Here is a 70139-nt window from a genome sequence, read left to right as displayed (position 1 = left end):
GCCACTTGAACATGTTGGTTAAACACCACCGGATGTTCGTTAACATCAGTGACACGAATGGTTAGGTTGCATGTATTGCAAGCGCCAGCAGCATCACAAGTTGAAAATTGGAAACGATACACATCGCGTGCTTCGTAGTCGAGTGACAAACTACCCAAAATGAGGGACGCGTTATCAAACCGAAAGCCGCCAACGCCTTCTACATCGATAAGCGAGAAGACAGGATACAATCCTAGATCCTTCGCGTCGGCATCTTTACTCTCAAACTGGGGTGTAATTGGCGTGCCAATTGGACTATTTTCCTCCATAAATCGAACTTCAGAGCGACACGAAGGCGGCTCGTTCACGTCCAGTATCTTAATAACCACTTCCGTGCATGTTTCCAAGAGGCTGTCGGAAGCGCAGACTTGAAGCGTATATGAAGATCGGGTTTCAAAGTCCAGCGCAGCAGTCGAAGACACGGATACTTCACCAGTACCAGAGTTTATCCTGAATGCACCACTGTCGCTAGACTTGATAGCGTAGAGTAACTGGCTGCCTGTATCTGGATCGGAGGCTGCAACAATGCCCACCACAGTTCTGCTTGCTGCGTTTTCCTCCACTGTAAGTATGTACGTAGTCTGTTGAAACATTGGGGACTCATTGATGTCGAGAATAGCAACTGAGACAGAGACTTGAAGTCGTGCTCTGCTTGAATCGTAAGCTGATACCGCTAAATTCACTTTTCTCGGCATTGATTCGTAATCCAAAGGCTGTTTTGATCTCAGCTGTCCATTGCAGCCGTCTAAGGAAAAGTATGGTGAATACTCCGAAGCTTCTAAGACAAAGCTGAGCGTGTTATTCTCGGGGTCCCACACAGACGAAGACAACGCGGCACCAACGAGGGAGCCCTCTCTCATATTCTCTTGTGCTGAGGCTTCAACGCTGGTGCCAGTATACAGCTCAGGTGGCTCATTTACGTCTGCAATCACAACATTAATCGTCGAGTTGACACTCAATGATGTTCCTCTCTTCGCAACGTTTACGGTCAAATTTTTCGCGTTCACAAACTCAAAATCTAGCGGCTTCAGTAGAACAAGTTCTCCAGTAATTCCATCGATCGCAAATTCCTGCACCTTCTCCACCAGAGTAAACGACAGTTTCTCGTTAGAAATTCTGTCGGGGTCAGTAGCATTGACGAGAAGTAGCGATCGAGGAGCTGCGCCATTCTCCTGTACGATCAAGTTGAAGAACGCAGATACTTGTGGTGCCTCCTCTTCGTTCAGAATAGACACATACACTGTGTCTTGTGCAGTCAGAAATCCGCCGTCCGTAACTTGAACCTCAACAGTAAGCTCCGAGGTCGTTTCAAAGTCGAGGATACCAGGCGTCAGTACCGAGATATCGCCAGTCAAAGCGTTAACCATAAAAATGCTCGTGTTAAGTAAGCCAAAGCGAAGCGAGGACCATGTTGGGGGAGTGTCAAGATCAACCGCTCGCACCGTCATAACAAATTCTCCTTTCGCTGCGTTCTCTCGGATAAAACCTCGTTGTCCTGTTAACATCATTGGAGCTTCGTTCACATCCTCCAATCGGATAGAAAGTGTAGTGTAAATCGATCGTGGAAGCAGCGCATCATCCGTAACCAATACAGCGCAGTGAACAACTGGGTTTGTCTCGAAGTCAAACTTGCTGGGGTTTTGAACGATCAACTTGTTGGAGAGACTGTCGAATGTAAACGGACAATCAGTATCGATAACTCGAGCTTCCAGTTTTTCGTTCGGCTCTATCGACTCCGCCACGAACTTGCCGAGTAGATAACCTTTTACAGGGTTTTCAGCCAGTACATAACTTCTCGAAGCATATGAAGGCGCGTCATTTGCATCGACGACGTCAATTGCAGCAGTGACACGATCACTGAGCCCCGAATCGTCATAAACTTCAGCTGTAAATTGCAACGACCGCTGCATTTCAAAGTCAATCCAGCGTCTACGAACCGTGAGCAACCCTGATTGAGGGTCGATTTGGACACCTGATGGTCGGTCCGATTCGCGGAGACGGTATCGTAGCCTTTGGCCAATATCCTCGTCGGTTGCGGTAAGCGGGTCTGGTATTTGGAAATCTGTGAAGGATAGGATTAGTCAATACTCAGCTAGAGACCTTAGATCGATATAGGACGTACCTGAGTCCAGTCCATACAGCTCAAGGCGTAGACATGAACTGCCACTCCAACTTGTAGGAATAATCCGGATATCCTTGGCATTCATATTGGGTACAGCCACAGTAGTCGTGACCGAGTCACTGCCATCCAAAGCCACGAAATTGATCGCTGTGTTTGAGCTATCAGTTAGAGTCGAAAATTCTTCGGTACTTGAACGTCGCCATGCTACGTGAAACCTCTTCAGGTATCCCATTTTGCCACTGTAATCGATTCCTGGATACACTTGGATTCGAGACACAAGCGTCGCCTTCGGAAAGCTAATTTGAACCCATTCGGAAGACGAGTTGGAGCGAGGACACCACGACCCGTCCAGGTTATCACTTCGAAGGACGTTAAGTCCCTTGTACCCGTAACCGTGCGTTCTCCTGTTATTTAGAAAGCTACTTGCGGTGAGAGCATCAGTCCGGAGTATTGGACGCGTTGAATTGCCGATAAGTTTGCTGTCAGAATCTTGAAAAAAAAACTTTTGAATTAGCAGTGAAGCCCCCAGTCAAGAAGAAGAGCTACGTACATGGTGAACAGCACGCGAGTTGGGCGTTGCCTGCGTTTAGCTCAGCTTTCACAGCACTGTTCGAGCAAGCCGGTACCTTTGTCGAGCCTTGACTGGCTGTCGGGAACGTTGCAGGACTGTAGTGTGGATCAACACAAAGTGACTCCAAATCCATCAAGTCGCACAGACGTAACCCTTGGCCAGCGCAGTATTCGCTGCCTTTGGCATGCGTCACACCGCCAACACCCGTATCTGCTACGACATAGAAACTAGGAACTGCATACAACAATCAGATGTCAGTACAGAGATCACGTCATGCTTTTCCAAGACAGACATTCGTACCTGAATATGTTGTGAGTTCTTGCACCTGAGCGAGAGAGATCGCACCAGAAAAATAGTGAAATCGCGTGATCCATCCTGTAAATAATGCTGCTTGTGATGAGAGTAGTGCTTGCTGTGCGATAACAGGTGATCCCATGAATACCAAGCCGGAAGTATCGAGATGGCCGTCGACAAAGATGCTAAGACTGTGGCTACTGATCGTTGAAACGATCGCAATGTAGTGCCAAGCGCCATCCGACACGACCTGTAGACCTTGGATGAGAAAAGAAGTAGACGTAACATTCAGCTTTCCGTCGCTGCCTATAGACACATCAAAGAAATCGCTTTCTGCAGCTCCAACGAGACGCAACAAGTTGCCTCCGTTTGCCTTGGTGCGTACACTCATCGCCACGCTAAAGTCCAGCTCGCCAAAAACAAAGTCATACGTTGTATCGTGAAGAAGGTCGTGCGAATTATTGCCAAAGAACTTGCCGCCAGACGTCATAAAGTGAAGATTCCCATCAGCTCCGTCGTCCAGTTGAGCTATCTCCGTAATCGCTCGTGCATTCTGAGCAGAAGCATCAAATTTGGGAGCTTCATTGACATCAACGACAGATATTGTGAGCTTCGCACAGCTTTTCATCACTGCAACGTAATTGTTTCTCTCTCCATCATCCATGACACAAAGAACATACGTGACTAAAGGCTCCGCTTCATAATTTAGAGTCGGGGACCAGAGATACACATCCGACGTGTTCCTGGTTACAGATCGGAATTGGATTCTATCAGTCTCTGGAACCGTGAAAAACGATAGAACGCTCCCGTCGTAGGAATCAAGACCCCACACCTGACCAATTCTGGTTCCAATTGCAGCATTCTCGTCCACGTGAAACACAAAATTGTCAGCAACCGGCGGGGAGTTCACGCTACTGACCAAGATCATCAAAAGCTGATTTGTCGGTGACTGTAGTCCACTGCCGAACGCATCAATAACCTCGACCGAAATGTTGAAAGCTTCCAATGCGTTAAGTTTTCGCGTGGTTTTTAGCACGCCCAAAGGGTTCAAGGTGAAGGCTTGGTTGGCATTGCCAGTGACGATGTAATACCGCAAGTCAGCGCCGCTCCCATCAGGATCCAACGCGGTTACTTGATGCACTTCACTTCCGATAGATGAGGACTCGGGAATGTTGATGCGAGCCAAGAGCTCCGTAAAGAATGGAGCTTCGTTCACGTTCGTGATAGCAACGTTAACAAGAACGTCAACGACATTTCCGCCATTGTCCGAGGCCTGACACGAGAGCTGGATCGTCGTCAAAGCCTCGAAATCCAAGAGATTAGCATTTTGGACAGATAGTTGACCCGCACTACTCACGCTGAGAGCTCCATTTACAGGTACAGAAGAGAGGATTTTAATAGTAATGCTGTCACCGGTATCGGGATCCGAGAAATAGCTGCTGATTGCAGTACCGACCAAGGAACTATTCGCAGTATTCTCTGGAATGCTCATCGAAATCGGAGATGCTACCGTAAGTTGTGGAGGTTCGTTGACGTCAAGTACGACCACGTTAAATGTCTGCGATATCGAGAGGCTGTTCTCGCTGGTGTCGGTCACAGTGACGGACATGTCAAAGCTTCGTTGTTGCTCGAAATCCACTTTAGCGCCTCGCACCTCTATTTGAGCAGTGGACGATGACGTCTGCACCACTCGGAAAGCCGTACTGTTACCATCTCCAGTAAACGTCGAGGCGTACGTGAAAGAGAGGGTTTGATTTTCCGGATCCGATCCTTGCACTTGAGCTACGACGGTCCCTTGTGGCGCATTTTCCAGCAGTGGAAGCACGGTGACATACACGGCAGGTGACTCATTAACGTCTATAACGTTGATGATAACGTCGCTGGTTACGGTTAAGCCGTCGACATCAGTGACCTGCACTTGAAGATCATAATGTGCTCGAGCTTCGTAGTCGATGTCGTCATTTGCAGCAACGAAAAACTGTCCTGAAGTTGAGGAGAGATCGAACGGAATAGTCTGTCTTGCTGAGGTTATTGCATACGTAAAGTTCCCAAGAACTCCTTCAGGGTCCGTCGGGGACAGAGGACTGCCAATTGGTGTATACGCCTTTGTGTTTTCACTCACGGAGAAAACTTGAGGACTCAGCAGGACAGGGGGCTCATTCACGTCCACAACCTTCACGAGAACCCACTCTTGACTTGTCAATTCGGAGTCGGTTACCTGAATCAACAAGCGGTAGGAGGATTCCGTTTCGAAATCCACGGACTTGGTCTGACCCAGAACCAGTTTGCCAGTCTCTTTTTCAATCGTGAAGAAGCCCGGTGGGTTCTGCTGAGCAATAGAGTAATAGAGTTTGGCGTTTTTGTCTGAGTCGATGGCCTGGAGCGGAGCTCCAGCTGCTGTGCCAGGCGCGCTGTTTTCGGGAATAGATCGTTCAATAGATTCACTGACAATAGCGTCAAATGTTTGTACCGACACCGACTTCCAGCCACCTGAGTCGATCTGAAGTTCCAATGATATTGGGCTGTTCGCTGGTGAGTACAGGAAAACGACAACCTTGTGAGCTCCACGATGCAATTGGTCAATTGTTGCTTCGTCGCCGTATTGCAAATCAAATCCAGGACGGAAAAAAGAGTGCGGAGAATACAGCGCTTGGTCGATGAAGAATACAGCATTTATCGCAGAGCCACCCAGGATACGGAAGGCCACATCGCTGTCCGTCTTCAGAAGAAATTTCCACTCGATCATGGCACCGTATATGCCTTGGAACCCACCAGGACAAACCTCTGCATTCGAAAACCTGGCAACGCTATCGATAGTACCACTGCAAAAGCCAGTGGGTTGGCTAGCGGACCGAATCGCAGTCGCAAGATCTGCTCCTGCTAAGCTGCTAGTAGGGTCAGCAATGACGTTTTTGGTTTCGAATCTGATCGAATAATCCGTTGTAAAGATTGGAGCCTCGTTGACGTCACGAATTCCAATTGTAATCGTAGCTGACGAAGCTAATGATGGTAAGCCGCTGTCACTTACAGCAACAACGATCGTGTACGAGGAGGCTCGTTCGAAATCCAGAGAGTTCGAACGCTTCACGAAGACTTGTCCATTGCAGGACTGAATCCCAAAGAGATCATACGTGTCTTCATCCACGATTCGATACATCAAACGCTGTCCACGATCCGGGTCGGAGGCTAACAATGGAGCGCCTACCAACGCACCTTCGTCAGCGTTTTCTTCAATACTGATTCGTGCTGGGAGAATAACCGGTGGTTCATTCACATCGTTGACTGTAATTTGGAAGCTCGAATAGGAGCAAAGCCCTCTAGCATCACAAGCCTGTATCGTCGTGGTATACTTCGCCTCTACTTCGAAATCCAACTGCGCACGTGACACCACTAGGTGGTTATCCTTAAACTCGAACGGCAAAGCTGTAGCTGTTGCGTTGATGCTGTACATAACGGCATCTCCTTCTGGATCCACGGCTATTATGTCCGACGGGTTCAAGACCGCAGTATTTACGGGGCTGTTCTCGTTTATAGACCCGCTAAAGAGCTTGAAAACTGGGGGTTCATTCGTATCCACTACACGGATTTCAACTTGCTGCGTACTTGTTAGTCCACCTAGATCCGCCACGGCCACGTCCAGGTGATACACGCTGCGCGTCTCGAAGTCAAATGCACTCGTATCTGTAACAAATATCCTCCCAGTTCCATACTCGATGCGAAACAAGTAGCTGATGTTGCTACTGAGTAGAGAGAACCCCAGTGTATCGTCTGTATCAGGATCATGAGCGTCCACGTTGAGCACAGCCACAGAAGGGTCTTGAGATCGAGCTTTCGTAAACTCAAGCACTGAACCAACTTGACCAGGTACAATGAATGGTGGCTCATTCACGTTAACTACTAAGACCGTAATCGTAGCATTCGATGTGCAAGGCTCCGCTGCGTCATCTGTCACGTACACAACAAGGTCTACTTGTTGTTGCACCTCATAGTCGAGTTTGGCCGAGTTCGCTACCACTAGAACCCCCGAGGTTTTATCAATTGCGAAGGTATCCGAGTCTGCAGAGAAAGTAATTCTTCCATTCAAATGGAGACTATAGTCTTCGTCTCGCACTGTAATAGCGTCGCCAACTACTGTACCCACCTCACTGTTTTCGTGGATATATCGTATCTGTCTCGATATTTGTGGACAATCATTCGTGTCGATGACGTAAATGATAACCGGACACTGCACCACGCTGACGCCGTCACTGACCGACATCACTAGCGCGTAATACGATTGTTCTTCGTAATTAATCAGCGCCAGATCTTTGGCAAATACAGCGCCACTTGTGTTGGAATAAAACAGTCCGTTTGAGTTGATAGTGAGCGTTAAATGGCCACCTTCAGGGTCTGTAGCACTAGTCTGCAGCATGAATTTGTTGTATCCGGCCAGATTCTCGCGAACAGATACAGACTGCCCAGTGCACACAGGAGGTTCATCAACGTCGAGCACTCGTATCATTACCGGGCAGATAATGTAGTTCACCGAGGAATAGTACACTGCGAATGTTAGAGAATAGCTGGACTGGCGCTCATAGTCCAGAGGCACAAGGTCGTTGACTACAACGTCGCCAGTTGTGGTGTTCATTGTAAATGGAACCAGCGAATCGTGGAGGGTATAGCCTTTTGCAGAGTACGATGACGGCAAGAATTGAACGCGACCGACCGTAGCCCCCACTGCGTTTTCTGACACCGAGAAGCTCTGCTCTTTTGCTAAGCATTGAATCGGTGGTAGATCCGCCAAAACAGAGAGCGAACACAAAATCTGCACTCGATTATACCCGTCACTCACTTCGATCGACAGCACCACTGCAGAAGCCGTTGAAATGCTCGTAGCTTTGTTCACAAACAGAACTTGATCATCTGAAATTGCAAACTTGTCCTGGTCAACCGACGACGTGGTAATCGAAAGCTTGAGTGCTTTTCCTTCGGGGTCTTGCAAGCCAAATTTGAGTATCCGGTGGCCCACAGGTGCAGTTTGATACACCGAACCATTGTAATACGTCGCTCCTGATGGAGGCTCGTTGGCGTCGATTACCTCGACTAATACCACGCAATCTCCACTCAATCCACCGCGATCAGTAACTTCCACTGCAACATAATAGAACTGCCGGGATTCGTAATCCACAAGCTGCTTCAGCATCAATCTTCCACCACCATCGACTGAGAACGTCTCGGTTTCGTTTTGAACACGGTAGGTGAAATCCCTGTCATTAACATCTTCGTCGGTGACAATAATGGGTTCAGATACTAGCGTGTTTACCGGTGTATTTTCAATGATGTGGACGTGTGGACACGTGATCTTTGGTGGGTCATTCGCATCTATCACCGTTATTGCAAGTAGGTAACTCGCCGTGATATCGCCATTCCGAACTGTGATGTTAAGAATATGCGAAGATAGCTCCTCATAGTTGATTCCTCGACTGCCCGCGTGTAAATGACCACTCGATGCATCGAAATAAAACGATCCTGGAATGCTTTGAGCTGCCAATGAGAATTGCAATGCTGTGGACCCCTCAGGATCATCAAATAGCGACGTTAAGGCAGGCTCGACACGTGTGCCCACCGGCGTATTCTCAACAACTTGAACAATTATGTCAGGTAGCAAGACTGGAGGCTCGACTTGATTCAACAGCTCGATACCGAATGTTTTAGTTGAAGAAAGCGCTACTGGCGACGAATCGTGGACTGAGACAACCACTTGGAACGATTTTTTCAGTGTAGCCACATCAAATACTCGGTGCCATTCGGTGTTTCTGAGCTTCACATCAAGCACATGACCAATACGTAGACGTGGCAGCTCAAACGTTAGTGTTCCAGTGACAGTATTGCTGTTCGTCACCGGCCCCGCAGTAACATTAGCAGCATAAAATAAACCTCCTGACGCATCGACACGCACAACTATCAATTCTCGTAGTGGTGCCCAAAATGCAACAGGTCCCTGCGCACTTCTTGAGTAGAGAATCTCTACACGAGTTTGAGATTTGATTCCTCCAATGAACCGTACTTCTGTAATGTTAACTTGGTCGGTGTCTTGTGTAAGTGATGTTAAACTGTCCACGTTATCAAATTGAAGAGATTCATAGTCGAAGCAGGACATTTTTGCGACAGATAGTTGTCCAGATTGTGCTCCAATCTGCAAACAACCATCGCCACTTTGAGAAGCAATCGAGAATTCAACGCTGCCACCTTGATCCGGATCATACGCAGTCACTGGCAGTCCAATTAGAGAACCATTCGGCATATTTTCACGCAACTCAAAGTCTGAATTGAAAATAATTGGAGGCTCATTCACATCTCGAACAAAAACAGTCAAATTCGCATCTGCCGTGAGAGATCCACTATCAGTGACTCGGAACGTCAGTGTGTAGACGCTCTTCTGCTCGTAATCGAGTGCTGTCTTAACGATGAACTGGATCTTAACTCCATCGTAAACGAAAGGACATGTCTGGTCACTACACCAGACCAGTGATAACCTGGAGGTGTCACTGGCGTCTTCATCTCCAATTACTAGAACGTTGGACAAGTCCACGGTTGTCGTTTTCCCTTCGTCAACATAGATGTCTGTTGTTACAATTGTCGGAGCCTCATTGACATCCGTCACATCGATTGTAACATTGAACACGGAAGCCAGAGCAGGATTCCCATTATCAAATGCCCGGAGTCCAATAACGTAACGATGAGTCTTTTCGTAGTCTAATGGAGCACCCAACTGATACACTGCGTACTGAATTGTCCCACCACAACTCTTTCCAGGCGCGTCATTGCACACGATATCGCATGTAGGTTGAGTGAGTCGATCTGCCGTTAAACCAGGCAACGTGTTAGAACACCAGCACTCGTAACCGAATCCTATCACCATGAATTGAGACGAGAAGCATCTTTGATAGCAATCACTGAATGGGGTAGTACTTCCGTAAGTACTAAATGGTCCTGCTAGACCATTTTGTAGCTGCGAAAAGCACCCGGTAAAGCTTTGGACTGAGCCCTGAGCTACACTCAGTTGGCCTGTTACCGAGTCCACCGCGAAGAAGTTGTCGCCATTCCCATTAACAATTGCGAAAGAAACTTTCTGGCCGACATCAGGATCCGTTGCCACAAGAACATTTCCAATTGGAGCTCCAACCCGCGTGTTTTCGGGAGCTTGTCGTGTTTGATTGCTGCAAATAGGAGCCTCGTTCACGTCCCGGACAGTAACAGCGAGGTACCCGAAAGCAGAAAGCGGATTCACAGTACGTAGCTCCTTGATAAAGAGCTTCAACGAGTATGTCGGATAAGTTTCGTAATTCAATACATCGTGTGCTACAACCAATGAGTTCATCGCGATGGAAAAAGCATCCCGGTAATTGCCTTCGACTATCGACACAGCTAGATGGTCATTGTCGGGGTCGAACAAATTAATTTTCCCGATCATTGTGCCAACACTCGCAGTTTCTGAAACTTGCAGGATAGAGTTTGCTACCAGCATGGGAGCTTCGTTCACGTCCACAATCCAAATCATCATCGTCGTCACAGCACGTAAGTTGCCATTATCCTGGACGGTGACTTGAAGCTCGTAGCGGTTCTGCGTCTCGTAGTCCAGTGCAGAGGTGTTACTTTTGATGTAACCCGTCGAGGGATCAATTTCGAAGACGGTAGCAAGCTGGTCGCTTCCTAGAGTGTATGTAAGGTTGGACGTACCGGTGTCATCGTCATCTGCTAGTAGGTACTGTGTTGGGGCTACACAGAAGACTTTAGTTAAACATTTACTGTACTGTAAGAAAATAATTGTAAAACTTACCATACGAAGCAAAGCGCGAGGATGGTTTGTTGATGTTGCGAAGATACGACGATACTCTCCAGTCCATTTTGACGGAATCCCAGTATTGAATTGCCACAACAGATACGCAGTGTGTCGGATCACTATCCGTATCGAGAACCACTTTGGAAGCGCCAACAGGCATCTTGAACTCAAGCTCTATCCACACACCCGTGCCGCTGACAGAATCAGAGCCAACGGTGGCGACTGTGTTTGTGTCGCTGTCAATTGCTTTGCTGAAATCGGAGCCTCCTGACGTCTTAAAGCTCGAAAGAGAAGACGCCAGGTTCACCCTTGTGCCCTCTGAAAACCAACCAAGCTCCGCGATACCAAACGACGAAGCCCCATTGTCCGAAATTACGAGTAAGCGCCACTTTTTAGCCACGTTTCCAGTCGATTCGCTGATAACTGGGGCGCCTCCGAAGTGCGCAGCTTTGCCGTCATGAGTGTTCAAGACGGATCCGCTAGACGCATCCACAAGATCGCCGTTGAATCTACAAAGTCAAACAGTCAAAGCGTCAGCAGAACATAAATTAATTTAATGGAGTGAAGGTCGTTAGAACCTGAAGAATGCGAGTAGAGACGTCTGTTTTGGATCGAGTGAGCGAGCAAAGTTAGAGCGTATGGCCTCGAAAGTCATGGCTTTGTTCCACAAACGCAGCTGCAGTAGCGAAGTTTTAATAAAAAAAAAATAAAAAAAAAAGCAATAAGCGCAACTAACCTCGTCGATGGAGAAGATAAATGGCTTCACCGGACAGTTCACTCCATAGCCGCAGTTGCCAACCACAAGTGTAGCTGATTTGCCCCATTTCCTTCCAATACAAGACACAATTTGCTGCTGGAGAACGAGTTCGCCATCCAGATAAATCTTCAGTTCACCTCGAGTACTATCAAAAGTGACAGCTACATGATACCAAAGCGCTGGCATGAATGCTACTTTAGTGTTGATCACAACTCCATGTAGAGTGACCCGTACATTATCCCCAACATATTCAAGCTGCAAGCCCGTAAGAGAGTTGTTGTTGTCTTTCCAAGTCACCATCGCCCCCTCATTCGCACTTACAGCAACCCAGCACTCCAACGTGAAGTCTGCATCCGGTACACGCACCAATTTGTCTTGGTGGGCATTCACAGTATCATTTGAAATTAAAAGTGCTGTGTTAGCTGAGTGTTCGTCGATACTTTCAAAGCCTTCACAGTTCTCGCATGCCACACATGATTTCGGTAACGTTTTGTACAAACTACAGAGCGACGACGTGTAATTGAAAACGCCAGCCACGCAAGTATCCAGTTGTGCACAGCGCTGTAAGCAATTTCCATACGATACAACAACTTGATTGTCAATTCTGGTGGTGTCATCAGCAATGGCGCACGGACCACGAGGTCGAAATCGAGACGTCGCGATGGTACGCGTAGCAACGTTTTCAGCAATAAAGAAATGCTGGTTCATTGGAACGTATGGAGCCTCGTTGACATCAGAAACTCGAACTTCTATCGCAAACAGCGTAGACACCTTTGCTGTATCAGTCGCAGTCACTAGAAGTGAGTACCGTGAACGGGTTTCGTAATCCACTGGCTTAGTTAGAACAAGATTATAAGCTGTAGAATTGATCGCCTGGAGCACGAAAGCGGAATCTACCAATATCGCTGTGCATACGTCATTGGCATCTTCGTCATAAACAGCCAAGACGCCAATCGAGGTACCAACAATTGTCGTTTCTGGGACATCTACGCCAACCAATGTCGAGCTTGGAAATGCAGGCTGAAATGACAGTTTGGGAGGGTCATCTTGGTCGAGTACCTCCACATTGACGCCAACAAAAGTGCTCTTTGCAGGTCGGAATGCATTCCGGACAATCAGCGTGATGTTGTACACTCGTTGTTGTTCAAAATTGAGCACTTGAGTAGCCTTTAGTTGTCCTGAAGCAACGTCGACTGCGAACTTTTGGTTGTCACCCGCGATTTCAAAGAGAAAAGCGGTGGAATTCCCCAGACCAGTGTCCGGATCAGTGCAGTTCTTCCAGAGTGCATCTCCAACTCGAGCATTCATCGCGTTATTTTCAGATACGGTGGTGAATACGGTTCCAGCACATGCTGGAGACTCTAATTCATTCAAGATGCTGACACTCAAGGTACAGACGCCAGTTAACGGGGCTGCAGCGTCATCTCGAACGCGAATTTCGAGCGTGTATTGCCGCTTGGTTTCGTAATCCGGTGACTTGGTGCCTACAGTGACAACACCACTCGTCGAATTCATGTGAAAAACATCGCTGTCGTCGCCCGACACAATAGCGAACGACACTTTGTCGGTGGTGTCTGGGTCACTGCCTGTAATGGTGCCAACAAAAACGCCATAAGGCGAGTTCTCCAAGAGCTGGGCTTCCGCACTGGTGCATCGTGGAGGGTGGTTAATGTTGCGAGACAATACGTGTATTGTAACTTCACTGTACGACGAAGCATTGACCGTGTCCGTAACCCGCAACCCGACACTAAGACGTTCGTTGCCCGCTACTTCAGGAACGTATACATCTTGGAGAACCGAGAGCTCACAAGCCGTTCCATCAGTGCTGGTTTTGATCGAAAACTTGTCATTCGCTGTAGTAATCGAGCAGACTCCCCCAGTTTGGCCCGGATCTCTGTCGGCTATGGGCAGCGAGACTGGCGCGTACGACCCATCCTTCAACTGGCTCAAGTCGACGTTGTAATTGGACTTCGCAGCCGTCGTTCCAACGAAATAAGGCGGTGAAGGAACCATTTGCACGGCAATTGTTATCGGGTCTGAATACCCAATCAACCCATCAGTATCAGTAGCTTGCATGACTATTTTGTACTCGCTCACGACCTCAGCATTCAGCGAAGAGCTCACTGTCAATGCTCCTGTCGATCCGGATATTGAGAACTGGTTCTGTGGATCTCCTGAGTGAATCGCGTATACAAGCTGCGCACTTTGACCCACGTCTTCATCCAAAACTGTGAACGAAGCTCCCACAGCGGATCCAACACTGGCGCTTTCTGCAATCGAGACCGTCGTTGCTGCTGTTTCGATGATTGGTGCGTCTGGGCCATCCAGAATTTCAATCGTGTTAGGCCCCACCTCCGTGCACAGCTTGAGCGGATCGCAAATACGGATATGAGTCCGAAACGAGTGAGCGGACAAGGCTTCGTAGTCGATGTCCGCTTTCGTCACGAGGTTCCCGCCTGCAACGCCAAACAAACTCTCGAATCCGGTATCCGCGCGCACGATCGAAAATACAAGGTGGTCTCCCTCAGGGTCACTAGCCTCGAACGTGTAAACTACAGTTCCTATTGGGATATTTTCGAGAACTTTTTTAGAGAAAACCTTGCCGGTAGGGGCTTCATTCACGTCGATAACTTGCACTGTCATCGCAGCCTCGTCGTGACCGAGTCTTTCGTCGTCAACCGCAACAGTAACTTTGAGCACAGGAGTCATTTCAAAGTTTACAGTCCCGACTGCCCATAATTGAGAGCCCTGGATTGAAAACGTATCGCTGCCTGAGCGCAGAGTGAACGTGAGGACTGCTCCCTTGTCCTCGTCAAACGCGAACTTCGCCAGATCTCCAACTAAACAATCATTCCCGACGCAATTCTCCGGAACACGGAAGACCGTACTCGTCAAAACGGGGGCATCGTTGGAGTCCGTGACAGCGATAGTGTAGTCGCACATAGCTTGAAGCCCCGTCTTATCCATAAATTGTACTTTGAAGGGAATGGTATCCAGAACTTCGTAGTTGAGCGCTTTACGTAAGGTCATCGCACCAGTGGATGCGTCGATAGTTAAAGTCCCCGGAACGCTTTGAGAAACTAGTCGATACAATAAAGAGTCTCCGGCGTCAGGATCCGAAGTGTGGGCATATAAAGCTCCAATACTCGTCCCAACCGCAGTATTCTCTGCAACGCTGAACGAGAAAGCAGCACAAAGTGGCGGCTCTGGGACATCTTGGACGGTAATCACAACGCTAGCGTGGCTTTCTAATCCGCCTAGATCCTTGGCAACAACGTCCAATACGAACTGAGGTGTTGTCTCGAAATCTAAAGACTTAGTGGCCACAATAAACCCTTCTCGGTTGATCACAAAGTTGCCATTCCCACCGCTAGCAATCGCCAATGTGAACGAGTCGTACGTATCAGGATCCATCACACCTAAAGCTGCTGCCAGTAAGACGGGAGGAAGAGCATTCTCTTTGATAACACGAGACACTTGGCAATTGGTCACAACAGGAGCTTCGTTGACGTCTACAACGTTCACACGGATCTGGCATGCTGCGTATAGCGCAGTAGCTTGGGCTTCTTGTAGCAGCAGCGTCAAATCATAGGCGGTGCGAGCTTCGTAATCGAGTGCTTTCTGAAGTTTTACGCGGTTTTGGTTGTCCAACGTGAATACACCGTCCACTGGAGCTTTGAGTTGGTACGTCATGCCAGCAGGAGAGACATCCAGACTAAAACTGACGCTTGAAACAAATCCGGCGTCATTTTCGCTAACGTTCAGAGTGTGCTTCTTGCCCACACAAACCGAAGCAGGAAAGACATACGAAAGTGTGCGGACCCCACCTGAGCAACTGTATCCTGGTGGACATTTCTTAAGCTCGCATCGTCGACCATCTGGGGCATTCTCAGGAAGAGCATAGTAGCCCGACGGAACGTTGGTTAAGCCGTAGTAAGCGCTGGCTTGTGAGAGCGGCAATACCAGCTGAAGGCTGTAACTCGATCCAGGTACTACCACGTCAAACGTGACAGGTGTGATATTATCATTAACCACCACGAAAACAAACCCAGAAGTTGCAGAATCAATTGCAGTCTGCGAGATCCCAAATCCTTTGATCCAGGTCCGTAAAGTCGATGGAAACACCCCCAGTTTTGTGCCAATTAGAATCGCAACTCCACCCGTATCCATCGCGGACAATGTCGGCATATACGTAGCAGTTGAGGACGCGTCAGCACTTATCACTGAGCTTTGAATGCCCGTTCCAGAATACACCAAAATATCCACCGAGTTTGTGGTCTGAGCAAGATTTCTCGCCACTTCTCCGTTAATACTCGCAGTACTTTTACAAGTCGGAGCAGTAGCGGCGCACAAATTGATGTCAATCTGCAATGAGATAGCTTGTCCGTCCAGCCGGTCACATCGTAACGTGCTAAAGCTTGTGTCGGAGGTTTTACGAAAGAGAAGTGACCTTTTCACGACAAACTGCGACTCGGCTGCGATGATGGACACGACATGTTGACCCCACGACGACACGAATGAAAACGCAAGAGAGCCATTCTTTGATCGCGGGACCACAACAGCCCCATCCAACAGTACGATGGCACCCCAATCGAAGCCAGCGACTGGCATTTGGAACTCATACTTGGGATTAACTTGAGACTGCTCGAAATACGAGATACTGATGTTGTGCGCGAATCCAGAAGACCAGCCCGTCCTGAAAAATGTCAAGTTGACGTCTCGAAACTCGAAAATGTCAGTTGAAACAGCCGCCCCGCTGTTCATGGCAGACACAACACCTTGAATAAATGAGTCGTTCGTCTCGCCAGGCTGCTTCGATAGAGGCGCTAGTAGGTAAGATATGGACGCCGGAGTCAACGCGACTTGGCTTACGCCACTTGGAGCATCTGGACATCGACTGATACTCCCAGCTTTGCAGACGCACCCAATGGCACATCGACCCGAACAAAGCGGGCTGACCAGGCCGGTTTGGTCTCCGAATCGTGTCGGAGGACACTGATACGCTATACCTCTCCGGCAGTAGGATCCTCTGGGGCACAGTGATATTGCAGATTGCTGCTCGTTTGTCAAAGAACCAATAGAGTAGTAACCAGGTGGGACGATTGTCGGACCAGAATTCCCTTGTGGGCAGTACACGCTTCTCGAAGAGCACGGTGCTAACGAGGTATAACCACACGGAACGCTACTTTGCGAACAGTAGAACCCAGCTGGAACAGCACTACAGTTTAGCTGTCCTGGCTTCGAGTACGTTCCATTTGAGCACGATAAAAGATCCATTCGAGACATTTGATCAAATGGACCAGCGTATCCCTCCGGTACATTGAGGCATTCGCTCGATCCAGCGTCAGCGAATGTGCCTGCTACACATTTTGTCGGTGCTGTCGAGCTGCTTGAGCACTTGAATCCCGGTGGACAAGAAAGACACGCAGCGCTATCTGAAGCTCCAACTGAGGGGCCGTATGATCCAGCCGGACAGGCATTGCAGCTCTGTGAACGTGGCTCTGAATAAGTACCCGCAGGACATTGAGAGCACTCTCCACTCTTGGATGCCACATAACCCGGGGGGCACCTATCGGGTCGTAACAAAAGCGTGGAGGAATCATACCCATCGACATTGTTCCATACAATACTACCGCTCTTCTGGCACCAGCTCTGTGCCCACGCAGAGTAGGACGAGCAAATGGGAAGCATGTCGAACGGCGCGTTTAGATCCGATCTTGTCGAGCTGAGGCAGTCAGCGTACCAGAATCCGCTTCGACTTTTCTTGGCGCAGTTCTGACTCGCAGACAGGTCATTGTCCTGGTCGGGTGTGCTGAAATACGTGTTCGAGAGGGATGTTAAGGCGTCGGTGGCATAACTTGCAGTAGCATTGTAGCCACGCACTGTCAAGAGGTACTTCTCGTTCTCGCTAGCAACTCGAAAGTCGCTGTATAGCGCAGCCAGAGATTGATAGTCCTTCGATACCACGATCATCGCTTCAGTAGCTCGTGCTGTAATTGTCGCAAGAATGTTGTTCCCTACCCACCATTCACTAGTGGAGCCCAAGCCGAATCCATCGCGGTATTCGTTCCAATTGCGATTAAAGCTTGTCTTCCCATTAATACGTCGCTGCGCCACTATCCAGCCATCTGAACACGGAAGACTTACAGGATCGACGTTGGGATCTAGCTGGATGTAGTACTGGCCGTCTGGATTGGGATCTCCATTTGACAGGCGCTCAGTTTTCAGGTGCATACACGACACGGCTGGGGTTGCCGTCGATAATCCCAGCGGCGTTTTGAAAGCATACTCCAGCTCCATCGACACTTCGTCAATTCCAAACGCACTAATGGTTAAGGATCCGAAATCAATGTCAAACCGAAGTTGCGTGGCATCTCCAATAAAGCCACGAAGTACAAAGCGCTCTCTGCCCCTGTAGAAGTACGCTTGTCCGGCTGTGGTAGAGCTCTGTCCATAGCAAGCATACGTCACCGATGTGTCAACTTGCACTTGTCGAACCAGTTGGGAACCGAGATACACACGAATAGTTTTGGGTTCTGAGCTTTTGAGAAGAAGCGTGACCCAGTAGAGCGGATCGAACACAAAGTAGTACGTAAACTTGATCCGCACGTTCGTCGGTTTGTCGCTCGCACTGATCTGAGCCACTTTCTTGCTTACAAATGAGCCGGCGCGTGCAAATGACTTTCCACCAAGAAGAACAATCCCTTGGCAAAGTTGGTACCATTTATCGGTATTGCTCCACGACGTAGCCCACAGATTGTCGTCGCCACTTCCGATGAAGGAGTCTTGAAGAACAAAGCTCCATGACATGGACGGGCTAACATCGTTGGTTGAGCACAGGTATTTTGTCGTCGCTAAGCCTCGCGGATCGAAACTTAAGCTGAGACCATCTAATACGCTCTGTCCATTGGACGAAGCATGCATCCCTAGCCATCTTCGTTCGTCTGGAGCATTCGCGGGGGACACGACATCACAACTGCTTCCGTTATCACGTAGCCACCACTTGCCACCATCGATGGCAGTCCAATCCAGCACGGTATCTTCGTCACTTGGCAAATCCACAGTATCGCCGACGTAGGCATTCGTCACGCCAGGAACAGTAGCGAAAAATAACGAGCCAAATTTGCGGTGCATCGATACTAAATGTCCTGATGAACGCGGCACAATTTGTCGAAGACCCATTGCCTTACAGGTATCGCTGTCTTTCGGACCCGCCGTGCTTCGACAGTCGATGTCACTCGTACCCAAGTCGCACGGAACAACCGTGTAGCCCTCGCCACTATCAGCAGTCATGTTGCAGAACGCATCAAAGATTCCTGTACTCGTGGCAATGGCATACCGTCCACTCGTTGCATTCGATGCGTCGGCCTTGATGGCGTGACAAGTCTGAGGCATGTTCAGGTGAACAGTGCTTCCTCCTGAGGCGTTGTACTTCCCTGACTGTAAGTTTAGGCGAAGATCTGCTGCAGTGATGCCATAACACGTTCCGTCCGTATTCATAAAGCCCACGCAGTTATTACTGGATTGACAAATGCACCGACAGCGATCCTTCAGAGTGTATGCTTCAGCACAAACGCTGGTTCCACATGTGTCCCCCTTGCATTGCGCTTGCAGAGATACATTCTGACTGAGTGACCACTTGGTGCTGCGTAGAACTGTCCATGCGTTTTCCGAGATAGCTGATACTTGGTTTCGCACGAAAGACACCCGTGTTGAGTCTGTGGCCATAGACGAGGTGTTGCGAAGCATGTACAGATTGCAAGTCCTCGTCACAGTATTGTACACACCTAGTCGACAGAGACCGTGTTGAGTGCAGCGGGACTGGCATAACTCCTGTGAGAGCAGAGCCCCTCTCTCTACGGTAGCTATCTGCACCTGAGCTCCTTTGAGCTGGAATCCTGCCGTGGTAGCCGTCTTTGCATCAATCGAAATTGTGTGCGAGCCAGCTACAGCTTCCACAATCGAATGCATCGTCAAAGGCTCGCAACTTCCATTTGCTACTGTCCCAACTATCGAGGAAAAGTCTCCATCAAAAATTGGATCCCCATTTCTTAATATACGCGCACGGAATGTCTCGGTGGCCGCATTACGGCATAAAATGCCAGCAACACGGATTATTAAAGTACTTGAGGACGACACAGTTACTTGTTTCGAGAATACAGTAGCCGTCACGGAAATCGTACTGTCACTGATCGTATCTGTGGTCAGCGAAGCCCCTGGAATAAATACAGCGGTAGCTCTGCCGCCAATAATCTTCCCTGTTTTCGTTCCTTGGTATTGGTAGCTGAGAGATAAATTCAACGTGCTTGCGGTAGAAACGCTACTAAAGTAGGAGAAATCAAGAGGCACTCCCGATGGATCGAGGAACGACTCGTCCAAGCGGGAACTTGACACTGGCGGGGTAGAGCTCGACCCGAATCCGAGATCAAGACGAAACGTTTTCGCCATGCATTTGTCCACGAAAAACCTTCCCGTGAACGAGCAAAGAAGAACCCCGCTTGACGACGAGGGAAGAGACAAGGTTAATCCTGGAATCACGCTCCACTGTGAAGTTATTGCCGTCGAAAAGGCCGTTTGACTCGCCTTGGCATTAGCCCATGTGGTAGTCGGTACAAAGGTAAAAGAAACCAGCGATGAGGTGTTAAGCTTGGCGCTTTGGGCATCTGTTGTCGACACCGACCCCAGATGGAGAGCAAACCGGCCTTCAACGGGGGCATTTTGGAACTGCAGAACCGAGACTCCTCTTCCGACACTGCTCGCTTTGTTCGCTTGTTCAGCGGTCAGCGTAGACGATGTCGTGGGGTCAGGAGCGACAAAGGGAGCCCACTTTGTTACCTCTCCAATAATGGCAGTTACGGAGGCTATAGCTGGTGATGATCCCTCTCGACTGAAGTATACTGCTGATGTTTCGAACTTGGTTGAGAGTCCGTAGATCTTCAGCACGTGATAGCCTGGCGGAATTTTCGTGTCCACTTGGGTTGCTTTCGACAATACACTTTTCCAGTATCCCGATTTCCCTAATAAATCTTGGACAATTACTCCATCGAGAACAACCACAGCACCGTTACCAAGCCGGAAAGGCAACCCCAAATACCACGACCAGCTTGTAGTGACGGGACTAGGCTCCACAAACTCCACCTGGAGCAGAAATCCAACATTGGTGTCGACTTGCTTGAGACTGCCGCATAAGTCACTTTGAGCGTTCAGTAAAGGTCCGAGAGCAGACAATTCACGCTCACAAAATCCGTCACTTTCCACCGGGGCAGCAGCAGCGTCAAAGTCTTTTAGAAAAGTGGCCCCTTGTCCAGCTTTGTACGCAGTAGCTGACACGGGCTTAGAAGCATACGATATCTTTGCGTACGGACTCATAGAAGCTTCAATGGGATACATGAGATAACGTCGGTAGAATTGGTAATTTACGACACAACGTACTTGGATAGTTGAGTCTGGATTCTAGCACATTCTCCGTAAAATACCTCGAGTCCTGAAAAATAATAACACATATAAGTTTTAACTACCCATAAGTTGTTGGACTGAAGGGAGTCGCCGACCGTTCTGTAGTTCACATGGGCCACTAGCACTCCTGAGCTCGGAGTCACTAGAGTAGCCGTTTTGTCTCCATCCAAGTTATCATACACGACCGAAGGAAGGACTGCGGAGTAATTGATGTTAGACCACGAGTCCTTACAAAGAACAGGGACGGCCAGTGCTCACTCACACGAAGCGAGCTCCACATTCGCATCTGTCGGTCGAGAACTGGAGAATGTGGTAGAGCTGGGAGGCACGCAGGTTCCCGACCGAAAGAGCTGAGTCCAACTGGCAAGCGTCCATGCGATAAGCGGTCGGAGATGCATGGCGGGCTGGAGTTGTTCCCTTGTTCCCTTGGGGTGATCGTGTTAGTGTCCCCAAGAGAACGGGATTTCTGGAAAGGTCGGCGACGATTCCTTACCAGTATTCTTAAAATGGCGATACGCAAACATACTGGATCGAATCTACTGTTGTTTGCTGAGAAGTGCTTGCTATAAGCAAGGTCGAAGAAGCTCCAGCTCGCGGCTCAATTTCGTGGTTAGATAAACTTTTTTCCGGATTCGCTTTTATCTGCAGCTAATTAAAAGCCAAAACTTAATATATAATAAAGATTTTTATTTTTAAAAAGATGAAAAAAGCAATAGTATCAAAAACAATTTATAGTTATTTAGAAAAGTGCTATTTTCTTTCACATTTAAATTCAGCAACTTTTCCAAAAAAATATTATTTTGAAGTTGTAGAATTTTGTGTATTTCTTTTACATTTAAATTCAGCAATTTTGCAAACCAACAAAAAAGCGAAAGTGCACGAAAACACTTTGGTAAAAAACGTTTTTTAACAGTAAAAAAAATTATGCTTACATGTTGTATTGTCGATTCTTCCCGCCATTTTCAGATGGATGCCATCTTACAGTTAGCCCAGCTCAGTCATCAGGAGCTGGAGGCTCACAGCCGCGAGTCAATGAAGACTCAGCTGGCGGTGATGCAGCGTGCGCTCAAGGATGCTGTGGAAGCCGCGAAGCTGGCAGCGGAGGTGCAGTTGATTTCCCGGAAGCTGTCCATCAAGCTGTTCAATGAAGGCTCAGAGCTCTCTTCGGCTCTGCTGTCGTCCTCTTTACTGCGTGACGAGCTGGTCCAGTCATTAGAACAGTTGATGACACTCTCTCTCGCTACGTCAGGCGAATCGTCTCGCGCTCTCCCTGCGAAAAGTCCCTCACCCCCTCAAGAAACTTCGTCGAGCATTGACACGACAGCCCAGAAGAAGCGCAAATCAAACTCTCCGACAGCAGGGGGAACGAGCACCAAGAAGCGCAAAAGTTTACCATCGACAATTGCTAAGTGTGCTTCAGAAGCTCCTGCAATGCTCTCCGAAGTGGAGAAGAAACCGAAGTCTGCCGCTGGTCTCACCAAGGCTTTGGAAGCTGGTAGGAGTCTGACGGAGGAGCTGGCGAAGAAGAAGAAAGGGACTGATCGGGTGCCTGGCTTGAAGATGCTGGTGCAACACTTCAATAACGCGCATAAAAACTTGGACCCAAACGTCATAGTCGACCAGATTGAGGCGCTCGACACACTCAACGTCATGGCCGGCATGGCAATCGGAATCATGCAGCAAGGAGACCCTCAAATGAAACGACACTGGGTGCAAAAGTTTAGAGATAACATTGCTGACATCCAAGAGCAGTTCCCGGACTCTGCGGGATCATTCAACGGGTACGTATTGCTTAAGTGGTACCCTGAATCTGCTTGATGTATTGACCATTTAACTGTCCACCAGACACGCCAACTCTCTGTCAAAGATCATCAGTAGTTTCCCACTTACGATCAAAGAAGGTCAGCAGCTTCGAACACGTCTGCGCAAGGCTCTGGAGGAAGTGAAGGGGTGGGAGGAGGGGCAGTACAAAATTGCTGCTGTGAATCAGAATATAGCGCTTGTCGCTGAGGCGTTCGAGAGCACATGCCCCAACTGGACCGCGCAGACTGACAAAACCGTTGGGAAGCTGACAGCTCTCCTCCTGTACAGAATGAGTGCTTTTAAGGACAACAAGGAGCAAGCAAAGAGGAAGCGGAAGCTGCAGGCGTGGTTGGAGATAATGGAGCAGGAACCTCAAACACTCTCCCCATCTAAAGGAAATCCTTCAGTCTCCGATGCATCTACAGATAACGCTTCCAAGACGGTGAAAAAGAAAAAGGTGATATCGGAAAAAACTAGTGGCAAGCCGACGCCTCCAAAAGCTAAAACACCCGCAAAAGCACCCGCTAAGACGTCGCAGAATCACGGTAAGCAACCGCAGCCAAACAACACAGGACTATCGTTTGAGCAGCCATCGCCCAATGCTTCCGACACGGAGCCTACACAGGTTGAACTGCGTGTCAAAGAAGAGGTGACGGAGTGAAAACAAAGAAAAGAAACCAAATGTTCGTGTCGACTAAAAGTCTTGAGATTTCGTTGATTGAACGGTGTGAAACACCCACCTTCACACGGGTATTCACTTACGCAATGAACACCTCGTAAGGCGTCGGGCTCCAGTCCGGGAAGTACTTGGCCACAGTGTCGTTGGCCTCCTCCACGGTACCGGACACGCAGCGACCATCCGCAATGCGCATCAGGATGTACGCCACAGGGTCCGTCTCGTATTTCTTCTTGGTCTCCTCATAGCTCACCAGCTTGAGCTCCATCTTCTTACCCAGTTTCTTCTCGGCCAGCGCAGCAATCTCCTTCGGAGACATGCGATCACTCTCGACTGAGAACCGCGACCAATGTAATGAGCCCTTACTCGCTGTCACCAGCACGTGCGCGATGAATCGACTCAAGTCCGATCTAGCCACGATACTCATCTTCGCATCACCCTCACCAACTACATTCATGACGCCTTCCTTAAAGTTGTATCCGAGGAAGCTAAAACAGAAAAATTAAACGAAGTTAGCTTGGCAAGGCGGAAATAGATCGAGCAGACGCCAACTTACAATGGAATGTACTCGGCCCACAGTCCACCGTGGAAGAGCGCGAAGGGCAGCTCTAGCTCTTTCAGTAGAGCACGAACTTTCAGCTTCGTAGCGTTCGGTCCATCTTCGTCTGGCATGCCAAACTGCAGAAGTCTGCGTTAATATGGGCTGAAAATGTAGAGTTCTCCGGTTTGGTTCTTACTTCAGTAGGCACGAAAAGTTGCAGTCCTGCAGCTTTTGCCGCTCGGGCAACGGCAAATTGGGTCGAGTGGTGGTATGCATGAATCGCACAAACGCTACGGTACAGACGGGAAAGTTAAACCTTTACAATCAAGTAAGGAGATGAATAGCACCTACACCACTTCATTGCCACTCAGAGCTTCCTTCAGTGATGCTTCGTCATCGTAGTCCACTTTCACAAGTGAGACCCCACGCTCCTTGAATGTTTGAAGCTCAGCCTAGATTCAGTGGTTTCCGTGAAATCGAAAAGTCAGAAGTCAATTAATATCGCACTTGCAAATATACTGCATTACCTTGGTATCATCGCGAGTAAGGAACGTCACAGTGGCCTTGGCCTGGAGTAGACCTTCAACAACGCCGGATCCGACGCCTCCGGCGCCGACGATCGCGAACTTGGTGAAAGTGGACATCTTTAGCGTTGAATTGCAGTGGAAGTGGCTTAAATGTATTAAGCAAATTGAAATATGAGCTCAAGGCTCACACGCATCACCTCAACTTCCAACAATAGGTACATGTAGAAGAAGTACTGTATCGGTTCTCGTCAACATCGTGGCCGAATCCTACTGTAAACAGAGTAATCTTCTTGTTTGGGCTTTGCATTAAAAAAAAACCAAAGCAGAGAGTTGTTAACCAGATTCTGAAGTACTTCATAGTATTACATGTATTTTACTAAGTAAATTAATACCGGTACTTGGAATTAGACCGAATCTGAATATGCCATTAGAGCGATTGATGAATTTCTTAGTAGGTGACGATGACCCGACGGTGGTGGAGGAAGCATTAGCCTTCATCGAGTCCTACGGAAAGGACGAGGGGGCGACTGACTCGAGCACTTGCTGCAGCGAGGAAAATCGCGGTGACACAGACGCCGACACTACCGGTAGCGAAGGCACCACGAGCGCTTCGTTAGAAAAGCGTTCTGTCCGCCAAACTTGTCGTCCTGATCAACCTAAAATTAAGCCACCGATGAAGAAGCGCATTAAGACGTTTGCGAGCTCTTCCACGCGACAACTACAGCGAAAGAAAGCAGAGAAGCAAGCGCTGTGCGAGCAGATACTGGTACTCCAGGCCCAGCTTGATCTGCTGAAGCGCTCCAAGAATACCACGTTAACCGGACCTCAACGTGCCGCACCATCCCGTGCCAACGGAGGTGCAAAATCCGAATGGTATGCCCAAGCAGTGACTCAGTTTGTACGTCGACAGCAATCAGAGAAGACGCACCGGGAACTCAAAGCCATTTAGGCGAATCAGCAGCATACCACACGGGCCTTACGGACGATATTGCAACGACGCACCGTTCTTGATGTATGTCCGAAACGATTGCCGCGTAGTTTTGGTATTACCACTAATCTTTATTTGGTTTTGCTTCTGTAGGGGATGGATCTCGTGTTCGGTGGGGCACCACCACTCTACCGACCGCCCCAAACATTGGACGGCAGTGCAGAGATTCTGCATATGCTGGAGAAGCGTGTGGACAATCTATACATCGATTCAGAGGCTGAATTCGGATGGGGCCTTCCATGTATGGTCACTTCCAAAATGAATGTCAACTGCAACACGCAATACGGCAAAGTTATCGAGATCGAGACTGTCACTCCAGTCTCGTGCTCGATACAGGAGGCATCTGCGCTTTTGTGGAAGGACCTCAAGACTATACACGAAATCCCTGACAAGCGCTATCGCTACGTAAGGCTTTCTCTCTCTTCCCCTGATCTGCGGCTACTAACTAGCATTGATGTTGTTGTTTGTTTGCTTGTAGCTACGCGGAAGCAAGCCCAATTCGCTGGAAAAGAACTTTGTCATGAAGCTGCGCGGGCAGCACCATGACATTGAGATCAACGGAACTCACTTTTCTCGCAAGTTTGAAGAGGCTCGACGTATTGTTATTGCTAAGGCCGACACTATCGTGCTGCCAACGTAAGGGCTTGAATTCCGATCACCATCCTGGACCACAATTACAGCTTCGGAATCCGACCCGCAGCACGCGTCAGTTGTGCGGAGCTATTTGCGCATCTATGCAGAAGTTCAACCCAATCTGGCAGCCCGTCCAGAAGACGTCGAGAGCGCGCGAGACTTCATTCTCAACGGCCTCAGCAAGATGATGTACGGTTGTGCACAGAAGACTCAAGGCGAGCTTATCCAGCATACGCTGGTCATTTAATTTAGTGTAGGAGTATCCTGTTGTTCCAGTTGTCTGTGGAGTTATCCGTCCTGGTACTGACACTCGCCATAAGCACAGCCCGCACCAGTGGTGCGACATATATTGTTCTTTGAGGTTCAAACTTCCAACAACGGATAAGCCAACGAGCTTGGGAAAAACTTTAAGTAAAAGGTAAGATGCAAATTCTAAAAGATCTAATGAAAAGAATGTTCCCGGTTCTTATGAATGCCATCCTTCTCAGTACTTATCGGGTACGAGTATATTTACTCGCAACGACTAGGTGTGAAGTGTCCTTTGTCTTGAGAATAAGGTTCGGAAGGCAGACGAGGAAATTTAGTGTCGTGAAGCTTTCATCGAGGCGCGATAAGTCCGAGCCGCTGCCGCGTTTGCTTCTCCCTCACATCCAATTTCGCTCTGTACCGCAAGTGGCTCCCAGCTTCACCGTGCTAACACCTGCAACCAGAAACTTCGGAATCATGGATCCCCACACTTCTCCGATCTCGTTGGATAACATCGATGATCTCTTCAACCTACCGGCGTCAATGGCACTGCTGGGGGAGGAAGATTTCGAAATCACGATGATGATGCTTGACAGCTCGGCACTTCGCAGGGAAGACTCGGATAACCTCGACATGGCTGAACTAAGCGACGCCTTCAACTCTAAGGACCCTGGGTCGCCTCTCGCCGCCAACGAACAACACGCGACAAGCGAAGGTGGAAACTCTTGCCTGTCGCCGGATCTGAAGGTCCGAATCGGCGGAAGAACTCCTGTTGGTGGCGCCGTGTACATCAAACAGGAGAGCGACATGCCAGGCTATTCGCCGGTTATGGACTCCTTCCTGCGAGAGTCGTGGGATGACATCGTCGGCCACGGATCAAGATCTGGTCAGCCATCGTTAAAGCCAACAAGCAACTGCTCAAGCCCCTTTACTATTTCGTTTACCCCAGGTCGTGTGAACCCGCTGCCGCTCAACTTCCTGCCCCCGATTCCGTCGCCAGTAGGGGGTCAAGTATTCCCGAAGAGCATGCCTTACCTCACATCATCGCTGCCACTGCCCCCTGCGACGGTGCGCACGGTCTCCAACACGTCGACTTCCTCTTCGGTGTCATCTGCTTCGTCTACCAAGTCAAGAAGCTCCAGAAGAGCTAAGCAGTGCATTGCTGAAGGATGCACACGTCGTGCTCAGTCGAACAATCGGTGCAAGACTCATGGTGGTGGAGCACGTTGCCAAGTCGCTGGTTGCGATAAGAGCTCGCAAGGTGGAGGTCTTTGCCGAGCTCACGGCGGTGGCAAGAAGTGCGGTGTGTCTGGTTGCACAAAAGGAACTCAGCGCCTCGGCCTGTGCTACTTGCACGGTGGAATCCGTCGCTGCATTACGGAGGGCTGCACAAAGAAGGATCGCGGCAACGGATACTGTATCTCCCATGGAGGTGGTCGGCGATGCGTGGCGGAAAGCTGCAACCGGTCGGTTCGTAAGGGGAACCACTGCCAGATGCACCAAGGTGTAGCTGAAGACACTCCATTCTAGATTAGCCGAGGCGAGAGTCTAACGTCCTCGTAGGCGATCAGATACGCACAGAGCTGCATTTATAGATAATGAGGAGAGCTTACAGCTCAGTGCCAGTAAAAGCATGTAGATACAACTTAAGAAGACAAGGTATCTTCGGTTAACTAAGCTTAAGAAATGTGCGGAAGAAAAAATGGGTCTTGAGCACTGTCAGTATATTACCTCGTGACAATGACTAACAAAATCTAGCTGTGATGGCTACAGAAGACGAGGTTTGCGCAGTGCGCAGTGCGTTGCGTCTGCGTCTTAAGCATGAGGTTCTCCCGGTTTCGTCCACCCACACTGCTAATAAAGAGTCCAGAGCAGCCACAGATGGAAGCTTAGTGGCGGTGGCGCAGCTAGAGCAGCTTTTTGAACGAACGGTGGAGTTTGGTGAGAACCAGTCGGGGCTATTGCTTGGAGCTATGGGTGGCAACCGACGGGCCATCGTCACATGTGCAATGCGCAATTTGCGTAACAGAATCGGCAGCTTCACCTTCGTATATCTGAACGGTGTCATTCTTCAGAACGAGCTTGAAGCATTTAAGGAGCTCACGGCTCAACTGACTCGCGCCACGGCAGTCAAGCACCCGGTACGTCTGAACTACATTGGGCTTTATCGTAAGGACATTAATTGCTGAGTTCTAAATTGTGCCATTGATGCGGAAAAGATGTTGTCCTACTGGAATATGTACGAGTACTTGCGAGGCTTGCTTGTCGCTAAAGCCAAGGCTGGAGACCACGTGATCGTCATCCTAGATTCACTAGAGCAGTTTGTGCGTGAAAACAGCAACGCCAAGCAATTGCTGTTGTACAACTTGCTCGATTGGCTGCAGGTATGTTACAATACCACTAACAGGACGTCGATAATAATCTCTCTGATCTTTTGATCATCCTCTGTAGGCGAAGGATATCAAGATGGGTGTGTTAGGTATCACAGACAACTACAATGTTGTAGACAACCTTGAGAAGCGGGTACGCTCCAGGTAATCAGTGCTTCTTATACTCTCATTTACTAAAACAATGGTTATTTACTTGTGTTATTTTTCTTGCTTGATACAGATTCTCGAATCTTCAAATTGTTATCGAGCGGCCTTCCTTCGCCCAAATCCGACAGCATCTTGTACGGGTGCTTTCTCTCGACACTTTTCGATGGGATCAACATAGTGAGCTACGACGACCGTCAAGTGCATACACTGCGGCCTTTTCCAAGAGTGTGAGCGAGCTACTGTTGGAGCAGAGCAAGTTTCTTGCCAGCCTCGAGTTTGATTACGACATTGGCAAACCGCAAGCCTTTTTCTTCAGACTCGCCTCCGCTGCCGTCTGCTATTTGGACGTCGACTCTCCTTTGCTAGCTGCCCAGCACTTTCGATGCGCCAGACACTTGTTGGAGCAAGATCATCAGCTGTCTGTGCTGGAGACTGTAACGGAGCATGGTATCGCGCTGTTGATCGGCATGGGGCACCTGGAGAAGGCTGATCAACGTGTGTTCACGCTGGAAATGGTATACGCTCGGTGGGACAATTTCCTTCGTCAGCACGATATGCTCGCACAGCTCCCAACACGCAGTGAAGCTCAGAAAGCGTTGGAGAACTTGCTACGTCTGAAACTTGTCAAGGACGCTGGAGATGCCTTTAGAATTGGACGTGGTGGAGATAATTCTATCAAGCAGGATACATCTGGCTCGCTGCAGCCTGAATTTCGAGCCGTACACTTGAACTTTGCTCCGCGTACGCTCGAAGGCATGCTGCGTAATGGAAGCATCCGATGTTCGACGCTATTGAAAGAATGGGCTATTAACGGGAGCTGACTTTGACAGAGGCTCTGTATAAATAGAGGCCACCTGGGTGTTGAGAAATACTACGTGTCCGCTTCAGACCCTCTTTCAGCGCTGCTCTCGACGTTGAACAATGGTGGTTAATGTGGATTCTTTCCCAAGCAGCGAACACTCGAGTGGCTCCGTGCAGTGTCAAGTCGGTGTAGTTGCGGACAATTGCCCCATTTTCAGCTATGTGTACGCACTCTCCTGGCCTCTTAACTCTCAGGCTCGTGTAGATTAACGCTTGATCTGTCACTGTACGTGTGTGCTCAAGACTCCAATCGTCCACTGTTCTCCGTAAAGTTCGTCTGGGCCAGTCACTGGATACTGCACTGCATTGTGTAAGCATTGTAGGCAACTCGCCGTAGCATGGAGACTAACCTGATGTTCTTTTGGCAGAAACCATTGCTACAATCTCATCTGAAGCAACCGCGGGATTCCTCTCTTACTCTGGTACCCTTTCCTATTTGTTTCCGTCGAGAGAGAAATCTGGATCCGATTCAAATACTACCAGTGAGCCGTGCGCGACAATCATGTAGCGTCTCGACCTTAAAAAATGCTCCTCGTACGCCAAACTTGTCCCCATCCACCGAAATACCAAAGGAACGCGATGATTCTGACCCCAGCAAATCAGATGACGACAATAGAAACTCTGACGATTCTCCCAAAGCGTCGAAATCAGCACCTGATCACCATAATGCGGCACTGATCATTGCCCGATTCTTTCGTAGTGTTTGTCGACTGGACACCGCGGCTGATCGAGCACGAGAAGTGTTACGTCGGCGATGGCGGGAGCAACACCCTGAAAAGTACCGAACTCCAGTATTTGAGCTGACGAATAATGAACAGCTTCGGGTCTTGCAGCTCTACAATCCTCATCTGTATGGTTCCCAGAAGCTTACTTTACCGCTTGCGACGACTTCGACGTCAACGAGGCTATCACGGGTCCCTCAAATGGAACAGCACAAGCGTCTTCGACGATTAGAGATACTTACGAGAATGAACAGAGAAACAGCACTGTTGAACGAAACTAGCAAGCAGAAGACGCAAGCACCTGCCAGCACAACGACGACACTCCACAAGGCGTACCAGCGGCAGACGTTAGGTCTCCAAAAGCGGCCAAAAACCGTGCTAGGGCGTGAACGGCTGCTTCAAACTCGCGATCTTATCATGTTTCCACGAACTCCACCAAATTTCCGCTACAAGACACCACCAGAAGCCCGTCTTCTGATGACTCATACACTCAAAAGCGTGTCGACACTGCAGCCATTAGACAGACCCAAATAAGTCCCCCACTACGAGTCAGTTCATCGGCTTAATTCACTGCTGTGCGAGATTGTAATCGATCAGCCGAGTGGTGAATATCGTTTGAAGTGTCTACCACTTCAGTCAGCTGTGTGCTCAGCAGAAACCACTCCGGTTTGCTGGTTGAGCCTGCTGCCATCTCTTTCTCGACAAAATGAAGCGGTTCGTAGATTTTCGCCAACGTTCCACTGGATAACTTGAGATGCTCGGCGGCATGGGGATGAAAAAGTGCTTTAAGGGTCGAGCTTTTCTCTGTCAACGCAGCTGGTGTAGCTTTCTCCAACTTTGCTGCCACCTCCTCGATTTGACATTCGTACGTAACAGAATGTGGCGCAACAGCGCAACACCTCATGAGCCGGACCAGAACGCACGCTCGGTCTTGAATTGACTCGATGGCGCCACTCGTTCCCTTCAGTGAAGGATGGCTGCTCTGTTGAGGGAGCAAGTGCTGGCCGTGCGAGCGCAGAAGCGTCACGTCTCGGTTGCGCTTACGAATCGCTTTGCGAATTACATCGCCCAATCTTCCGCGGATTTTGGAGATACAGGACTCGTCCTTGGATTTTCGACCGATACTACTACCACCCGTTGAAGGTTTCGTTGGAGAGAAAATTTGCGGTGCAAACGGTTCAGCTCGCATCTGACGTTCAGTATCAAGAATCGCGTCAGCCTCCATGGAATTCTCGTCTGCGTGGGTCTGGATAGTCAAGAGCCGTGGAAGTTAGTTAGACACATACAAAAAAGCCGTAGAAGTCTAAGTTCGTACCTGTGACAATAACGAGTCCTCGTTCAGCACGTTTTGCTGCTGTGAAAGTGTCGTTGCGCGTTGTAAAACATCCGATAGTAGTCTTTTTTTCGGGGCTACAGAGCTATTGTCAAAGCTATTGTCCACAGTATGTCTGGTTTGTGTCATCTGTGACCCTGGTACGCTCGGTGGCATCGATTTTCGCCTACAAAGGCAGTAACCACGTCATAATCCACCAATGTCGACCCACCTCTGAGAAAACTCCACACTCACCTTTTGGCAGCAGACGCTTCTAGCTGTGAACGTCGCTTCTGAATTGCACCCAGCGACTTGCGGCGGTTTTTCGTGTCTGTAGCTGAAGGTTTCCTCGCGCTCCATCGATCGGGCCTCGAATCTGCAGCTTCAAAACCGAGCTTCTTCTTTTTAATGCTAGTACCGGCTTTAGTAGCCACCACACTGCGCTGACTGTGTTTCAGGATGGAGCGATGATTGCTTCCGTTAATGATGCTGGCGTCTGTTCCCCCTCTACTGACTGCGACTCGTCCTGTTTCCTCCTGGGATGAGTGTCCATTAGCTGACACGGCGAGCGAATTCCCAAAGAATTCTTCTGCAGATCTTATACTTGCAGCCTCGTTGGCCTCAGCTACTAGCGTTGCTGTCTTCTGTGTCTGTTGCTGCTGTATCAGCGTCGCGAACGGATTTTCCTCCTCTCTCTCGGCTTCGTCCCCGCTGTCGTCTACATACAAGCGACTGTTAGCTTCAAATGACGAACACGACGCCAGGAAGAACAACGCACCTAGATTAAACAGCGGCTGCCGCTGCCGCGGGAAGATTTGAGTGGCACCGCCTTCTCCTGCTTCTTTTGTTGCAGTTGTCGTCGTCACGCGAGGCTGCGTGGGAGCAGACACGGCGTCGGGGGATAGAAGCAGGTTGCGATTATGCGAGTCCGACTCCAGATCGTAGTACACCACGCGCTCATCGTCCTCGTATGGCGCCAACCTTCGACCTTGCATCTTCGCGATTTGACTTGCGCGGAAAAAAATGGCAGTTGATTTTGTGATGCATATTTTATGTGAAAAGGAAAATGGTCCCAAAAGTTGACGTTGAAGTAGACAAATCAGACCGACACAGATGAATGAAGTACCGTATGTCCTAGGCGTCACTTCAATTTTCACATCGCATGCACAGACAGATGTGAGCAAATCATGGTTTTACGAAACGTTGGGAAGGAAATACGTGCAATGTAATTATTCGACATTGCTGTTTAGATCATCGTCAGATTCAATGTCATCGTCCGAATCGACATGGCCGTCGGCAAGGTTGCAATTCTCCAGCTCTTCGACAATACCACTGTCAATGTATGCAATCTCGATATCCCTCAGATCCGCTACTGTGCGCGTGTCGCTAATGATGCCAATCTTATCAAACCCGCTTACAATTGTCTCCTTTGAAAGATCTGTCCAACACGTCGAAACCCACTCAGTGATGTCAGCTCGATTAGGTGGCTTTAATTTGAACGGGTCTTCTGTGTGCAAATCTTGAAGTCGTTTGACTTCGTCATCGGCCCGTTCTTGGGTCAAATCTTTGCGAGCTCGTGCAAATAACGAATGAAGCTCTTCTCGCTTGTGCTGGCGTCGTTCTTCTGCAGTGCGATACTCTACAAGCTGGTTTCGTAAGCGGCAAACCCACAATGTGCGTAGCCTAGCTTTAAAAGGCTTATTCCATGATATGTCTGCCAAATGGCAGACATAAGTGTATCTCGGTGGGACTTTGAGAAGGACAACGTTAATCGATGCCGCGTATTCCTCGACTCATCGGTCCAATGCCCGCTAAAGTCATCCCAGATTAGTAAAATGTTTTCATCCAGATTCGCTCGCTCAGCAAATGAAATTGTAGAAATCTGACAGACAACTCTGAATTCCACCACGCGCATTTGTTTCCGTAAATTTGGCAGCTAAGTCGTTTTTGTAATGGAGTAATTTCACGATTCCACATTGTTGGACTAAATTCATGGCGCAGAGCGTCATTCTCGACGCGTTTGGTCGTTATTGTTGAAGGTAGGCATTTAAATACTAGAAAAGTATCCAACTTATTACCTTACCAGTCTACTAAGAGCATGACAGTAGCTCGAGCCTTCTCCTTATTACCACACCTCAACCATACGGTCTTAGCACCACGCTGGTCTATAGTCTGTTTTGGCAAGTACTCATAATTCACGGCTACAGTGCATGTTCCTCAGCAAAACAAAATAATAGTAACTTTGAAAAAAATGTACCGTACCCGTTTGATCTGCGTTGTATACTTATACACACTGCCTGTCGGTTATTGTCTGCAGCATCAATGTCAGGAGCGATCTAGCCGCTTCTAGAGCGTCCTCCGGTGTCGTTTGACAGTGACAGTTTGTGCCGTTTTAGAAAAAGTTTTATCCACGTCGGTGAGGCAGCAAATTTGTCCCCAAGCCCGATGTCAGAAGCAGTCTCTTTTGCCTCTAGCTGCAACATGAGTCGCGACACAGGTGCGCCATCCTTTCGTAGGGAGTTGAGCCAAAGGACGATCGACGCTTCGGCCGCCTTGGAGAGCACAGTTGCATCACCAAGACTACGTAAATTTTGGTGCCTGCCGCGGCCCGACTCACACGCAGCACGGATATCAGCGGACTGTTTGGCCCACTTGTTGATCTGCTTTTTTTTAGCTCGTACTGCAGCATCGGTCAGCTCACCGTAGAAGTGTGCAATCGTTTCATCAAGACTGTGACCTTCTTCATTGTAATTTAGAACATCCCTCTTGTGTGAATACTCCACCGCTGTGCGTTGATACGACTTTCGCGTCTTGCCTTGCCCATTTATACGAGGGCGACCCATGGCTCTGTTGGCTGGTGCTTTTCTGACAATGAAGCGTTGTTTTATCCTAACTGACTCTAAAATTAACTGTCACCCCAAATGTAAGTAGCAAAACCACCTGCCAGAAATACCGCTTTCTGATTGGTTTTTGGTAGTCTGACCCTTAGAAGTAAACGACGCTTATGACTACGACGCTACGGTACCCAGCAAAGCGATGAACGTGCAAACGCACAAAAGGACTAGAACTTTGCAAAAGCTCATTTCTCTAATTCATTTCTTGGCTTGCCTAATTTCTGTCTTCTCTTATCTGATCGTTTTAGGAAGGATATCAAATTAGCCCAAGGTTTCCTTTCGGGCTCATTCACCAAAGTGTTCCCGTACCGAGTCTGCATTGTGAACAGAAACTCAGCCATGCCTCGGCCGCCAGCCAACAAGAAGCAGTCCAAGACCGCAGCGAAGAAGGTGTTGAGGAACAAGAAGGCGGCCAAGTTTACTCACACGACGCCTTCGCAGGTTGAAGGAATGGTCTTGTGGATAGAAGTGGGCTCTAACCGCGCTATTTACATCGGAGAATCAACCGCTGGAAAGGGCATGGCGCAAAATTCGGGTATCACGAAGCTTGCCGGATTTGCAAGCATGGCGCAGTACGTACACGAGTATGCTATGCAATACGGTGGAGCTGATCCCCGCCATACCGTGGTCTGGGACAGAACAACTTGCCAGAGCCGATGAATGTCAAAGTTCAAGCGCTACAAAAACGCTCGAGAACGTAAGAACAGCAACACAGGGTTCGGAATCACGGAAGAGATGCTGGCGAATGGAATCACGGTCGACCACATCATCGAGAAGGCGTGTCCGTTCTACAAGAGGATGGACGCAATGTTTGCAGAGCAAGCCAGCATTAATCCATAACCTGAGTGCCATGTACCGGATCTTAGCGATAACGACGTACGTCTACTTGATAAACTTACTGATGACCGAGCTAATAGCGGTGGAGCATACGCTGCTTGCGATAGCGAAGACCATGAGCTCGGCTATCCCGATTTTAGACTTGATAAATCACCACCGGACAGTGAAAGTGACGGTGGAGAAACCGTATTCAGTGTTGGAGCTGAGGATCTCGTCGATGTCCGTCATAATCATGAAGACCAAGCCAACCCGAGCAAAGACTTTCAACATGACGAAGGTGAACCTGACCAGAAGAATCGACCACCAAGCGGGATGTCCCATGCTGCTACAGATGCGACAAGTATATCAAACCGACTGCCGCTCCAACAGCTACTCGGCCTTCGAAACCAGTCCAGCTTAGCATTGACTCCACCACAGTACCAAAATGACCAAGAGGATTTCACTTCTCGTCGCAGATTCCAGCCAGAGGCACGAACATCTACTCGAGCAACCCAACCAGTGGCAAAGTCTGTTTCAGCTGCTAAAGCTGTTGCTAAGCAAAAGGAGTGGAGAAGGCAAACTCGTAAAAGCGAAAGGACTTTGGCTTAGTGTTCTCTGTAGAGGCAGAGAAAACGAGACACGTTGGAGAAAAAAGTGCAAAACTGAAGCTGGAAGCAGAATCCAAGCAGTTTAAGAAGGCAATCGAGTTCCAAAACAAGGAGCTTGACGCCCATGTCAGCGAGCAGCGCAGATCTCGGGAAGAACGCGATCAAGAGCGCCAAGATAAGCGCCGCGAAAAACGTGATGAAGAGCGCAGGAAAATGGCAGTGGAAGTATTGCTTGGAGGAAAGCCTATCTCTGAGGTGCAAGCACTGGTGGAGATGTTCTTGCCTAGCTATTGATCAGTGCACGCTTAATTTGCTCACGCTTTTGTTGTGCTACCGTGCCTACCTCCGCGGTACCCCTGGGTTCATCGTTGTCTTCTTCGTCGAGCGTGTCTTCGTCCCATACGTCTGCAAGCGCCAGTCCAAGGTTGTGAAGCAGAACGCAGGCGGGGATATGGTATTCACGTGACGGAAATCTGCTTTCCTCTTGATTTGAGCTCGTACTTCTTTCAGGAACATCCAGCGATTCTTGAGCAATCAAATACAGTTTTCGCTAATGACTCGAGCAGATGAGATGGTTTTGTTATAGAACGCATTTTTATCCTTGGCCGCTGGTACGGGGTGATTAGCCTGGTGCTCAGCGCATATCCAGTATCACCAATCAGATACTCGTCACCGGAAAAGTATCGCTCTGGGTGCTTTCGCAATAGGAGTCTCGGAAAACACCGTTGGGGCACAGCACAATCCTGACCAGCCTGTGAAAGCTCTCAGAATCGCATTATCTTCGTTGCAAATGACCTACACGTTCAGGCTGTACTGGCACTTTTGACTATAGTGCAATGAGCCCTGGATGTGCGGCTTCTAGGAAAAGCTGACGTGAGTGCCGTCGACAAACCCGACAACTCCCTCAGTTAGCCCAAAACGCTCTTCGTGAAATGCTGCCGATAGAGCTCGCTGCTGCCGACGGGGCCAAGACACCCATGTTGTGTAGTGACGAAGTAAAGCTTTCTGCACACGACGTACGTAAGTCGGAACTGTCCCTATTATAGCTGCGTAGTCTCGAACGAGATGCGCGACGGAGTTTCCATTTCCATAAGCCCCGTACCACTCTAATGTTATAGCGAGCTGCAGTGCTACATTGCGCTGCTGCTTCTTGGCTTTGTCGCTCTTGGCCTTGTCGCTCTTGGCCTTGAAAACAACTAGCCGAGTGCCGCCGCTACGCGGCGGGAAAGAATGAATGTCGTTCCTTGTGTTTTGCCTCCGTTCCGCTCGCTACGGCTCGCTTCACTACTCGCATGGTAGGCTGGCCGATTGTGGCTCAGGCGGGCCCATACGCCCGCAGGGTTGCAGAAGTGCCGATTTGGGCCGCCTCGCTGCGCTCGGCAGCTTTTAGGCCAATCGGGGCCACCTTCGCTGCGCTCGGCAGCCAGTAGAAATATTTAAATTATTTTATCCAATGATTTGTCCGGAAAAGCGTGACAGGCACGACAATTTAGTGTGACGGACAGACAGGTTGCTGCAGTAGATGTTTAAGACTAGCGCTCTGGGCGCCCGCTCCGCGGACGCTTGGGCATGGTTGGCTGACGTAGCGTAGGCTGGACACCTCCGCTGCGCTGCGGTGGGCTTAGAATTTCTACTTAGAGCGAAGCTACATATAATAAATGTATACTGTGATATACTTATGTTACGTTCCAAAACAACACCGCACACAGTATCTATAGTGCTCACATATTGTGGTAGACATGACCAGGGTTTAACGCGATCTGCAAGAAGAGCACCATCTTACCCGGGAAGGTTTTGTTTATTACCATTTGAGCAAATAGCTACCAAAATGACACGAATCGGAGGCGCGCGTGGCTAAAGCGTTTATATATGCTGTTCAGAAGACGTGTCAGTTTCAATGATGATCCAAATTGGCATAGATCGGTGAGGGATCTCAGTTTAGCTGGAGGAAATACGCCTACTTAAACTTAATACCATCGGTCACGTCATCGCTGTGAGGCAGTCGACACCATTTTTTTTTGATACGGTCTATTAGAGCAAGGTTTGGTCAGCCTATCGCGCGAAGTACCTTTTAGAGCAAGTAGGTTTTGCCGATGGTTGCCACAAACACCAATATTATGCCTTGAAATTCTTCCGCTGAGCTGCTTATGATATTAGCGAAGGGTATTCCACTATCTTCCGCATGCATTGATCTTACTTGCACTTACTGACTTATTTGCAAAGCTACTGACTGACAGAGCGGCGTCGATCCTTTCCGAGTAGCAAGCTCTGATATGTATGACGAACATGCGAATCCATATCGATATAGGCAGATTATCATATCGTAGTAGTCTTTAGATTTGAATCGAATAGTAGCTCATGTACGTTCGATGCTGTACGCTCGCCACTACTTATCAGCTTAGCGTGTTGTTTGCTATGTCCGTGCATTGCTGATTTCGTTAGCTCGTCGGCGCCACGCTCTCGCGGTAGCCAAAGCACATTGGGTCACTTTCGCTTTCTCGGTACTTTTGCGTCATGGTGTGCTTACGCGTCTAATGGAATAGCCTATATGACTCAGCGCGTCACTAACTGGGCACAGGCCATACCGCAGCGATGTAGGCAAGCTGGCCGCGCGTCTCTTAGCAGTAGTGCTTTATACGCGCGCGGCGGGTACACCTTGTAGCCATCCGCGACTCATATGTCGACCATTATGGACAGGACACTAAAATACAGAACTGCATACAGGCACATCGACCTGCAACATCCACCTGTACGCTCTGCATTACCGCACACGTGCTCGTATCTACGTAGACAGCAACGGTTTTGTCGCACGTAGTACTCACTCAAAATGTAGTTTAAATTTATGAGCGCACATTAATGGAATATACTCTGTGAACATTGACAATACAGATAGCGTGGCTTGCCTTTGTCCAAGTGAGGGAGTGTACGTGTGACGCGTACGCAGATAGAAACGGCCAGCTTGCGGCTGTCCACAGTAGATACCATGTGCTAAATATTTTTTGAAAGGCGCTACGCTGTTTAGGTGTGTCAGCAATACTGACTGCGCCATAGGCTGACTACCATATGTGCGACCCCGAGCCTCGCCCAGTCAGCCAGTATACTAAATACAAAGATAGGAAGGAAAGTGGGGGCCTAAAAGGGTATATTTACCAATTACTTGCTCTTCTGCTGCTTCTTTTGCTCAATGTACCTGACCTTTCGGGCGGTCAGCTTGCGAGGGCGGCTGCGCCTCTTTTTCTTCTTAGGGTACCAGTCAGGACCCATCACCTCCTCGACGTTCGGCAGGCTTTCCTGGCGGCGCTCTTTGGCCGAATTAGGTGGTGGAGGCTTTTCCTCCCAGAACTTAACCGCTTTTGAGCCGTTCTTGCAGGCAATACAGTGCCGCACGCTGCCTCGTCCGCTGATTGTACGGAATGCGTAGCCGTACTGCAGCTTCCCGCAACCGACGCAGCGCGCCCGGGCATCCGTCGTAGACCGCTGCGGGTTCAGCAGAAGCGGGTCAATCTTCGCCTCGCATTGCTTGCACGTAGGGCCCACCATTTTGCAAACTGTGCCTATGTTAGCAAATTATATTGTTTTAACCAATTACTTGCGTCCAAATATTAGCCAATAGCACGAAAATATAAGGCTGGTATTTATTATTTATAAAATATTAAAAAGCTGATATGTAATATTTTGCTTTGCTTTAATAGTAATATTATCAGATGTTTAAACGAATACATACTTTACATGCAATAAAAGTGACTAAAAACACTATGTACCGTGCGCGCATGCATTCGTCGAGTGTGGTGCACGGGAGCAGATAGCGCAATGACCGTGCAGCCGCGCGCCTTCATTGCACGGTGGCAGTGTTGAGTGCCAGGTGAAGAAAAAATATATATATATTCGCAAAGTCCCTACAAAAAGCGCTGGTTTTAATATTAGAAATACTATCGTCTCTACTTTAGAAAGTGTGTGGAAAATAGCACCGCCGAGCTCTTACAAATGCTGCCTGTGAAGCTTATTTTAATAATACTAATACTATTAATATCGTCTTTACTTTGAAAAGTGTGTGGAAAATAACATCCCAGAGCTCTTACAAAATACTGGTCTGTGAAGTCTACATAAATAATATTACATATCTCTATTTGAGAAGTGTGCAGAGCTCTTAGAAAATAAAGTGGTTAGTGTGCCCGATTTGCAGTACATACGATAGGTTTTGCGTAGCTAAATGTAGATAATCAATCATCTGCGCAGCTCGCCTGGCTGTTTGCAACCAATCGATGCGTTTCGTGCTCGGCAGAAATACTTACATCACGTCCAATCGCGAGGGCGAGAGGCAGTCTGATCGTGCGACAGATCCAGTCAGTGTCGCAGGTCGGCAGGTATTGCCCAATCAGGGCGCGAGCTAATTGTGTCCGCTTTTTGGCCATATTTGTAATTTAGGCATAGTTAAGTCGAGTCAGAAAGATAGGCGCGGTCGGTAGGATGGGAGAAACCTGTATAAGACAGGCCGGGTGTAGCCATGCGGAAAGGCAGGTCAAAGCAGGAAGACAGGGAAGGCGACGGACGGATTGACAGACGGACGGACGGACAGACAGACGCACCGGCTACAAGGTTAGGGAGCGGTAAACTAGCGCTCTGAGCGCCCGCTCCGCGGACGCTAGGGCATGGCTGGTTGGTGTAGTGTGGGCTGTCCGCCTCCGCTGCGCTACGGCGGATGAAAGAACATTCTGAAATCAAAGCTAAATGTCTTATATGAATTACGTGCCCTACCAAGTCCGCGTCCCAAAGATCTCCCTGTACACAATATTGTTGGTGTGTACGTTCCCGTCCTCACCGATGGCCTCTGGATCCACCGCAATCTTGATCGCCTTCCTTGAAGTAACTCTCGACAAAGCCACATACAGCTGGCCATGTGCGAAGACCGGTGATTCCAAGTAGATACCCACGTGGTGGATCGATTGTCCTTGGGCCTTGTTAATTGTCATGGCAAACGCTGGAACCACGGGGAACTGCTTACGCTTGAGTTTGAACGGGAACTCCTTGTCATCGTCCTCACTATAAAAGACGATCCGAGGAATGAACACCTTCGTACCCTTGAACGGCCCGGACATAATGCTGGCCTCGATGCTTCTGTCGCGCAGTGACACAACCCGAAGCCGCGTTCCGTTGCAAAGTCCTGCGTCGCTATTCAGGTTTCTAATCATGATGATAGGTGTTCCAACCTTCAGAACAATCCTGTGCGGAGGAATACCAGAGAAGTTAAGAGAGTTTAAGAACTCCTGCTCAAACATATTTGCATCCGCGACTCCTTCGAGGCTGTCCACCGAGAGATACTCCTTAGTTTCACCCGACAGCCGTTCCGCAATCATGTCGTTGATACGCCGAACACTTGCATTTGTGGGGGCTAGTATGGCTCGCTCAACGAAGTATTCATCGGGTAAATTCTCAGTATCGACGCCCGGGTACACCGCATCTATGAGTGTGTTGACGTTGCGGACTCGTCGGTCTTCTTCAACTTCGTCCAAGTCTCGCTCGTGCTCCTCGTCCGCTGAAGGGAGTAACCTGAAACTTGGTGGAGGCTCCATATCCGCGTCTTCTTCATCAGAGGTCCTTTCTTGTACCCGTCGTTCTGGAATGATACACATGTCGCGTGGGAGGCAAATGTCGCCATCACCGATCTCATGGTTGACTGGGTAACGGCCTTCTCCAATTTGAAGTAAAAATTCAGAGAATTCCGCTAGCTCAGCCGCACTGGCCGCGTCTGGGGCCGTGCGGACACGCATGTTCTCGGTCAGCCGCACTTGACGCAAATGCTCCCATAGGGGAGAAGACTTGAAGCAAGCTTGAATCGTCTCCGCACGCGTAGCATCCTTCAGTACAGGTAGAATCTGGCGGTGATCACCGCTGAACACCATTACCTTTCCGCCGAACGGCTCCAGCTCGTTCTTCATGATATCCCGAAGCGACCTGTCAACAGCCTCAAAGCAAGCTCGGTTCATCATCGGCGCTTCATCCCAAATGATCAAACTCGCGCTACGAATCAATTCGGCTTTTTGGCTCTGCCATGAAAGACTGCACGTCGACGTCTCGTTTAGTTTGAGGGGAATCCGGAACGTTGAATGCGCGGTATGACCTCCAGTTAACAAAGTGGCTGCAATCCCACTCGATGCAACCGCGATGGCAACCTTACGTTGCATCCGAACGTGAGCGAGTATTTACTCGAGTAGAAACGACTTTCCTGTTCCACCTGGGCCATCCAAAAAGAATAGCTTCTCCCCTCCAACCGGTCTGCTCACAGCAGCAATAACTTGGTCAAAAATATCCCTCTGGTTGCTGTTCAAGTGGTCTGCCTGCTCCGCAACATGCTCCAGTTCGTTTTGGGGGTACGCGTCAATCTCTTGCTGGACAACATCAACAGACGCTGTATCAGGGTCGTCCACGTGAGCAGATACATCGTCGTAATCGGCTAGCAGAGGAAGGCCGTACATGTCGAGGGACTTTTGGTTCGAAACCAAGTAATCAGCCAAATTCTTCAACGCCTTGTACTCTGCCATTCGAAGACGCACCTGCTCTTCGCGTACATTATGCAGGTCTGCGTCTCTTACCTCAATGCTTCGTGCATAATCCTCTGACATATCCTTTTTGAACCTGTCCCATAGATCTTTGGCATTACCAGGCATGGAGTAAACCAAAATGATGCCGAAGAGTTGGCGTAGCTGGTACGGCATCTTGACCCCGGCGGCTTCGCGTAAGCAATGTATCCACTCGTCGTCATTTTCCAAATATCCAAGCGCCAAAGCTGCTTGCTGATAGGTAGGATGTTCCGTACCATCAACCGTTCGAAGATCCGCAAAGGACTTAGGCGAGCGTCGGTTACACAGGAGAAGTCGTAAGTAGAAGCGTTCCGGGTCCTGCGGAGATACGTGTACCAAGCGTCCCAGAGAAGCAACGTACTTCTTATACGGTTCCCACGTCTTGTGCTCCGTCCACCTGTACTTCCGCGGTACATCCTTGTACAGTAGATTGACCGTAGCTTCTGGGTTACGTGCGCACAGCTTGAAAAACTCCGTCAGCATTGATTTGTCCCCGCGGTTAATCAAGTTGTGAAGCTGGGGGGTCGTCGCTTGGTCGCGATAAGCAACCATGCTCATCCTTTCTAAGTGGATAGGTAGCGTCACGACAGAATGTGTTGATCCTTGTGTTGGATGCATGAATAGCCGCATGCAAGCTTCTACCGGAGAAATATACCTCCCAAGGAGATACTGAAGAATTTCGTTCGCCCGAATTTCTTCGCCTTCAATCGTGATTGTCGTCATGTCCGAGCCCTTGTAGACGTACTTGTAGATGTACTTAATGGCCTTGTTCGTGGCACAAACCTCGACGTTAATGTGGCAGTTGTATTTCTGCGACAGAAACGGATTGTACGGGACCACCCATTGATTGATGGTCGCGTTGTCCCATACTACCCCCTTATGGCACAGAATTCCATCCGGACGGCGACCACGCTTGTACGTGGGGTATTTGTCGGGGGCCATCACCGTTTCGTCCGCGAGCGCCTTTGGAAACTTCTTGGAGCACCTTCCGTTCTTCATGCACGGGCAGTTCGGGTTCTGTTGACCACAGGGTCCATGCAGCATATTGGAGATCACCGTATCGTACAGCTCCGGGTACTTCTCTTTATCCGGGAGCTCAGCGGACACCAGCTTATCGACGTCTTCCTTGGTAGTGGGCTTGTCCTCCGGACGCAGGATAAGCAGTATGTGGGCGTGGGGAAGACCACGCTTCTGATATTCCACTACATGGACTCGAGCGGCTTGAATCCCCAGTACACCCTCATCGAGATCCTTGTTAAGAGCTTTTAGTTTCTCCATGAACACTCGAGCCACGATGTCCGGTCGGTCGGATGCTTTTTCTCCACGGCGTAAGTTTTCCTTAATCTCAGGCCAGTTCGGGTTGCATGTCATCGTAATGAACAGGTTCGGGGCTCCTGTTTCACGGACGATAGCCATGGCATCCAAGAAGCGTTGGTACATATAGCGGGGACCACCTGTAAACTTCGGAGGTATGATTATCTTGCGTCTAACCTCACCCGCATCTGGCTCCGCTGACTCCTGCTCCGTATTATCCCCACGCCGAGTCCTACGTATGGCCGCCTCGTCGTCAGCTGCCATTCTGTGGATTTCAACAGACTCGCCACGCAACGCGTCCGTGAGTCCCTGGAGGGTTTCCAATCGATACTGGAGCTGGTTCTTCTTGATGAAGCGCAGGCGTTCTTGTTCGCATTTGGCCCATTGGTCAACGCAGTATTGCTGCGTCAGTCGCCCACCGCGCAGGATAAGAGAATTACTAACCGTCCGGTCGTAAAGCAGATACGCCTCATATTCCCGAACGGACATGGTTAAGGGGTCACCGTGGCGATCGACGGGATTACCAACGTAGGGGATATCGTAAGTCCATCCATTGTCTCCATAGGGAAACAGTAGAGGGTACTGCAGTGGGTCGTAGGTAACGCTCGTCTCAAAGATGCGCTTGAAACCTCCTCCTGTTGTGTGTAGGATAATATCCCGATGCTCAGCCGCGTTTGTGTCGATCACAACGGCTGCCACCTCTGATGCAGTTGGGGTGTTATGCGTACCCGGATTCGCATTCCGTGTGACGTGCAGACGCAGCTTAAGGTGATCCCCCTCCGGAAGAAAATTACTCAAGGCTAACGACGGGTCATGGTCATCAACGTCTTCCCCTGCCGCTCGGCGTCGTTCGTGTTCCCTGATGGCTGCTGCATACGCATCCCAGCCACGATCTATCAAAAATCTACGCGCGTTGATAAATTCTTGTGTGTACGGATTGTGCGCCACCATCATCTGGTCAATTGTTTCCATGACGGCGCGATCGAGGCCTTGCGTCATGTTCATACGGCTTCGCACACGCGCATCCATGTCTGGATCGTTAAAGTAAACTTGGGCATACATGGAGCGGCCGAATGTTGGAGGTTCTAACGAACCCAAGCGATGGCACACTGACCCTTGTACCCGGAAGTTGTAGACACCATTCCGTGTCACGCTTTCGTCGACGTTGAGAGGCCGAGACCGCGAAGCTCCCATGGACGTAAATGCGAATACGTTGTTGTAGGCTCGGATTGACCGCATGAAGGTCGGGTTTTCGAAAAGTGATAGTAGAGCATCAGGTGCTGTTCGCGAAGATGGAACGAACACCAGTCCGTTACGACAGCAGCATCCGTCGGTTTCTTGCGGAAACTTCCAAGCGTTGCAGTAGTGACAAACTCGCTCGTTCTCCCCGTTGTCGTCCGTGTAACGCGTAAAGTAATGACGGCCACCAGCCACCGTGGAAGGGTCAAAACTATCGTGGTACGCGAGGCCCTTCTTATACTGCCGAGATCGTCTGCGGAACCGCTCTTGCTCTTTTCGCTGATCCCTTTGTTCTTCCGTCATGGCGTCTCTTCGAGCTCTGTGCGCGGCTGCGTCCCGCTCATGCTCTGCTTGACGCTGCTCATCCGTCATCCCCCCTCTATGGTCTCTTCGTACCGCTGTATTCTCATCGCGATCTACTTGGCGCTGCTCATCCGTCATGCGCCCTCTATGGTCTCTCCGCGCAGCTGTATTCTCATCGCGATCTACTTGGCGCTGCTCATCCGTCATGCCCCCTCTATGGTCTCTTCGCGCCGCTGTATTCTCATCGCGACCTACTTGCGCTGCACATCCGTCATGCGCCCTCTATGGTCTCTCCGCGCAGCTGTGTTTTGATCGCGCTCAGTTTGGCGCTGCTCATCGGACATGCCGTTCCTGCGATATCGGTGTGCGTCTGTATTTTGGTCACGCTCCGCTTGGCGCTGTGCATCTGACATGCCTTCCCTGCGACTGTCGTGTCCCACTGCATCACGAATCCTTGCATTTTGACTGTCCTCCTCTGTTCTTGTGGCTCTGTGGTTGGACTGCGCATCTCGATAATACGCTTGATGAGCTGCCAGGTCTTCTGGAGCCATTCGATCGCGTCGTACCCTCGCTAGCTCGGCATCTCGTCCGCGGTCTAAGATAACTCGGGAGTCGGATCTGTTAGCTCTACGTATCCGCTTCCTCTCCGCATCCTTCGCTCGTGTCCGTAGTTTTTGTGAGCTCGTCATAGCAGCTCGCCTGGCCCGTGTTCTTTCCGCATCGCGCGCACGTGTAGCCGCAGCTCTATCGTCTGCATTCCCTGACGCTCCAATCTGGAAGCCGCGGGCATTGTCGACAGGGTGTTCGCAATGCGCGTCCTCCTCAAATCGTCGTTGATGCTCAGCCGGATCGTCTTCTTCTGTCTTCTCCTCACTCTCTACCGCCGGACCAGTTACTCTCATCTGTCCGGATTCAGTTGGTGCTGGGGTTTCAACTAACTCAAGCTGCTCCAATTCTTGGATTGCCTTGCGGTAGCGGGCCTCTGCGGTACGAAGCCTCTGTTTACGGAGCTGTCTATCCTTACGCGATTCTTCGTGGGATTGGGATGCGTTCTCACTCCGGGCTCGTTGCACGCGATCATCTAGCTCCTCGCGGGTAATTCTAACCATTGGACAGAGTTAGTCGAGTTAATTCTGCATCAAAGCCCGCTACACAATTGTTGGGGAACCTTTTTCTTTTCCTCGGGCCTCTTGCCATGTCCTTCTACCTTGAACGCGTCTATCGCCTGATCTAAATGGAAAATAATTACATGGGCGGTTAGACTCGAAAGTCTAAGTGCACTGGGAGCTATTTTACAGCTATTTCATGAATATAAGCACCAGAACATGGACACAGTAGCTTAAGCAACGTGGTATTCGAATAGAACCCCGAACTTTCCTTTCCAGTACTAATCCAGAAGCTCTCTGTGAATATAGCACACCACTGTCATTTCCATCCCGGCTCCTCGTATTACAAACAACTTAGGGGTATCGTCACTCTAGGGGGCTTGTTGGTCCAGTCAGCTTTTGCTTAGGCCCTCCCCGTGGCCGACGTGTTACAGCCCTCAGCTCACGGTCCGACGGGTCCAAATAACCTTGCACGGCTGTGGACCAAGCAGCTGTACATGGTAATTAAGACGCCGCATCGCGCTGTTGCCTCTTGGGTACGTCAAAGCTGTTGCCTCATTCCTGTTGAGTGGTTGCCCAGGTCTGTTCGATACCGTCCAGCCCTTCAGGTTATGTCAGTAGTGTCCGAGAACGACCCAGCCCCTCACGGGGCTCACACAGTTCCGAAAATGAACTAAAACTGTCTATTATGACGCTATGCTATCTAAGTGTACAGGCGCGGGGCTCACTCATGCTCTTAAAGTGTTTTTTTTGTCTTGATCTCTTGTTCTTGAGCTGTTCTTGCACTTGGTCTTGGGCTCCTTGCTCTTGTGAGACCGACTGCTGCATTCCTTTCCGTCCCGCCAGAAGTGCTCTCGCAAAGTGTGTTTTGATGTGGGAGCTCACACTTTAAGAGCACCTCTGTATTGCGGGACCGTAACGACTCTTCCGCATGTGGCTGCAACTTCGGTTTGGCCAATTGGCAGCACGCGCCACTCGCTTTTGGAGCGTGGACACTCGCGGTGGGTCTAGGACCCCTAGGCGCGTGCATGGTGGTAGACGCTCCCAGTCACACCCACCCCAACCTGATTGCTATCGCTAACAACTGCCATACCACTGTGGAGTCTCGGGGCAAGCCTCAGACTGTATCCTGAGAGGTCTCTCTTGAATATATAGTAGGGCAAGGAGCCCCACGCCCGTACATACGTGCATATACATCTAAAACTACCCTACTGCTATTATACAGCCAGCGCACCTTGTCCTCTCCGCGCCGTCGCTCAAAAATCCAATTTTGTGTTTTGAATGAAAAGTGAGTCGAAAAATATTGCCCAATCAGGGCGCGAGTTAATTGTGTAACGCTTTTGAATATATTTGTAATTTTTGCATAGTGAGGTCGAGTCAGAAAGGTAGGCGCGGTCGGTAAGATGGGAGGAAACTGTAAAGACAGGCCGAGTGTAGCCAGGCGAAAGGGTAGGAAAAAGCAGAAAGAGAGGAAAGCGACGGACTGATTGACAGACGGACGGACGGACAGACACGCTGCAAGTTTAGGTGGCGGGAAACTAGCGCTCTGGGCGCCCGCTTTGCGGACGCTAGGGCATGGTTGGTTGGTGTAGAGAGGTGGGCTTAGAGTTTCTGCTTAGAGCGAATCTACATATAATATTTGTTTACTGTGATCTACTTATGTTACGCTCCAAAACAACACCGTACACAATATCCTTATCGCGCTCATGTTATGCTTCACTGTCCGCCTCCGGAGCGTGTACCGCTAGCATTTCTTAAAGTCACTTTTGGAAACATCACATATAAATATGTAGGCGTGACAGTTGGATGTTACAGATAGATATCCGCGTGATAGATCTAGATCGAATGCGTATTGTTGATCGTCATAGTAAAGGTAGACATGACCTGGGTTTAACGTGATCCGCAATATGTGCACCATCTTATCCTGGAAGCTTTTGTCTATAATCTCGTTTGAGCGCATTGCTCCCAAAATGACACGAATCGGAGGCGCGCGTGGTTGCAAAGCTAATATATGCTGTACGGAAGACGGGTCAGTATCAATGATGCTACGAAATATGCGTAGATCGGTGAGGAATCCCAGTGTAGCTAGAGTAAATACGCCTACTCACACATATTACCCATCTGCACGTCATCGCCGTGAGGCAGTCGACACATTTCATCGATTGCGACGGTCGAATAGAGCAATGTTAATCAGCTCCGCGCGCGAAGTATCTTTTAGGATATGTAGTATTTGCCGATGGTCGCCACAAACATCAATATTTGAAATTATTCTGCTGAGCTGTTTGTGATGTTACTGAAGGGTATTTCCACTATCTTCCGCATGCATTGATCTTACTTGCATAGCTGACGTACTTTCTGACTTATTTGTATAGCTACTGACTGATAGAGTGGCGTAAATCCTTTCCGACTGACATTATACTGGGTCCGATATGTACGACAAAAGGCCTCGTCCAGATCGGACGAAGAGGCACCACTGCGTGCACATTCTTTTGACCGGCTGCAACATACGAAGATATATGGCCGTAGGCAGAGTATCAGATCGTAGTGATGGTTAGACTTGAATTGAATAATAGTTCATGTACATTAGATGGAGTACTTTCGCTGCCTAGTTATCAGCTCGGCGTGCTATTTGATGTGTCCGTGCATATATCGCAAGGTCGTTAATGAGTGTATTTGCCACGCACTCGTGATAGCCCAACCTATGTATGGGGTCACTGTTTCTTTATCGGGACTTTTGCGTCGTCGTGCTAGCTTTCTGTGCTTACGCTACTGATGTATCAGTCTGTATAATCAAGCGCGTCACTAACTGGGCACAGGTCATTCCGCAGCGATACATGTATACTGACCGCGCGTCTCTTAGCAGTAGTGCTTTACACGCGCGCGGCGGGTACACCTTGTAGCCATCCGCGACTCAACCGAGCTCATAGGTCGACCATTATAGATAGGACACTAAGATACAGAGCTGCATACAGGCACATCGACCTGCAACATCCACCTGTATGGTTTGCATTACCGCACACGTGCTCGTATATACGTAGACAGCAACAGTTTTGTCGCACGTAATACTCACTTAATACTGTAGTTTCAATTTGCGACCGCACATTAGTGGAATACGCGCTGTGAACGTTGATAGACATACAACATGATTTAGCTTATGTCCCAATGAGTGAGTGTACTTGTCGTCTACGTGACGTGTATGCGGATAGAAACGGCCAGCTTGCGGCTGCCCACAGTAGATACCATGTGCTAACTATCATATGAAACACGTAACGTTCTTTAGGTGTTGCAACATGCTTGGTAGCGTCAGAGTCAGCTTACAGTATGTGCGACCCCAAGCCTTGCACCGTCAGCCAGTATACAAAACTATGCGGAATAAGGGGGTATAAGGATGTATATCCAAATCACCTGCTCTTCTGCTGCTTCTTTTGCTCAATGTACCTGACGTTTCGGGCGGTCAGCTTGCGAGGGCGGCTGTGTCTATTCTTCTTCTTGAGGTACCAGTCAGGGCCCATCACCTTCTCGACGTTTGGCAGGCTTTCCTGGCGGCGCACTTTGGTCGAATCAGGTGGTGGGAGCTTTTCCTCCCAGAACTCAACCGCCTTTGGGCCGTTCTCGCAGGCAATACAGCGCCGCACGATATTCTGCCCGCTGATTGTACGGATCGTACGGAGCACATAACCGTACTGCAGCTTCCCGCAGCAGACACAGCGCACCCAGGAATCCGTCGTAGACCGCTGCGGGCTCAGCAGAAGCGGGTCAATCTTCGCCTCGCATTGCTTGCACACAGGGCCCACCATTTTGCAAACTGTGAGTAAGTTAGCAAAACTTATTGTTTTAACCAATTACTTGGTCCAAACATTAGCCAATAGCACGGTACTGGAAGACTGGTATTTATCATTAGGCAAAATATTAAAATGTTTTAAATATTACTATTTTGCTTTAATAGTAATACTATCAGATTTTTAAACAAATACATACTTTACATGCAATAAAAGTGACTAAAAGACTATGTACCGTGCGCGCATGCATTCATCAGGTGTGGTGCACGGGAGCAGATAGCGAAATGCCTGTGCAGCCGCGCGCCTTCATTGCACGGTGGCAGTGGTGAGCGCCAAGTGAAGTTAAAAAAATATATTTCGCAAAGTCCCTAGCGCTTTAGTATTAAAAAATACTATCGTCTCTACTTTTGAAAGTCTGTGGAATATAGCATCGCCGAGCTCTTACAAATGCGGCCTGTGAAGCTTATATTAATAGTTTTAATAGTACTAATATCGTCTTTACTTTGAAAAGTGTGTGGAAAATAGCATCCCAGAGCTCTTACAAAATACTGGTCTGTGAAGTCTACATTAATAATAATAAATATTTTTATTTGAGAAAGTGTGCAGAGCTCTTAGAAAATAAAGGGGTTACTGTGCCCGATTTGCAGTACATACGACAGGTTTTGCGTAGCTGAACCCAATAATCAAGTATCTGCTGGCTGTTTGCAACCAATCGATGCGTTTCGTGCTCGGCAGAAATGTTTACCTTACGTCCAATCGCGAGGGAGAGAGGCGGTCTGATCGTGCGACAGATCCAGTCAGTGTCGCAGGTCGGCAGGTATTGTCCAATCAGGGCGCGAGTTAATTGTGTCACGCTTTTGGATATATTTGTAATTTTGGAATAGTTAGGTCGAGTCAGAAAGGTAGGCGCGGTCGGTACGATGGGAAGAAACTGTATTACAAAGGCCGGGTGTAGCCATGCGAAAAGGCAGGCAAAAGCAGGAAGAGAGGAAAGCGACGGACTGATTGACAGACGGACGGACGGACAGGCTGCAAGTTTAGGTGGCGGGAAACTAGCGCTCTGGGCGTCCGCTCCGCGGACGCTAGGGCATGGTCGGTTGGTGTAGTGCGGGCTGACCACCTCCGCTGCGCTGCGGTGTGCTTAGCGTTTCTACGTACAGCAAATCAACATATAGTACATGTATACTGTGATCTACGTATATTACGTTCCAAAACAACACCGCACACAGTATCCTTAGTGTTCACGTGTTATGGTAGATATGACCAGGGTTTAACGTGATCTGCAAGAAGAGCACCATCTTACCCGGGAAGGTTTTGTCTATAATCTCGTTTGAGCGCATTGCTCCCAAAATGACACCAATCGGAGGCGCGCGTGGTTGCAAAGCTAATATATGCTGTACGGAAGACGGGTCAGTATCAATGAAGCTACGAAATATGCGTAGATCGGTGAGGAATCCCAGTGTAGCTAGAGTAAATACGCCTACTCACACATATTACCCATCTGCACGTCATCGCCGTGAGGCAGTCGACACATATTATCGATTGCGACGGTCGAATAGAGCAATGTTAATCAGCTCCGCGCGCGATGTATCTTTTAGGATAGGTAGTATTTGCCGATGGTCGCCACAAACATCAATATTATGCTTTAAAATTATTATGCTGAGCTGTTTGTGATGTTACTGAAGGATATTTCCACTATCTTCCGCATACATTTATCTTACTTGCATAGCTGACGTACTTTCTGACTTATTGGCATACCTACTGACTGACAAAGTGGCGTAAATCCTTTCCAACTGACATTATACTGGGTCCGATATGTACGATAAAAGGCCTCGATCAGATCGGACGAAGAAGCACCACTGCGTGCACATTCTTTCGACCGGCTGCAATATACGAAGATATATGGCTGTAGGCAGAGTATCAAATCGTAGTGATGGTTAGACTTGAATTGAATAATAGTTCATGTACATTAGATGGAGTACTTTCGCTGCCTACTTATCAGCTAGGCGTGCTATTTGATGTGTCTGTGCATATATCGCAAGGTCGTTAATGAGTGTATTTGCCACGCGCTCGTGATACCCAACCTATGCGTGGGGTCCCTATTTTCTTATCGGGACGTTTGCATCGTCGTGCTAGCTTTCTGTGCTTACGCTATTGATATTTTAGTCTGTATAATCAAGCGCGTCACTAACTGGGCACAGGCCATTCCGCAGCGATACAGGTATGCTGAACGCGCGTCTCTTAGCAGTAGCCAACGCGATATATACGCGCGAGGCGGGTACACCTTATAGTCATCCGCGACTCAACCAAGCTCTCATCTCGGCCATTATGGACAGGACACTAAAGTACAATATTGCGTTCAGACACATCGACTTGCCACGTCTATCTGTACGGTCTGCACTGTCACGCAGTGGTAGTATCTATGTCAACAGCAGCTTATTCGTCGCACGTAGCTCCCACTCAATACTGTAGTTTAAATTTGTGAGCGCCAATTAGTGAAACATCCGCTATAAGAGCTGATGGTACAGATAACATGGTTTTGCGTGTGCCCACGTGAGCGAGTGTACATGTCATCTACGGTGACGCGTATACGGATAGGAATCACCAATTTGCAGCGGTGCACAGTTGATTCCATGTCTAATTATCTACGCTCTGTAGGTGCGTCAACACCATAGTCAGCTTACCGTATGTGCGGCCCCAAACCCCGCACCGTCAGTCAGTATACTAAATACAAAGATAGGTAGGAAAATGGGGGCCTAAAAGGGTATATTTACCAATTACCTGCTCTTCTGCTGCTTCTTTTGCTCGATGTACTTGGCGTCTCGGGCGGTCAGCTTGCGAGGGCGGCTGCGCCTCTTTTTCTCCTTGGGGTACCAGTCAGGACTCATCGCCTTCTTGACGTTTGACAGGCTTTCCTGGCGGCGCACTTCGGCCGAACCAGGTGGCGAAAGCTTTTCCTCCCAAAACTCAACCGCTTTTGGGCCGTTCTCGCAGGCAATACAGCGCCGCACGATGTCCCGCCCGCTGATTGTACGGAATGCGTAGCCGTACTGCAGCTTTCCGCAGCAGGCGCAGCGCGCTCGGGGGTCCGTCATAGACCGCTGCGGGTCAGCAGAAGCGGGTCAATCTTTGCCTCGCATTGCTTGCACGTAGGGCCCACCATTTTGCAAACTGTGAGTAAGTTAGCAACATATATTGTTTTAACCAATTACTTGAGTCCAAATATTAGCGAATAACGGTACTGTAACGCTGGTATTTATTATTAGGCAAAATATTAAAAATGTTTATATTATTACTTTTCGGCCTTGCTTTAATAGTAATATTAACCGTTTTTTCAAACAAATAAATACTTTACATGCAATATAAATTGCCTAAGACAATTATCTATCGCATCTGTCGGGTGTGGTGCACGGGAGCAGATAGCGCAATGACCGTGCAGCCACGCGCCTTCATTGCACGGTGGCAGTGGTGAGTGCCAGGTGACGTAAAAAAGATATATATTCGCAAAGTCTCTACAAAAGCGCTGGTTGTGAAGCCTACTTTAATATTAAAAATACTATCGTCTCTACTTTAGAAAGTCTGTGGAAAATAGCATCGCCGAGCTTTAACAAATGCGGCCTGTGAAGCTTATATTAATCATATTAATACTATTAATATCGTCGTTTAAAGTGTGTGGAAAATTACATCCCAGAGCTCTTACAGAATACCGGTCTGTGAAGTCTACATTAATAATAATAAATATCTCTACTTGCAGAGCTCTTAGAAAATAAAGGGGTTACTGTGCCCGATTTGCAGTACATACGACAGGTTTTGCGTAGCTGAACGCAATAATCAAGTATCTGCTGGCTGTTTGCAACCAATCGATGCGTTTCGTGCTCGGCAGAAATGTTTACCTTACGTCCAATCGCGAGGGAGAGAGGCGGGCTGATCGTGCGACAGATCAAGACAGTGTCGCAGGTCGGCAGGTATTGCCCAATCAGGGCGCGAGTTAATTGTGTAACGCTTTTGGATATATTTGTAATTTTGGCATAGTTAGGTCGAGTCAGAAAGGTAGGCGCGGTCGGTACGATGGGAGGAAACTGTATTAGACAGGCCGACTGTAGTCATGCGAAAAGGCAGGCAAAAGCAGGAAGAGAGGAAAGCGACGGACTGATTGACAGACGGACGGACGGACAGGCTGCAAGTTTAGGTGGCGGGAAACTAGCGCTCTGGGCGCCCGCTTTGCGGACGCTAGGGCATGGTTGGTTGGTGTAGAGAGGTGGGCTTAGAGTTTCTGCTTAGAGCGAATCTACATATAATATTTGTTTACTGTGATCTACTTATGTTACGCTCCAAAACAACACCGTACACAATATCCTTATCGCTCTCATGTTATGCTTCACTGTCCGCCTCCGGAGCGTGTACCGCTAGCATTTCTTAAAGTCACTTTTGGAAACATCACATATAAATATGTAGGCGTGACAGTTGGATGTTACAGATAGATATCCGCGTGATAGATCTAGATCGAATGCGTATTGTTGATCGTCATAGTAAAGGTAGACATGACCTGGGTTTAACGTGATCCGCAATATGTGCACCATCTTATCCTGGAAGCTTTTGTCTATAATCTCGTTTGAGCGCATTGCTCCCAAAATGACACGAATCGGAGGCGCGCGTGGTTGCAAAGCTAATATATGCTGTACGGAAGACGGGTCAGTATCAATGATGCTACGAAATATGCGTAGATCGGTGAGGAATCCCAGTGTAGCTAGAGTAAATACGCCTACTCACACATATTACCCATCTGCACGTCATCGCCGTGAGGCAGTCGACACATTTCATCGATTGCGACGGTCGAATAGAGCAATGTTAATCAGCTCCGCGCGCGAAGTATCTTTTAGGATATGTAGTATTTGCCGATGGTCGCCACAAACATCAATATTTGAAATTATTCTGCTGAGCTGTTTGTGATGTTACTGAAGGGTATTTCCACTATCTTCCGCATGCATTGATCTTACTTGCATAGCTGACGTACTTTCTGACTTATTTGTATAGCTACTGACTGATAGAGTGGCGTAAATCCTTTCCGACTGACATTATACTGGGTCCGATATGTACGACAAAAGGCCTCGTCCAGATCGGACGAAGAGGCACCACTGCGTGCACATTCTTTTGACCGGCTGCAACATACGAAGATATATGGCCGTAGGCAGAGTATCAGATCGTAGTGATGGTTAGACTTGAATTGAATAATAGTTCATGTACATTAGATGGAGTACTTTCGCTGCCTACTTATCAGCTCGGCGTGCTATTTAATGTGTCCGTGCATATATCGCAAGGTCGTTAATGAGTGTATTTGCCACGCACTCGTGATAGCCCAACCTATGTATGAAGTCCTGTTTCTTTATCGGGACGTTTGCGTCGTCGTGCTAGCTTTCTGTGCTTACGCTATTGATGTATCAGTCTGTATAATCAAGCGCGTCACTAACTGGGCACAGGCCATTCCGCAGCGACACAGGTATACTGAACGCGCGTCTCTTAGCAGTAGCCAACGCGATTTATACGCGCGAGGCGGGTACACCTTATAGTCATCCGCGACTCAACCGAGCTCTCATCTCGGCCATTATGAACAGGACACTAAAATACAATATTGCGTTCAGACACATCGACTTGCCACGTTCATCTGTACGGTCTGCACTGTTACGCACTGGTAGTATCTATGCCAACAGCAGCTTATTCGTCGCACGTAGTTCCCACTTAATACTGTAGCTGAAATTTGTGAGCGCCAATTAGTGAAATATACGCTATAAGAGCTGATGGTACAGATAGCATGGTTTAGCGTGTGCCCATGTGAGCGAGTGTACGTGCCATCTACGGTGACGCGTATGCGGATAGGAGCCACCAATTTGCAGCGGTGCACAGTTGATTCCATGTCTAATTATGTTTTAAAGCGCGCTACGCTCTGTAGGTGCGTCAACACCATAGTCAGCTTACCGTATGTGCGGCCCCAAACCCCGCACCGTCAGTCAGTATACAAAACTATACGGGGTAAGGGGCTATAAGAATGTATATCCAAATCACCTACTCTTCTGCTGCTTCTTTTGCTCAGTGTACTTGACGTTTCGGGCGGTCAGCATGCGATGGCGGCTGCGCTCTTTTTTCTTCTTGGAGTACCAGTCAGGACCCATCGCTTTCTTGACGTTTGGCAGGCTTTCCTGGCGGCGCACTTTGGTCGAATCAGGTGGTGGGAGCTTTTCCTCCCAGAACTCAACCGCCTTTGGGCCGTTCTCGCAGGCAATACAGCGCCGCACGATATTCTGCCCGCTGATTGTACGGATCGTACGGAGCACATAACCGTACTGCAGCTTCCCGCAGCAGACACAGCGCACCCAGGAATCCGTCGTAGACCGCTGCGGGCTCAGCAGAAGCGGGTCAATCTTCGCCTCGCATTGCTTGCACACAGGGCCCACCATTTTGCAAACTGTGAGTAAGTTAGCAAAACTTATTGTTTTAACCAATTACTTGCGTCCAAACATTAGCCAATAGCACGGTACTGGAAGACTGGTATTTATCATTAGGCAAAATATTAAAATGTTTTAAATATTACTATTTTGCTTTAATAGTAATACTATCAGATTTTTAAACAAATACATACTTTACATGCAATAAAAGTGACTAAAAGACTATGTACCGTGCGCGCATGCATTCATCAGGTGTGGTGCACGGGAGCAGATAGCGAAATGCCTGTGCAGCCGCGCGCCTTCATTGCACGGTGGCAGTGGTGAGCGCCAAGTGAAGTTAAAAAGATATATTTCGCAAAGTCCCTAGCGCTTTAGTATTAAAAAATACTATCGTCTCTACTTTTGAAAGTCTATGGAATATAGCATCGCCGAGCTCTTACAAATGCGGCCTGTGAAGCTTATATTAATAATTTTAATAGTACTAATATCGTCTTTACTTTGAAAAGTGTGTGGAAAATAGCATCCCAGAGCTCTTACAAAATACTGGTCTGTGAAGTCTACATTAATAATAATAAATATTTTTATTTGAGAAAGTGTGCAGAGCTCTTAGAAAATAAAGTGGTTACTGTGCCCGATTTGCAGTACATACGACTGGTTTTGCGTAGCTGAACCCAATAATCAAGTATCTGCTGGCTGTTTGCAACCAATCGATGCGTTTCGTGCTCGGCAGAAATGTTTACCTTACGTCCAATCGCGAGGGAGAGAGGCGGTCTGATCGTGCGACAGATCCAGTCAGTGTCGCAGGTCGGCAGGTATTGTCCAATCAGGGCGCGAGTTAATTGTGTCACGCTTTTGGATATATTTGTAATTTTGGAATAGTTAGGTCGAGTCAGAAAGGTAGGCGCGGTCGGTACGATGGGAAGAAACTGTATTACACAGGCCGGGTGTAGCCATGCGAAAAGGCAGGCAAAAGCAGGAAGAGAGGAAAGCGACGGACTGATTGACAGACGGACGGACGGACAGGCTGCAAGTTTAGGTGGCGGGAAACTAGCGCTCTGGGCGTCCGCTCCGCGGACGCTAGGGCATGGTCGGTTGGTGTAGTGCGGGCTGACCACCTCCGCTGCGCTGCGGTGTGCTTAGCGTTTCTACGTACAGCAAATCAACATATAGTACATGTATACTGTGATCTACGTATATTACGTTCCAAAACAACACCGCACACAGTATCCTTAGTGTTCACGTGTTATGGTAGATATGACCAGGGTTTAACGTGATCTGCAAGAAGAGCACCATCTTACCCGGGAAGGTTTTGTCTATAATCTCGTTTGAGCGCATTGCTCCCAAAATGACACCAATCGGAGGCGCGCGTGGTTGCAAAGCTAATATATGCTGTACGGAAGACGGGTCAGTATCAATGAAGCTACGAAATATGCGTAGATCGGTGAGGAATCCCAGTGTAGCTAGAGTAAATACGCCTACTCACACATATTACCCATCTGCACGTCATCGCCGTGAGGCAGTCGACACATATTATCGATTGCGACGGTCGAATAGAGCAATGTTAATCAGCTCCGCGCGCGATGTATCTTTTAGGATAGGTAGTATTTGCCGATGGTCGCCACAAACATCAATATTATGCTTTAAAATTATTATGCTGAGCTGTTTGTGATGTTACTGAAGGGTATTTCCACTATCTTCCGCATACATTTATCTTACTTGCATAGCTGACGTACTTTCTGACTTATTGGCATACCTACTGACTGACAAAGTGGCGTAAATCCTTTCCAACTGACATTATACTGGGTCCGATATGTACGATAAAAGGCCTCGATCAGATCGGACGAAGAAGCACCACTGCGTGCACATTCTTTCGACCGGCTGCAACATACGAAGATATATGGCTGTAGGCAGAGTATCAAATCGTAGTGATGGTTAGACTTGAATTGAATAATAGTTCATGTACATTAGATGGAGTACTTTCGCTGCCTACTTATCAGCTAGGCGTGCTATTTGATGTGTCTGTGCATATATCGCAAGGTCGTTAATGAGTGTATTTGCCACGCGCTCGTGATACCCAACCTATGCGTGGGGTCCCTATTTTCTTATCGGGACGTTTGCATCGTCGTGCTAGCTTTCTGTGCTTACGCTATTGATATTTTAGTCTGTATAATCAAGCGCGTCACTAACTGGGCACAGGCCATTCCGCAGCGATACAGGTATGCTGAACGCGCGTCTCTTAGCAGTAGCCAACGCGATATATACGCGCGAGGCGGGTACACCTTATAGTCATCCGCGACTCAACCAAGCTCTCATCTCGGTCATTATGGACAGGACACTAAAGTACAATATTGCGTTCAGACATATCGACTTGCCACGTCTATCTGTACGGTCTGCACTGTCACGCAGTGGTAGTATCTATGTCAACAGCAGCTTATTCGTCGCACGTAGCTCCCACTCAATACTGTAGTTTAAATTTGTGAGCGCCAATTAGTGAAATATCCGCTATAAGAGCTGATGGTACAGATAACATGGTTTTGCGTGTGCCCACGTGAGCGAGTGTACATGCCATCTACGGTGACGCGTATACGGATAGGAATCACCAATTTGCAGCGGTGCACAGTTGATTCCATGTCTAATTATCTACGCTCTGTAGGTGCGTCAACACCATAGTCAGCTTACCGTATGTGCGGCCCCAAACCCCGCACCGTCAGTCAGTATACTAAATACAAAGATAGGTAGGAAAATGGGGGCCTAAAAGGGTATATTTACCAATTACCTGCTCTTCTGCTGCTTCTTTTGCTCGATGTACTTGGCGTTTCGGGCGGTCAGCTTGCGAGGGCGGCTGCGCCTCTTTTTCTCCTTGGGGTACCAGTCAGGACTCATCGCCTTCTTGACGTTTGACAGGCTTTCCTGGCGGCGCACTTCGGCCGAACCAGGTGGCGAAAGCTTTTCCTCCCAAAACTCAACCGCTTTTGGGCCGTTCTCGCAGGCAATACAGCGCCGCACGATGTCCCGCCCGCTGATTGTACGGAATGCGTAGCCGTACTGCAGCTTTCCGCAGCAGACGCAGCGCGCTCGGGGGTCCGTCATAGACCGCTGCGGGTCAGCAGAAGCGGGTCAATCTTTGCCTCGCATTGCTTGCACGTAGGGCCCACCATTTTGCAAACTGTGAGTAAGTTAGCAACATATATTGTTTTAACCAATTACTTGAGTCCAAATATTAGCGAATAACGGTACTGTAACGCTGGTATTTATTATTAGGCAAAATATTAAAAATGTTTATATTATTACTTTTCGGCTTTGCTTTAATAGTAATATTAACCGTTTTTTCAAACAAATAAATACTTTACATGCAATATAAATTGCCTAAGACAATTATCTATCGCATCTGTCGGGTGTGGTGCACGGGAGCAGATAGCGCAATGACCGTGCAGCCACGCGCCTTCATTGCACGGTGGCAGTGGTGAGTGCCAGGTGACGTAAAAAAGATATATATTCGCAAAGTCCCTACAAAAAGCGCTGGTTGTGAAGCCTACTTTAATTTTAAAAATACTATCGTCTCTACTTTAGAAAGTGTGTGAAAAAAAGCATCGCTGAGCTCTTACAAATGCGGCCTGTGAAGCTTCCGTTAATTAAATTAATACTATTAATATCGTCTTTACTTTGAAAAGTGTGTGGAAAATAACATCCCAGAGCTCTTACAAAATACTGGTCTGTGAAGTCTACATAAATAATAATAAATATCTCTATGTGAGATGTGTGCAGAGCTCTTAGAAAATAAAGTGGTTACTTCAGTACATACGACAGGTTTTGCGTCAGTAATCAAGTATCTGCGCACTCGCCTAGCTGTTCGCAACCAATCGATGCGTTTCGTGCTCGGCAGATATGTATACCTTACGACCAATCGCGAGAGCGAGAGGCAGTCTGATCGTGCGACAGATCCAGTCAGTGTCGCAGGTCAGCAGGTATTGCCCAATCAGGGCGCGAGTTAATTGTGTAACGCTTTTGGATATATTTGTAATTTTAGCATAGTTAGGTCGAGTCAGAAAGGTAGGCGCGGTCGGTACGATGGGAAGAAACTGTATTACAAAGGCCGGGTGTAGCCATGCGAAAAGGCAGGCAAAAGCAGGAAGAGAGGAAAGCGACGGACTGATTGACAGACGGACGGACGGACAGGCTGCAAGTTTAGGTGGCGGGAAACTAGCGCTCTGGGCGTCCGCTCCGCGGACGCTAGGGCATGGTCGGTTGGTGTAGTGCGGGCTGACCACCTCCGCTGCGCTGCGGTGTGCTTAGCGTTTCTACGTACAGCAAATCAACATATAGTACATGTATACTGTGATCTACGTATATTACGTTCCAAAACAACACCGCACACAGTATCCTTAGTGTTCACGTGTTATGGTAGATATGACCAGGGTTTAACGTGATCTGCAAGAAGAGCACCATCTTACCCGGGAAGGTTTTGTCTATAATCTCGTTTGAGCGCATTGCTCCCAAAATGACACCAATCGGAGGCGCGCGTGGTTGCAAAGCTAATATATGCTGTACGGAAGACGGGTCAGTATCAATGATGCTACGAAATATGCGTAGATCGGTGAGGAATCCCAGTGTAGCTAGAGTAAATACGCCTACTCACACATATTACCCATCTGCACGTCATCGCCGTGAGGCAGTCGACACATATTATCGATTGCGACGGTCAAATAGAGCAATGTTAATCAGCTCCGCGCGCGATGTATCTTTTAGGATAGGTAGTATTTGCCGATGGTCGCCACAAACATCAATATTATGCTTTAAAATTATTATGCTGAGCTGTTTGTGATGTTACTGAAGGGTATTTCCACTATCTTCCGCATACATTTATCTTACTTGCATAGCTGACGTACTTTCTGACTTATTGGCATACCTACTGACTGACAAAGTGGCGTAAATCCTTTCCAACTGACATTATACTGGGTCCGATATGTACGATAAAAGGCCTCGATCAGATCGGACGAAGAAGCACCACTGCGTGCACATTCTTTCGACCGGCTGCAACATACGAAGATATATGGCTGTAGGCAGAGTATCAAATCGTAGTGATGGTTAGACTTGAATTGAATAATAGTTCATGTACATTAGATGGAGTACTTTCGCTGCCTACTTATCAGCTAGGCGTGCTATTTGATGTGTCTGTGCATATATCGCAAGGTCGTTAATGAGTGTATTTGCCACGCGCTCGTGATACCCAACCTATGCGTGGGGTCCCTATTTTCTTATCGGGACGTTTGCATCGTCGTGCTAGCTTTCTGTGCTTACGCTATTGATATTTTAGTCTGTATAATCAAGCGCGTCACTAACTGGGCACAGGCCATTCCGCAGCGATACAGGTATGCTGAACGCGCGTCTCTTAGCAGTAGCCAACGCGATATATACGCGCGAGGCGGGTACACCTTATAGTCATCCGCGACTCAACCAAGCTCTCATCTCGGTCATTATGGACAGGACACTAAAGTACAATATTGCGTTCAGACACATCGACTTGCCACGTCTATCTGTACGGTCTGCACTGTCACGCAGTGGTAGTATCTATGTCAACAGCAGCTTATTCGTCGCACGTAGCTCCCACTCAATACTGTAGTTTAAATTTGTGAGCGCCAATTAGTGCAATATACGCTATAAGAGCTGATGGTACAGATAGCATGGTTTTGCGTGTGCCCACGTGAGCGAGTGTACATGCCATCTACGGTGACGCGTATACGGATAGGAATCACCAATTTGCAGCGGTGCACAGTTGATTCCATGTCTAATTATCTACGCTCTGTAGGTGCGTCAACACCATAGTCAGCTTACCGTATGTGCGGCCCCAAACCCCGCACCGTCAGTCAGTATACTAAATACAAAGATAGGTAGGAAAATGGGGGCCTAAAAGGGTATATTTACCAATTACCTGCTCTTCTGCTGCTTCTTTTGCTCGATGTACTTGGCGTTTCGGGCGGTCAGCTTGCGAGGGCGGCTGCGCCTCTTTTTCTCCTTGGGGTACCAGTCAGGACTCATCGCCTTCTTGACGTTTGACAGGCTTTCCTGGCGGCGCACTTCGGCCGAACCAGGTGGCGAAAGCTTTTCCTCCCAAAACTCAACCGCTTTTGGGCCGTTCTCGCAGGCAATACAGCGCCGCACGATGTCCCGCCCGCTGATTGTACGGAATGCGTAGCCGTACTGCAGCTTTCCGCAGCAGACGCAGCGCGCTCGGGGGTCCGTCATAGACCGCTGCGGGTCAGCAGAAGCGGGTCAATCTTTGCCTCGCATTGCTTGCACGTAGGGCCCACCATTTTGCAAACTGTGAGTAAGTTAGCAACATATATTGTTTTAACCAATTACTTGAGTCCAAATATTAGCGAATAACGGTACTGTAACGCTGGTATTTATTATTAGGCAAAATATTAAAAATGTTTATATTATTACTTTTCGGCTTTGCTTTAATAGTAATATTAACCGTTTTTTCAAACAAATAAATACTTTACATGCAATATAAATTGCCTAAGACAATTATCTATCGCATCTGTCGGGTGTGGTGCACGGGAGCAGATAGCGCAATGACCGTGCAGCCACGCGCCTTCATTGCACGGTGGCAGTGGTGAGTGCCAGGTGACGTAAAAAAGATATATATTCGCAAAGTCCCTACAAAAAGCGCTGGTTGTGAAGCCTACTTTAATTTTAAAAATACTATCGTCTCTACTTTAGAAAGTGTGTGAAAAAAAGCATCGCTGAGCTCTTACAAATGCGGCCTGTGAAGCTTCCGTTAATTAAATTAATACTATTAATATCGTCTTTACTTTGAAAAGTGTGTGGAAAATAACATCCCAGAGCTCTTACAAAATACTGGTCTGTGAAGTCTACATAAATAATAATAAATATCTCTATGTGAGATGTGTGCAGAGCTCTTAGAAAATAAAGTGGTTACTTCAGTACATACGACAGGTTTTGCGTCAGTAATCAAGTATCTGCGCACTCGCCTAGCTGTTCGCAACCAATCGATGCGTTTCGTGCTCGGCAGATATGTATACCTTACGACCAATCGCGAGAGCGAGAGGCAGTCTGATCGTGCGACAGATCCAGTCAGTGTCGCAGGTCAGCAGGTATTGCCCAATCAGGGCGCGAGTTAATTGTGTAACGCTTTTGGATATATTTGTAATTTTAGCATAGTTAGGTCGAGTCAGAAAGATAGGCACGGTCGGTACGATGGGAGGAAACTGTATTAGACAGGCCGACTGTAGTCATGCCAAAAGGCAGGAAAAAGCAGCAAGAGAGGAAACGGACGGACTGATTGACAGACGGACGGACGGACGGACGGACAGACACGCTACAAGGTTAGGGAGCGGGAAACTAGCAGTCTGGGCGTCCGCTCCGCGCACGCTAGGGCATGGTTGGTTGGTGTAGAGAGGGCCGACCACCTCCGCTGCGCTGCGGTGGGCTTAGAATTTCTACTCAAAGCGAAGCAACATATAGTACATGTATACTGTGGTCTACGTATATTACGTTCCAAAACAACACCGCACACAGTATCTATAGTGCTCGCATGTTATGGTAGACACGACCAGGGTTTAACGTGATCTGCAAGAAGAGCACCATCTTACCCGGGAAGGTTTTGTCTATAATCTCGCTTGAGCGCATAGCTCCCAAAATGACACGAATCGGAGGCGTGCGTGGCTGCAAAGCTAACAAATGCTGTTCAGAAGACATGTCAGTATCAGTGATGATCCACATTGGCATAGACCGGTGAGGAATCCCAGTTTAGCTGGAGTAAATACGCCTACTCACACATATTACCATCTGCACGTCATCGCCGTGAGGCAGTCGACACATATCATCGATTGCGACGATCTATTTGGTCATCTGCTCGCGCGAAGTATCTTTTAGGACAGGTAGTATTTGCTGATGGTCGCCATAAACATCAATATTATGTCTTGAAATTGTCCCGCTGAGCTCTTTATGATTTTAATGAAGGGCCTTTCCACTTTCTTTCGCATGCATTGATCATACTTGCATAGCTGACGCACTTACTGACGTATGTACATAAATACGGGCCGACAGAGTGGCGTAGGTCCTTTCCGACTGGCATTTACTGGTTCCTAAATGTATGCCAAACACACAAAGCCACATGGCTGTAGACAGAGTATCAAATTATAGTGGTGTTTTGACTTAATCTGAAATGTAGCTCATGTACTGTACATTTTATGAAGTACATTTGCTGCCTACTTATCAACTCGGCGTGCTATTTGATATGTCCGTGCATATATTGCAAGGTCGCTAATGAGTGTGTATACCACGCGCTCGTGAGAGCCAAAACCTATGTATAGGGTCACTGTCGCTCTCTTGGTACATTTGCGTCGTCGTGCTGGCTTACTGTGCTTACGTTTCTGATGTACCAGTCTATATGACCAGGCGCGTTACTAACTCGGCACATGCCATACCGCAGAGATACATGATAGATGACCGCGCGGCGAGTACACGTATAACCATCCCCAGCTCTGATCCCGACCAATTTGAGCAGGGCACTAAAGTACGGTACTGCGTACAGACACATCAACTTGCCACATCCACTTGTATAATCTGCATTACCGCACACATGCTCGTGTCTGTGTAGACAGCAAATTATTCGTCGCGCGTAGAGCTCACTCCATACTGTAGTTTAATTTATGAGCGCACATTACTGGAATATACACCGTAAGCGTTGATGGTACACGTAGCACGGATTTGCGTGTGTCCAAGTGAGCGAGTGTACTTTTCATCTACGGTGGCGCCTATGTGGATAGGGACGGTCAGTTTGCAGCGATACACAGTTGATAGCACGTGTTAATTATTAAATGAAACGTGCTACGCTCTGTAGGTGCGTCAAAACGTTTGGCAGTGCCAAAGGCAGCTTGCCGTATGTGCGGCTCCAACCCTCGCACTGTAGTCGGGTATACTAAATACACAAATAGGTAAGAAAATGGGGGCCTAAAAGGGTATATTTACCAATTACTTTCTCTTCTGCTGCTTCTTTTGCTCGATGTACTTGACGTTTCGGGCGGTCAGCTTGCGAAAGCGACTGCGCTTCTTCTCCTTCTTGGGGTACCAGTCAGGACCCATCGCCTTCTTGATGTTCGCCAGGCTTTCCTGGCGGCGCACTTCGGCCGAACCAGGTGTTCCTCCCAGAACTCAACCGCTTTTGGGCCGTTCTCGCAGGCAATACAGCGCCGCACGATGACCCGCCCACTGATTGTACGGAATGCGTAGCCGTACTGCAGCTTCCCGCAACCGACGCAGCGCGACCGGGCATCCGTCGTAGACCGCTGCGGGTTCAGCAGAAGCGGGTCAATCTTCGCCTCGCATTGCTTGCACGTAGGGCCCACCATTTTGCAAACTGTGAGTATGTTAGCAAATTATATTGTTTAAACCAATTACTTGCGTCCAAATATTAGCCAATAGCACGGTACTGTAAGGCTGGTATTTATTATTAGGCAAAATATTAAAATGTTTTAAAATATTACTATTTGGCTTAGCTTTAATATATTATTATCAGATTTCCAAACAAATACATACTTTACATGCAATAAAAGTGACAAAAACAATTATCTATCGTGCGCGCATGCATTCGTCGGGTACGGTGCACGGGAGCAGATACCGCAATGACCGTGCAGCCGCGCGCCTTCATTGCACGGTGGCAGTGGTGAGTGCCAGGTGAGGTAAAAAAGATATATATTCGCAAAGTCCCTACAAAAAGCGCTGGTCGTGAAGCCTACTTTAGTATTAAAAAATACTATCGTCTCTACTTTAGAAAGTCTGTGGAAAATAGCATCGCCGAGCTCTTACAAATGCGGCCTGTGAAGCTTATATTAGTAATATTAATACTATTAATATCGTATATAACATCCCTGAGCTCTTACAAAATACTGGTCTGTGAAGTCTACATTAATAATAATAAATTTCTCTATTTGAAAAGTGTGCAGAGCTCTTAGAAAATAAAGTGGTTACTGTGCCCGATTTGCAGTACATACGACAGGTTTTGCGTCAGTAATCAAGTATCTGCGCACTCGCCTAGCTGTTTGCAGCCAATCGATGTGTTTCATTCTCGGCAGAAATGTTTACCTTACGTCCAATCGCGAGGGCGAGAGGCGGTCTGATCGTGCGACAGATCCAGTCAGTGTCGCAGGTCGGCAGGTATTGACCAATCAGGGCGCGAGTTAATTGCGTCACGCTTTTGGATATATTTGTAATTTTGGCATAGTTAGGTCGAGTCAGAAAGGTAGGCGCGGTCGGTAAGATGGGAGGAAACTGTATTAGACAGGCCGACTGTAGTCATGCCAAAAGGCAGGAAAAAGCAGCAAGAGAGGAAACGGACGGACTGATTGACAGACGGACGGACGGACGGACGGACGGACAGACACGCTACAAGGTTAGGGAGCGGGAAACTAGCAGTCTGGGCGTCCGCTCCGCGGACGCTAGGGCATGGCTGGTTGGTGTAGAGAGGGCCGACCACCTCCGCTGCGCTGCGGTGGGCTTAGAATTTCTACTCAAAGCGAAGCAACATATAATAAATGTATACTGTGATCTACTTATGTTACGTTCCAAAACAACACCGCACACAGTATCTATAGTGCTCACATGTTGTGGTAGACATGACCAGGGTTTATCGTGATCTGCAAGATGAGCACCATCTTACCCGGGAAGGTTTTGTTTAATACCATTTGAGCAAATAGCTACCAAAATGACACGAATCGGAGGCGCGCGTGGCTAAAGCGTTTATATATGCTGTGTAGAAGACGTGTCAGTTTCAATGATGATCCAAATTGGCATAGATCGGTGAGGGATCTCAGTTTAGCTGGAGGAAATACGCCTACTTAGCCTTAATACCATCGGTCACGTCATCGCTGTGAGACAGTCGACACCATTTTTTTTGCGACGGTCTATTAGAGCAAGGTTTGGTCAGCCTATCCCGCGAAGTACCTTTTAGAGCAAGTAGGTTTTGTCGATGGTTGCCACAAACACCAATATTATGCCTTGAAATTCTTCCGCTGAGCTGCTTATGATATTAGCGAAGGGTATTCCACTATCTTCCGCATGCATTGATCTTACTTGCACTTACTGACTTATTTGCAAAGCTACTGACTGACAGAGCGGCGTCGATCCTTTCCGAGTAGCAAGCTCTGATATGTATGACGAACATGCGAATCCATATCGATATAGGCAGATTATCATATCGTAGTGGTCTTTAGATTTGAATCGAATAGTAGCTCATGTACGTTAGATGCTGTATTCCGGCCACTACTTATCAGCTTGGCGTGTTGTTTGCTATGTCCGTGCATTGCTGATTTCGTAAGCTCGTCGGCGCCACGCTCTCGCGGTAGCCAAAGCACATTGGGTCACTTTCGCTTTCTCGGTACTTTTGCGTCATGGTGCTGGCTTACTGTGCTTACGCGTCTAATGGAATAGCATATATGACTCAGCGCGTCACTAACTGGGCACAGGCCATACCGCAGCGATGTAGGCAAGCTGGCCGCGCGTCTCTTAGCAGTAGTGCTTTATACGCGCGCGGCGGGTACACCTTGTAGCCATCCGCGACTCATATGTCGACCATTATGGACAGGACACTAAAATACAGAACTGCATACAGGCACATCGACCTGCAACATCCACCTGTACGCTCTGCATTACCGCACACGTGCTCGTATCTACGTAGACAGCAACGGTTTTGTCGCACGTAGTACTCACTCAAAACTGTAGTTTAAATTTATGAGCGCACATTAGTGGAATATACTCTGTGAACATTGACGATACAGATAGCGTGGCTTGCCTTTGTCCAAGTGAGGGAGTGTACGTGTGACGCGTACGCAGATAGAAACGGCCAGCTTGCGGCTGTCCACAGTAGATACCATGTGCTAAATATTATTTGAAAGGCGCTACGCTGTTTAGGTGTGTCAACAATACTGACTGCGCCATAGGCTGACTACCATATGTGCGACCCCGAGCCTCGCCCGGTCAGCCAGTATACTAAATACAAAGATAGGAAGGAATGTGGGGGCCTAAAAGGGTGTATTTACCAATTACTTGCTCATCTGCTGCTTCTTTCGCTCGATGTACTTGGCGTTTCGGGCGGTCAGCTTGCGAGGGCGGCTGCGCCTCTTTTTCTTCTTGGGGTACCAGTCAGGGCCCATCGCCTTCTTGACGTTCGCCAGGCTTTCCTGGCGGCGCACTTCGGCCGAATCAGGTGGTGGGGGCTTTTCCTCCCAAAACTCAACCGCTTTTGGGCCGTTCTCGCAGGCAATACAGCGCCGCACGATGTCCCGCCCGCTGATTGTACGGAATGCGTAGCCGTACTGCAGCTTCCCGCAGCAGACGCAGCGCGCTCGGGGGTCCGTCGTAGACCGCTGCGGGTTCAGTAGAAGCGGGTCAATCTTCGCCTCGCATTGCTTGCACGTAAGGCCCACCATTTTGCAAACTGTGCGTATGTTAGCAAAATATTTTGTTTTAACCAATTACTTGCATCTAAATATTAGCCAATAGCTTGGAAATATAAGGCTGGTATTTATTATTTAGAAACATATTAGACAGTTGATACTAACGTTTTGGCTTTGCTATAATATATTAATATCAGATTCCCAAACAAATACATACTTTACATGCAATAAAATTGACTAAAACAACTATCTATCGTGCGCGCATGCATTCGTCGGGTGCGGTGCACGGGAGCAGATAGTGCAATGACCGTGCAGCCGCGCGCCTTCATTGCAAGGTGGCAGTGGTGAGTGCCAGGTGAGGTAAAAAAGATATATATTCGCAAAGTCCCTACAAAAAGCGCTGGTCGTGAAGCCTGCTTTAATATTAAAAATACTATCGTCTCTACTTTAGAAAGTCTGTGGAAAATAGCATCGCCGAGCTCTTACAATTGCGGCTTGTGAAGCTTATATTAGTAATATTAATACTATTAATATCGTCTTTATTTTGAAAAGTGTGTGGAAAATAACATCCCACAGCTCTTACAAAATACTGATCTGTGAAGTCTACATTAGTAATAATAAATATCTCAATTTGAGAAGTGTGTAGAGCTCTTAGAAAATAAAGTGGTTAGTGTGCCCGATTTGCAGTACATACGACAGGTTTTGCGTAGCTGAACGCAATAATGAAGTATCTGCT

General features: G+C 48.5%; 7 protein-coding genes across 7 annotated transcripts; 4 read left to right on the top strand and 3 right to left on the bottom strand.

Annotated features, from left to right (window-relative positions):
- Positions 1 to 13451: 13451 nt before the first annotated feature.
- On the bottom strand, positions 13452 to 20974 carry PITG_09982 (protocadherin-like protein; the record flags this gene model as incomplete). Its single annotated transcript, XM_002902472.1, has 2 exons — positions 13452 to 13499; positions 13562 to 20974. 2 exons carry the CDS (start codon positions 20972 to 20974, stop codon positions 13452 to 13454), a joined length of 7461 nt encoding a protein of 2486 aa, XP_002902518.1.
- Positions 20975 to 23438: 2464 nt separating this feature from the next.
- On the bottom strand, positions 23439 to 24725 carry PITG_09981 (uncharacterized protein; the record flags this gene model as incomplete). Its single annotated transcript, XM_002902471.1, has 6 exons — positions 23439 to 23481; positions 23627 to 24028; positions 24097 to 24218; positions 24278 to 24371; positions 24433 to 24533; positions 24609 to 24725. The coding sequence occupies 6 exons, from the start codon at positions 24723 to 24725 to the stop codon at positions 23439 to 23441; spliced, it is 879 nt and encodes a 292-aa protein (XP_002902517.1).
- A 967-nt stretch (positions 24726 to 25692) lies between these two features.
- PITG_09980 (uncharacterized protein) lies at positions 25693 to 26476 on the top strand (the record flags this gene model as incomplete). Its single annotated transcript, XM_002902470.1, has 3 exons — positions 25693 to 26001; positions 26075 to 26192; positions 26238 to 26476. The coding sequence occupies 3 exons, from the start codon at positions 25693 to 25695 to the stop codon at positions 26474 to 26476; spliced, it is 666 nt and encodes a 221-aa protein (XP_002902516.1).
- Positions 26477 to 26621: 145 nt separating this feature from the next.
- On the top strand, positions 26622 to 28038 carry PITG_09979 (uncharacterized protein; the record flags this gene model as incomplete). Its single annotated transcript, XM_002902469.1, has 2 exons — positions 26622 to 27945; positions 28006 to 28038. 2 exons carry the CDS (start codon positions 27019 to 27021, stop codon positions 28036 to 28038), a joined length of 960 nt encoding a protein of 319 aa, XP_002902515.1.
- A 446-nt stretch (positions 28039 to 28484) lies between these two features.
- PITG_09978 (uncharacterized protein) lies at positions 28485 to 29833 on the top strand (the record flags this gene model as incomplete). The annotated part of the gene is made up of 4 exons (XM_002902468.1): positions 28485 to 28616; positions 28695 to 28859; positions 28927 to 29009; positions 29086 to 29833. The coding sequence occupies 4 exons, from the start codon at positions 28485 to 28487 to the stop codon at positions 29831 to 29833; spliced, it is 1128 nt and encodes a 375-aa protein (XP_002902514.1).
- A 1140-nt stretch (positions 29834 to 30973) lies between these two features.
- Positions 30974 to 32902, bottom strand: PITG_09977 (uncharacterized protein; the record flags this gene model as incomplete). Its single annotated transcript, XM_002902467.1, has 6 exons — positions 30974 to 31076; positions 31519 to 31841; positions 31911 to 31949; positions 32073 to 32094; positions 32163 to 32625; positions 32686 to 32902. The coding sequence occupies 6 exons, from the start codon at positions 32900 to 32902 to the stop codon at positions 30974 to 30976; spliced, it is 1167 nt and encodes a 388-aa protein (XP_002902513.1).
- A 2349-nt stretch (positions 32903 to 35251) lies between these two features.
- On the top strand, positions 35252 to 35641 carry PITG_09974 (uncharacterized protein; the record flags this gene model as incomplete). The annotated part of the gene is made up of 2 exons (XM_002902466.1): positions 35252 to 35425; positions 35471 to 35641. The coding sequence occupies 2 exons, from the start codon at positions 35252 to 35254 to the stop codon at positions 35639 to 35641; spliced, it is 345 nt and encodes a 114-aa protein (XP_002902512.1).
- Between the last annotated feature and the right edge of the window lie 34498 nt (positions 35642 to 70139).

Source organism: Phytophthora infestans, genomic scaffold (assembly GCF_000142945.1).
Source record: "Phytophthora infestans T30-4 supercont1.17 genomic scaffold, whole genome shotgun sequence".
Lineage (NCBI taxonomy): Eukaryota > Oomycota > Peronosporomycetes > Peronosporales > Peronosporaceae > Phytophthora > Phytophthora infestans.
The sequence above is the reverse complement of the archived record's forward strand: the minus strand, read 5'-3'. Positions and strand labels throughout refer to the sequence as shown.